This window comes from Lathyrus oleraceus, chromosome 6, assembly GCF_024323335.1.
Source record: "Lathyrus oleraceus cultivar Zhongwan6 chromosome 6, CAAS_Psat_ZW6_1.0, whole genome shotgun sequence".
In the NCBI taxonomy this organism is placed as follows: Eukaryota; Viridiplantae; Streptophyta; class Magnoliopsida; order Fabales; family Fabaceae; genus Lathyrus; species Lathyrus oleraceus.
The window spans coordinates 156,106,295-156,178,383 of record NC_066584.1 but is presented as its reverse complement, the minus strand read 5'-3'; the positions used below and the strand labels follow the sequence as shown (position 1 = coordinate 156,178,383).

Sequence of the window (72,089 nt, the reverse complement as noted above, 5' to 3'; positions counted from 1 at the left end):
TTCTGTCCTTTTTCATCTTAGGATATTCATTTTTGTAGTGGTCTTACTCCTTGCACTCAAAGCATATTACTTCTTTTCCAGAACCTTGCTTCTTTTGTCCAGACAAAAAATTAGAATGACCAACAATCCTTCTATCTCCTCTGAACTTCCCTTGCCTATTCTGCATGTGTTTCCAAAGTCTGTTGACCCTCTAAGAAATCAAAGACAACTCATCATCATCTTCTAAGTCTTCATCAGAAACATATGATTCTTCCTCAGCTTGATAAGCTCTTACCTTCTTAGGCTTGTACTTTAAAGCAACAAATTTACCTCGCTTTTGAGGTTCATCCTCCTCGTGTTCAATCTCGTGGCTTCTCAAAGAACTAACAAGTTATTTAAGACTAATACTGTTAAGATCCTTTTCCAACTTCAAAGCAGTTACCATAGGTCTCCATTTTTTAAAGAGACTTTTGATTATCTTCTTGACATGATCAAATATAGAGTATCATTTGTCCAGAACTTTCAATCCTGTAACAAGCACTGAAATCTTGAGAACATTGTCTCAACGGTTTCATCATCTTCCATTCTAAATGCTTCGTGCTTATGGATTAAGGCCAAAGCCTTTGTCTCCTTTACTTGAGCATTCCCTTCATGAGTCAACCTCAAAGAGTCAAATATGAATTTGGAAGAATCTATGTTTGTTATCTTCTCATACTCAGTATAAGAGATATCATTTAACAATATAGTTCCAGCCTTATGATGATTTTTGAAATCTTTCTTTTGTTGATCTGTCATAGCACTTCTTGCTATATTATTTCCTTCAACATTAACCAGGTGAACATAGCCATCGACTACAAGATCCCAGAGATCAACATCATATCCAAGAAAGAAAATTTTGATTTTATCTTTCTAGTAATCAAATTTCTCACCATTAAAGATTGGTGGTTTAACACTATAGTGATCTCGTTCATTATTGTTAACATTGTTAATGGCGTTAGTAGCGACCATTATTTCTCACACAAATTGGATCGATACTGAACACAGTGAAATGTTGATAAATCTTTTATCGCAATCAGAACCAGAGCTCTAATGCCAATTGAAGGTGTGAAAAACACAAGAAGGGGGGGGGGGTTGAATTGGGTTTTAAAAACAAAATCTTTTTACCAACTCAAGAACACCATGTAAATATTAATAACAAAGAGATAAAAACACAAGTATTTTTATCATGGTTCGCTTGAAACTCAAAGCTACTCCAGTCCACCCGCCAAAAAGATTTTTCCTTATACACAATGACTTAATCCACTATAATAAACTGATTACAATAATCACAAAGAATAACTTTCTTTTTAATCTCAAGGATATGACTATACCCTAGTCTCCTTAAGGAATCACAAAGAACAACTTTCTTTGTCTTCTCAAGGATCCGACTATATCACAGTCTCCTTAAGGAATCAAACAAACAGTTTGAATAATATTTTGTGTGTTACAAGTTGCTTCTATATAACCAGATTTTACACAAATGATAAACAAATACTTAAAGAAAAACTTTGTAGAAAAATGATAGTTTTTCACAAAGAAATAGACTTGTCAAATATTGCAGTGCTTCAGTATTCTTGTCTTTCTTCAAGTCTCCAAGTCCCACTTATATAGCATAAGAAGAAGATTGTTGGAGGGGAAAATGGGGAAACCAAATAGAGCGGTTGTTCATTGTTTGATGGTGAAAGGTGTGATACTATGTATTGTCCTTCACCTACAAATTCAGTGACAAGTGTGATGTATAGTACGTCATTTTCCCACGATATTAGGTAGTGGAAAGAATATTTGATTTGAATTATGTACTATTTGATCACATATCCATTTGATCTTATCTTCAAGTTCATTGACTTCTGATGAAAGTTGATGAAGCATGAAATGAATAAACATATTGCTGGATTCAGAAACTTCAAAATCCTCAGTCAGAACCTTGACAACATCAGTAGTATGGCTTGAGATCTTAAGTATATTTAGAATCTTCAGAATCCTCAGACTCTTCAGTCAAAACCTTGATAACCTCAACGTATGGCTTGAGATCTTCAGCTAAGTAACAAAACTTCAGAAGCTTGCCATTCATCAGAAGCTTAACGATCAAAGTCATGTCCATAAGCACAAACGGAGAGAATGTTGCAACAACAACATATCGTTTCCTAAAAATCTTCTTAGGAGTGAATCAACGCAGAAGCATAAAGATCGTTGCAGCAATAACTTGCACATCTTTCAGAACTTCTCATGATTAGCGCGGAAGCGGAATTTGGAATGCAATGTTCAGAAACTGATGTTTAGTGACAAATCGGCGTTTGGAGCTTTATTTATGTTGTCACGATCTAGGAATCCTATCGCCAGTCGATCCTTGCTTTGTAGTGTAATTGCAATTGTTATTTAGAAAAGGCACTACGATGGCATATCTACGTTGGATGTTGCTGCATTGTGGATCTCGTGGGTAGATGATAATTGAGGCAATACAAAATCATAATATTTGACGAACTTCTATGGCACGGTGAACGAACTTACTATGTCCATCTCAGAAACTTCTGGTAGAGATCTGACTATGGATCGAGGATGATCCACTAGTGGAATTTCACGGGAATTAGAAGTCAATTCCCACAGACTACGCTGCTGTAATGTTTTGTAACCATAATTGGTGTGTGTCGATGGTGAATGATCTTAAAGTTGTTGTCCTGACCTCCGATACAAAGACAAGGGGTAGACTTGCAAAGTTACCGCTCCAACGCCCAAATCAATTCAAGATTCAAGATGAGGGTAGTAAAAGTGGATATGAAAATAATGTACCTTAAATATCATGTGTGTCGCACCTTGAAAAATGAGAACATGACTTAAGCAGCGTGCAATCGCACGCTCGCATGATGGACTAAACATAGTCGCCATCGAACTTTATTTATTCCTAAAAAGGAAAGGAGAAATATTGATAAAACCCAAGAAATAACGATAATGATTATAGTCGTCGCAACCAAATCAGGGTTCGGGAGTCAATTACGCAATGGGAAGGTATTAGCACCACTCACGTCCGTTGTATTCAACGGGAACCATTAGGTTAATTGTGCATGTTAGTGTTAGCTGGGAATGTTAGGCTTCTTGAGTTATTAGGCGGGAAAAAGGAAAAGAAAAAGAGAAAATGTTTTTGGATTTTGAAACGAAGGGGACTAAACCTAAGTTTTTTATTAATGGGTCTGACAAGATTTACAAATCCTGCTCCTACGTATCTCAATAGAGAACTCAAGACTTACGTAGTTTGAGTAGAAAATGTTTGTTTGTTGGTCGATTTTAGCGAAAGCTATATTGTATTAATCGACGAAAAACATTGTTTTACCCAAAACAGATGAGGAACGGACGTATACATCGCGTCAAATGGATTTACAAATCAACATTCGGAAAAACGTCACTTATCTCAACTCAACAATTGTGGACGAAGCATTATTTTGCATCATCTAAAGATAAGATGTATTTCATTTATGAAAAGGCTTTTCTGATCAATCGCATGACGACGAAGAAAAGAGCTTGATTGGTTGGATGTATTTTTGGGCTTGAAATACGAGTATTTATGACTTTCAAGCTCTTACAACTTGGGTCTAATACTCGAGACTACGTCTGGATATTTCATCCATATAATCTTTTTCTTCCAACTTACTTATGAAAATGGTTTGAATATTTACAAGTGTTTTAGAGGGAAGACGAACACTTATGGCTTACAAGCTCTTACAACTTGGGCCTAACATTCTGGATTACGACTGGACCTTTCGTCCCGATAATCTTTTTCTTCCAATTTAGTTGAGAAAATTGTTTGAAATGTTTGAGGGTAATTGAAGAGAAGACGAATACATAGGGCTTACAAGCTCTTACAACTTGGGCCTAATATTCGGGATTATGACTGGATATTCCATCTAGGGTAATCTTTTTCTTCCAATTTAGTTGAGAAAATGATTTGAAATGTTTGAGGGTAATTGAAGAGAAGGCGAATACATAGGGCTTACAAGCTCTTACAACTTGGGCCTAATATTCGGTATTACGACTGAATATTCCATCCAAGGTAATCTTTTTCTTCAGATTCACTTATGAAAATGATTTGAATATCGGAGCGTTTTGAAGAGAAGACGAATACTTATGGCTTGCACGCTCTTACAACTTGGGCCTAATATTCGGGATTACGACTGGACATTTCATTCAGGTAATCTTTTTCTTCAGATTTTAATTATGAAAGTGTCTTAAATAATAAATTAAAATAATTAAAGTACAAAGGTTTGAAATTATTGAAAGTTAATTTGATGTTGCTTAAGAGCTCATTGTAAGAAGGCCCAAGAGTAAGCCACGAGACTGAAAACCAACCGAAATCGAAAGCCAACAAAATTTAGCACTAAGCTAGCTTAAAGTCAATTCATGTAGGAATAAACTCTATAAATGAATCTATGCATTCAAGCGGTTCTCGAAAGTTGAATTGAACTTTAACTCCGAAATCGCAATGCAATCGATTATACAAATAACCACACAAACCTTCTAGTAATTAGAGAAGCAAATGAATAAATAAGACTATAATCAAATAAAAAATATAATTAATTACTAATCAAGTTATAAAAAGAAAATAAAAATAAAACATTAATTACAAGTGGGTGCATACTAAAATGGGGTGTAAACAATGAAATAGAATTACATTCAATTGGGCCTAAAGCCCAAAATAAGCAAGACAAAAATAACAAAACAAGAACTCATTCTAAGATAATTTTCAATTAAGTTATACACAATTATATATATATATATATATATATATATATATATATATATATATATATATATATATATATATATATATATATATATATATAAAGAAAAAAAAGCAATGTACTGATGTATACAAAAGGGGTATCCACCATGCATTTGATCTGCTATAATAAATGAAACTCACCAACAGTATTGTAAGACCCCAATTTTGACCCTAAGATCCCTCATGCTATTCTCATCATATGCATTAGCATTGGGTTCACACCATGGCATCCTCCTTACCCCTCATTCTTTGGGTTTGCATTGTGTGAGATCATCAAGCACCATTTAATTGTATCATACTTCATTTTTATTTGTTTACTAACCAAAATACCAAAAATATATCATTGTATAGATCAACTGGTTTATAGGTAGTCTGCATGCTCACCTATGCTCTATCAAGCTCATATCTAGGGTTTAAGACCCTCAATACAAGGAGCTCAATCAAGAAATGGTTTACTATTGCTCTAAGTATAATATATGAATCCCCATGATCTTCATATGTTACTTTGATCAAGAAATCATCAAGAGTTTGGAGTTGGTTTGCCTTGGAAACCCTAATTCATCTAGGTATCTTATGTAACTTCTTCAACAAGTTTCTTCACCAACTGATCAAATATTTCAAGGGATACTTCACATTACATCATATTTTGCATATATGATCCTCCATGAGTCCCAAAAGTCAAGAGAATATCAAGATAGCAAGTTGGCTCATGGTGGTTGACCAGAGAAAGTCAACAGATCAAAACTGGGGTTCCTTAGACCCTATCTCCTACATTTTTTATCATATGAAAATGATTCTAAGATAAAATGTACTCTAAATGATATTACAAACAACTTTCATGTTGATGTCAAGAGATATTTTTGCTTGGAAATACATTTTTTATGGTGAAAGATTATAGGTCATTTTGTCCAAACCCTAATTTGAAGGTCAACTTCCCAAGACCATAACTTGATCAATTTTTATGATATGAAAGTCATTCAAGTTTCATAATCAAATACAAGATGTATACTTAAACTTTGATGTTTGTAGGAAGTGCAAATTCAACTTTTAAATGCATGTGATATGAGGAAACATTATAGGTCATTTTGGGCCAATACCATTGAACAAGTGATTTTCCTCAACTTCTAAAATGCATAACTACTCCATGATAAATCCAAATAAGGTAAAATTTATGACCAATTTTAAGGAATTTGAGAGAGCTACAACTTTCTTGAAGGAATCTTTCTCATTTGAATCCCATAGAAAAAGTTACTCAAGGTGGAAGAAGTGAACATATGGCTTGACACTTGGATTTTTTTTTATATGTTTGATTTTCCAAACTTCCACCTTAAAATTAATCATGATCCAAGCTTCAAATGAAAAAGCGTTCCACATGAAAGTTGTTCTTCTTGATCAAACCTTTCCAAAAAGTCCAAATTTATCTCATTTGGACAAATAATGAATAACTTGCGCATGGCTTAAAGTTGAAGGACCATATGGGAGATTTGAAGTTCCACTTTCCAAACACGAATGCATGGCCTTTCCACATGACTTCAACATTTCTTACACTCATTTTTGGACCTGAATGCATCATTACATGGGCCTATCACATGCCCATGCATCCATGCAAAGGTGATTTTCTATTTTTGAATTTTTGAAGAGGTGTGCAATTATCAATGACCTTGTCTATAATTAGAAGCCCTCTCACTCAAAATTGAGGACTCTGGCGCGCATGCTTTGAAACTACAACCCTAAAACTCCACATTCAAAGGATGAGCTTGGTGATTTTCATTGAAAATCGAGTTTGAAATCTCCCACTGTTTAGAGATTCAGACTCCAAGAGTCCTTCTTCTTCCTTGATCCATTTCCACTCCGTCAAGCTTCCAAAGCAAGGCCAAGCACAATTGACAGCAAGATGTCCATCTGAACCTGCAGTGAAGGTGAATTTCTGAATTTTTCATCTCTTCGATTCTCACTTAATTCTCCACTATTCTTGTTGATTTTTGGTTGTCTGAAGTCCTACCAATGTAGGCAACAAGATTGAGTTTCTTAGAGGTCAAATCGAAGCAACTCAGATCATGATCCTCAAAATTCAACCCCCTGCATCTTTCTATATACTTGGAGTTAGGTGAAATTAAGGCCAGATTCGAGCTCCTGAGCATGTTTACTTTAAATTCATGTCCTCCTTTGTTATTTTGGTGATGGTTAAAGGTGGACCAGTCTGGTGAGGTCCATCGGATAAGAAGACCGGAGCTCTGGCTCTGGCATATGTCGGCACGTCTCTAGACCGCATGATCCTTCTATTTTGTTTTAATCTTGAGCGTCCAAATTGATTACCAAGCGTGTGGAACATTGACTAAGGTTCACCATGGATAGCGTGCTCTGATCCACTTGATCTGCCACCTCAATTAATGAGGGAAATCAAGTGGTCCATGTTTTTTAGTATTTTCTAATTTTCATTTTAATTGACTTATTTTCATTAATTCATATTAATTTTAATATTGATCCAAAAAATATGGGACTTTCACAAAAAAAAATCAAATATTTTTCTCTTTCATTTTCTGAATTAAAATTATTTTTTGGATCAATATTAATATTTTTCATGATTTAATTGTTTTTGTGCATATTTTTAATTGTTTAAAAATACTTTTAAGTTTCCAAAAATAATGAAATTTTTTCTCCAAGGTCCTTTGACCTTGTTTGACCTATGATGAATCTATTGACCATTTATTTGGTGTTTTGAAGAGGTTTTAGGATTTTGACCAACCATAATTCAATTTAATGTATTTTTTAATTGATTTTTAATTGTGTAATTGTAAATAAATTGTGTTGAGCTATTTTGATTGACTTATTGAGTTTGACTTTTGTTGTTGGGTCTTGGTCAAGGTTGATTTGACTTTGTTGGATTAAAATCATTGGATTTAGGGGATTGATGAAATATGCATTTCATCTCCCAAAATGAATGAATGATTTTAATTTGATAAAAATCCTCCCATGACCAATTTGTGTTTGTTTCATTTTCCCTCCCTCTTCATCTTCAATCCCATTCAATCTCATCCATTTCATTGACATATGATATCTCTATATCCTAAGGCTAGTTGATTTAAAAATCAACATAAGCATGGATGAGATTAGATCCACCCTCTTGCCATTTTCTTTTAAGTGTGGTATGTTTTAGGAGTATGGTTCACAATACCATATCTCTAACATGCATTAACACTAAAATTTCTATTGTCCGATCTCAAATAGTTGTGACTTCTACATTAGTCCAATTACGATTGCTTAACATAACGCTAAATTTTGACCCAAAAGCATAACATTCTAGTAAGTGAGATTGTAAGTCTCCCCCCTTTCATGGTATTGTGTGGAAACTTGGCCTTTTTTTCTTCCTTTGGAAGATGTCTTGGTTCAAGGATCCATGCTTTCGAATAGAGGGTTGAGTGTTCTCCAAAGAATGACTTAAACAATTGAAAAGCAAAAGCAATACTAACTTCTAATCAACTAACATTTGACTAACTTTTAATTTCAAGTCATTTACTTTATGCACTTTAAAATCAAGTCTTTATCATTTGTCATTGTTCATACCATTTAACTTGTTTATTTTAATGTCATTTTTACTTTGCTCACTTGAGCCATATCTTGTGATTGTATATACTTGTTTGTGTATTTTGTTTGTGTTTGTGGTCTTTTGACCTTAATGTACATAATAACAACAAAAAACTCTCAAAAAGATTTGTGTGGACTGTTGGATTTGATCCGAGACATTGGACTTAGAATTAGGCAACATTCCCTATGCAAAAAGGACTTGGCCAATGCCAACTTTTCTGAAGCCAGTCATTGTGAATTAAACTTTCATCTGAAGCAAGTATTGAGATCCCTTTTAAGTTCATCTGCTACATGGTCTTGATGCAATTGTTACTTTGAATCTATGTCTAGTGCCTTATTCTGAGCCACTCAAGAAGTATGTCATATGATACATGTGATATTATGAAGAAGATCATGGAGTTTCTAAGCTTGGATATGGCTATATTTATTTGATGTCTTGCTCTTCATCTTGCTATTATGTGTATTTATATTGCTTGATTCTAAAGTCCAAGGGAAAATTGGATTTCTACATGACATTCTTTTCTATTGGATTGCATCCCATTGGTCAGATCTTTTCAACTCTTAACTTTTAATTTTTGCTTAGGATTAGTCTCTTAATCTCCTCCTACTTCTTACATTTCAAATCTCCCCCCTCCTTCAAAATCTTCTTTGCTTGTGATTTATAAACTATGACTTGGTTGCAAATTAGAAACTTTGGCCTTATGCCATTGCATTTTCAAACTCTTTTTCTTGATCAAACTTGTAAATGAACTTAACCATGCTTGACTTAAAATTTCAAAAGACAACAAGAACTAACACCCATTCAAACTTTCTTAGTCCTTCTGTGACTCTTTCAAACTTAAATTTTGTTAAAAAGCAACTCACTCACTTTGAAATTGTCACCACGAACTACGAGGTTTTGATCCCTCATTTTATGTTGGTACGTAGGCACAAGTCTGAAGGTCTTGTCAAACACAAAAATATAATTAATAAATTCTTTTCTCATCCTCACACTCTATTTATTGCAAACATCTTTTATACCCAAAACACATGTACATACAAAAAAGGGCTCCCTAGGAGTACTGATCCGAAAAATAGCAAGTGTACTATTTTCGCCGATGTATTAATAATAGGGAAGTTTCCCAAAGATCGATCTCGAGGATTGTGCAACAATATAAACGTAAATAGTCACTCAATTGAACAAAAGTTATAGTTATGGTTTTGAAGAATTCACTATAAGGAAAAATATAACAAATAAATATTTTCACAAGTTAATATGATATGTCAAGGTAGGTGTGAAAATATCTCCTGTAATGATCCCTTGAGTGTATATCTCCTTAATACTGAATACTATTTCAATTACTGGATCTTAAGATTATTTCTCCCTAAGTCCTCGGAGGGAAACCTTTAAAAATTCAATCTAACCTCTAAGTCCTTAGGTGATTATGATGAAACCAAGCATTTTAAATTAACAAGATTAATCCGGTAACCATAGGGTATCCCTAGTCCTAGGTAATCTCTACTACAGTTTCACTGTATGAAAACCTTAACCATTGCAGTCCTTCTAATCGTTAACCATACACCAGTCTTAATTTTTGCCAAAAAAGAAAGCATTACGCAAATCATACAGTGAAATTGAAATAAATTTAGATATATTAAGGGAAAACAAACATCGGAGTCATTACATGATCAATTCAGGGACACCCCCCTGGCATTGGGGGGTTTAGCCTATCATATTATTCAAATCAGATACAAAGTAAAATTGAGACATTACAAAAAGGTCGGAATTCCGTTGAACTTCAATCGCTTCCGCTCTTGAAGGATCCCCGTTCTTTGCTTCTTGTCCTCTCTTCAATCTTGATCGTTTCCAATTCTTTATCGTGTAAAAAATCCCTTTCTTCCAATTCAAATCCACTGCAAATAGTTCCTGATGACAAATTTCCTTGCGTAAAAGTCCAAAATGCCCTCCGGGATAAGTCGTGCCAAAAATAACAAAAAATTGGAAATTCAAGTGCCCAAGCTAACACTGGCCGTGTCAGGCAACACGCCTGGCCGTGTTGGCCTTTGGGCACAAATATGTTATGACACGCCCTTTTAGGGAGGCTGACACGGGCAGCCGTGTCAGCTCCCTGTTTTCCATTTCTCCACCTTCTCTCCTGACACGGCCCGTGTTCTCCAACACGGGTGACCGTGTCAGGGCTACTGTAGGTCCATTTTTCTTCTTTTGTAGGGGCTGGAATGCCTGTTTTGCCTGTCTGTCCCTCTGGTGCACTTGTTTATACCTGAAATCAAAAGAACTACCATAAAAGGCCATAAAATGGAGTATGATGATGCATATAATACATGCTTCATAAATAGAGACTACAATATCAAACATATAAATAACGCAACAAAACAACAAAACAAGTGACTAATGTGTTACCGATTTCTTACAAAGGTGCCGAATGAGTGTCAGAAAACAAGGAGAATTGGCGAATGATCACAACCCCAGACTTATCTCATTGCTTGTCCTCAAGTGATGCTCGAGACATCAGGACGGTTTCCCCCAAATGAATGAATCCACAATGCTACCGCAATCTTTCGCGTTCTCCTGTTCACTTTCAATCATAGTTTTACTCTTTCCCGATTTCCGACTTTAGCCACACTTTAACTTTGACACATCTTTTGGCCTGTATCTTTTCACACCCTCACCAAATCTCTCGAGGTCGAAGTGTTTACACTCAAGAAAACAGAGTATGCAAAGTCAGCTCTTAGGTTTGAAATACGGATATCTTCATAACAAGCAACACACAACACACACTATTTGAGGACTTTTTCGGTTGTAACGGGGCTAAGGTGTAAGGTGGGTAATAGAAACAACAAAAAGGAATACTAGGGGTTTAGGCTCAGATTTCATGTTGTTACCCTTGTGACGTTTGTTCTTTTTTCAAACTCGGGGTTATTTCTTCTAGACACCATTTTTTCTTTGTTGAGGTTCATTGGCGCATATATTTTCTTTTATTGCTCTCTTTATGCGAACTTTTTGCCAACCATAGACTTCCTAGATAAGTGCTTCAAGACTTCTCTTTTTTTTTTATTTCTTTCTCTTATTTTTCTCTGCATTTTTCTTCATCTTTTTGCACTTATCTAAGGTTTGTCGGTGTCCCTAAATTTTGATGAAACCCCAAACTTAAGCTTTTCGGTAGCTTCAGGGTAAACAACACTTGTCTAAGCATGATGTGTTAGTGTATGGGCTTATGGCTATATATAATGGTAAAAATAGAAATAAAAGTAAATATGGCTCAAAATTGGTGAACGACAGGTAATTATGACGGGTTGGCTTGAAAGGCTCAGGGTTAAAATACAAAAACAATGCCTCAGTGTGTATCGTATGCTATGTAATTTCAGTATCTCTAATGCAAACCCAGAGAGACAAAGACATACCTGAAAAACTCTCATGATGATAAGTGTTTGGCTTTTTGTAGTTCTCACCATGTTTTGTCTCGCTTTCGGGCTTCAAAGATGTTTCTCAGTGTGGTGTAGCTTCATCTTCTCTTCAGTTTCTCAGTGTGGTGTAGTTTCGTCTTCTCTTCAGGGTAAACAACACTTGTCTAAGCATGGTGTGTTAGTGTATGGGCTTATGGCTATATATAATGGTAAAAATAGAAACAAAAGGAAATATGGCTCAAAATTGGTGAACGACGGGTAATTATGACGGGTTGGCTTGAAAGGCTCAGGGTTAAAATACAAAAACAATGCCTCAGTGTGTATCGTGTGCTATGTAATTTCAGTATCTCTAATGCAAACCCAGAGAGACAAAGACATACCTGAACAACTCTCATGATGATAAGTGTTTGGCTTTTTGTAGTTCTCACCATGTTTTATCTCGCTTTCAGGCTCCAAAGGTGTTTCTCAGTATGGTGTAGCTTCGTCTTCTCTTCAGTTGCGGAGTATCACTACAAAATCCAGTGACAGAGAGTCGCGTCCAATTTTTCGAGTCGATAGCATCAACCTTCGGGGTTTTCCAGAAGAGCAAGTAGAGGGTTGTGTCTTCCATCCAATCATTCCAAGCTTCATCGTTCATCTAGCACGAATGTCCTTTATCTGTAACACATAGAGTACACACAACTTAATTCAAACAAAAATATTAAGAATCAAAATAAATAACAAACCAAACAAACAAAAACAACAATAAATAATAATAAAAAACCCCACACTTGAACTAAACATTGTCCGCAATGTTTGCATCCAAGATAGATGGGTGCTCAAACCGGCTCACTGTGGCGGCGGAAATTGCAACATCAGATGTTGCATCATCGCGTGCATATCATCCATCAGAGTCCCTTGATGGGCCTGCTCTACACCTTGGCGTGCTTGCTCCGCTCGGAGATCGCCAATTTCTGTTTGCATCCATGACCATTGGTCCGGCGTCATATATGACGAACCGGCACCGGGGTGCATGGATTCCTCTAGTGGGACAACAAATTGCTCCTGATCCTGCATCTTTTTCTGCACTTCTTCCTCCTGTGGGTTACCTGCAGCAAATGTATCAGCATTGTGCTCATCCATATCATCTTGGACGACACTTTCATAAATCCAATTGGCCTTGTTTGAGATGCTAATACGTGCCGGGTCAGGCAGAGCCATAATAAACTAACCCGAACTCATTAAGGCATAATAATCAAAAACTTGTGAAATCATACCTTGCTGGACCAAAGCGTTCATGTCCAATTTGCTCTTACCTGCTACCGGTGTCTCATTAAGTGCAGCTGAGTCATATCCAAAATATTGGGCAATTTGAGTTATGATGCCTCCTATGGAGATTCCTCCTTAGGCTGCTCTCCCCACACGACCCAAATAATCTGCAACAAATGCTGCAACACTCACAGCTACCCGGTTTTCCATGGCAAACAAAAAGAACAACTCTCTCTGGGTGGCTACACTTGTACTGTCACCCCTGCCAAATAGTGTGAAGGCTAGCACCTTCTAGGCATACCTGAAGTAGGGGTTTTGAATGCCTGATACCTTTTCTCCTTTAGCCTGGTAGTCAGAGTGTCCCGTAACGGCCAACCAGAGTGTTTTAGCATCGAAGCTGTCTGGTACGGATCCGGGGCCATAAAGGGGTAGGCAAAGAATTTTACCCAACTGCTCGACCGTCAACTCATGGTCGACATTGTACAACCTGAAAGACATAGTTCCTCCAAAGTACATAGTTGTACCTGTCCAACCCTTTTTGAGCTTGAACTCAATTGTGCTCGAAAATTCTAATGTGATGCGCTCAAAGGTTGACGCTTCATAATGGACAAACTCCAGCATTTTGATCGCTGTGATTCACAAGTGCACGAATAACGTTAAAGTAATATAAAAGAATATCGATCCCACAGAGACCAATCGTCAATCTATCGAATACTATCGTTACGGTGTTTATCTAAGGTGGTGTAAAAGAGATATTGGGTTTGCAAAATAACGGTAAATAATAAATGCAGGTAAAGACAGGTTGAATGTAATTCACGTCAGTTAAGTGATGTTTCGATTGTCTAAATAGAACTTACTTATGAGGCAATGTTTTCTACTCTTGAAAGAATCCATTTAACGGGAACTTTCGCTTTCGCGTATTGAGAACCGAGTTTACCCTTAAATTAAGGCCTTTTATTATCACATATAAAAGGTGCGCAGAACGTTAAAGTAGTAAGCCTATTTTTAAGAAATGAGACTCGTAAACTTAGTTGAAAAGTGATTTTGATTTGGAAAGTTTACCCAAGGAGTTTACTGATTTTAAACCTATCAACGCGTCTAAAAATAGTTTCAAAAATAGCTTTTCCTTAAAGTGATAAAGATTCCTAGTTACTACGCCAAGGTGCTTTCGCACTCCTCGAATAATTAAAACTAACCAAGTTTGTTTTAGAAAAATCAAGTTAAAAATCAAAATAGCCTTTAAAGTATTTCTACAGATTTCAATATGTGAAACATTACTTTAACCGCGATCCTTACATTCTAACCTTTAAAAGATTTAGCCAGACATGGTAACACAAACAAACATAACGGTGTTAATCATGATGAAAAGTTTGTTTTAGAATGTGAGGCGTAAAGAAAGTGCGTAAAGCAAATAAAGTAAAGCGAGTGCGAAAAGTAAATAGAGTAAAGCGGGTGCGGAAAATAAATAAAGTAAAAGCGATGTGGGAAATAAATAAAGTAAGAACGATGCGGAAAATAAATAAAATAAAAGCGATGCGGGAAATAAATAAAATAAAAGCGATGCGGGAAATAAATAAATAAAGCGATGCGGGAAATAAATAAATAAAGCGATAAATAAGAACCTGCTCCAAATGGAAGCTTCGATTCGGATACAAAAATAAACCTCTGACTCCTGAAGCTAAAGACGACAACAACTCGAAGTGACCCAACTCAATCTCACAATGGTGCGATAACCCCCCGATGTGACGAATTATCGCTATTACAAATGATAGCTATATGCTTAGTGTTGTAAAACTAAGTTGGATGCTAGAAAACGAAATGAAATAAGCTATTTATAGAGATTCTCAGCAGTTTGTAAAGACCATGGTGCCCTCCAAATTCTCCTTAGTGGGCTTTAGTGGGAACGTGATTTCCAAAGGTGGCGCCCGCCATCCCTTTATGGCACCCGCCATGTGTGTAAATGGGGTGAATCATGGGAACGTGGCGGTTACCTCCTGGTTTAGGGCTGGTGACTCATGGCTTCCCCTATAGCGGCCGCCATGTGCAACGCCATGTGTGTAATTTTGCTGAAAAACCCTAATTTTAGGTCTTTTTGCTTCGTTTCTTCCAAAAGAGTCCGAAAGTGCTAAATATATGAAAATAAGAGAAAAGAGAGCATAATACAAATAAAATGATGATAAAGTCCTAATAAACATGTGAAATCCGAGTCAAAAATACGGTGTAATTCGGTGCGATCAAACTCTCCCACACTTAAACCTTTGCTTGTCCTCAAGCAAAACTCTTTATATTCTATGCAAGAAAATCGATATCAACTAGAGTTAATTCGAGGAAAAAAGACTTATGAGTTCATTCAAGGAATGTATCGATAGGTACCAACGAATCGAACTAAGGGTATTGTAGTGACACTTCCCGCAATTGCGGTCGTAGGCTTCGTTCCTATACAAGTCAATCCACATCATCGCACCATACCTAAGCCTTCTTTTTGTTTTCCTAAAGTCCTTTTCATTCGAGTGCAATCACCTTAAGCCCGTTATCTATACATACTCATAGTAAAGTGACCGGTTAGTGATTATGATCTTAAACATGGGGCTCTGGTACATGAGTTGGTGTAGCCCTTTTATTTAACCCAATTTGCGATCGTGGGGGATTGGATTGTAATCCACCCTACCAAGTTCAGCACCAGATACCTCTGAACCAACCAGCAAATAGGCTTATTATTATTATTATTATTTTCTCCTGCATGTTCCGCATATGTTTTTATTTTTGCTGGGTTAAATGACCGTGTGAGAGTCACCTAGCCCGGATTTTCATGCGGTTTGGGAATAAAGCAGGGATTTTTGTGATCATTCACTTATTTTCATCGGTCCCCTACGTAGAGCATGCTTAAGCCGGAGCTGACTGCTAGGGTAAACTACTTAAGGACCTATTTGGAATAAAAACTGGGGCTACAACATATGGGGTATCGGGATCGACTCTTATAATCATGAAGCCTAAGGTGTTAAGACAATACCGATTTTTGAAAAAGTTTTCCTAAGTCTTTTACATCCTATTATAAACCTGTCTTGTAGCCTGAATGTTCAAGGTGTACTGGTTTCTTGGCTAAATTTTTTTTTTGGTAAGGTTAAAGAAATGGGAGAAATAAGGATACACTTACACAGATGACTCGTCAGGCACATGTTATTTTATTGAAAGGGAAAAACAAGCAACTAAAATAAACAAAACATACTAAAAGTAAAAGAAAGCGATAAAAAGAAATAAAAGTAAAGGAAAGCAATAAAAATAAAGGAAAGATGAAAAGCGATAAAATCTCCTCCCACACTTAAATCGAACATTGTCCTCAATGTTTCGATATGAGATAGGGTAGGAGTAACCTGGTAGAGAGAGAGAGAGAGAGAGAGATTTAGGGGTGAACACCGGTACCGTCACCTCCCTGGTCAGGATGCTTGGGTCGACGACGTCTGGATCGAGTACTAAGTCCTTCCTGCAGCTGCCGAGAGCGACCTAGGAAAGATCCTTGGTTGGCCTCAATGAGAGCGAAGTGACGCTCATTAGACTGTCGCATGCGTTGCTGCTCATTAGTGATCGCAAGCAAAGACTCAGTGACAGTCTGATGTGCTCGCTCACTACGCTGCTGGGAAGCTGCCATAAAACTCATATTGTTTGACAGTTGTTGGTTTATGGTGTTCAGGAGGGTGTCACGCTTTTCCTCACGAGCCATGTGCTCGCGCCACATCTCCTCGGTGACGTAGAAACCGGGAGTGGTACCTGCAAAAGGGTTAGAGGAAGAAGGTGCGGTGTGTGCAGGTGATGCAGCAGGAATATCATGAGCTGGCGACTGGTCGCGCCGGTCGTACTCATCATCGGTTCCTTGCCCTTCGTCCATAGGAACGTTAGGTGGCAAAGGACCGGTAAAGGGCGGAGCATCAAGGTCGTATGTCCAATTCCTCGCATGTCGCACATCCGTACGCTGAGAGCAAGGTAGGACAACGCTGGGTACAGCTGCACCATGTATCATAAGGTAGAAACCACCTTCTCGCCGCACCTTACATAATTTCATATCTTTCAAAAACTTCAAGTTAATGGTGCGGTGAGGGAGTGGTTCCAAGGTGACTAACTCAGCGTGTAGATTCAACGCTCTAGCGATGGAGGTAATTAAACCACCGAAATAGATGGTTCCTCCTTTCTTAAGGATGGCAGACATATGGGCCAACATGAAAGGAACATGATTGATCCTGCGATTAGTAAGGCACCCCTATAAAAATAGCAATTCTCGGGCATTTACTTTGTTAGAATTTTCCCGGCTAAATATAGTACATGCCAAAAGATATCTAAAAATACGTATGGTCGGGTTATGAATGTTAGAAGCCAAAATTCCCTCAAAGGAAGTGATATTCACATTAGACAATTGGTTCCAAAAAGTAAATGCCTCGATTGCCCATTCAGCATCTAAGGGCGTTTCACAAATAGCACCATCACCATAAGACATTCCGAGCAAACCCGCTAAAGCATCGGTAGTGTACTCGTATTCTACATTAAACATTCTAAAATAAACGGTACCTACCATGCTAGCAGTGTCGGGATGGGCAGTGTAAATCAGGGAACTTAAAATTCCCTAGTGAGCCTAACGTAGGTGGGCGCTTTGCTAGCAAAAATATCGTGTAATCCTAAATTGTCTAGCATGTGGAATACACTATGATATGTGCCTAGAGTGTACAAACAGTCTTCGTCGACATACCTGGTAGAGAGGATCTCCCGAGTTTGCAATCTTTGCAAAATCTTGTTTTGTCGCTCACCCGGCTTTCCTCCACGAAGAGTGATGTCGTTAAACTCCATTCCAACCATTAATGGAGGTTGTAGAGAAAAATGAGTAATTATAGAAAAGAAAGGAAAAAATGGAATTTAATGGATTTTTGGTGGAGAGTTGGAGAAGTGAAGATGGAGAATTGTTGGTTTGTAGTGAAAGTGAGAAGATTGGAAATTTTTATGAATTTAGTGGAGTTTGGAGAAGAAGAGAATAGATTTGGAAAGGTTGAAGAAGGTATAAATAGTGGAAAAGGTAAATCTGACCATTACGTCATGGCGCCCACCATTTCTTTGGAAATGGTTTGGGTCGGCTGTGTTGTTTGCTTCTTGGGCCTTAATCCTTCCCGTCTTCATTTTTGTAATGGGGGGTGTATATAGGTATCCACGAATGCTGTTTTTTTTTGTTTTTGATTTTAAGCTTGATAAAATAAAATGAAACGAAATAAAATAAAACAAAATAAAGTAAAACAAAATTAAATAAAACAAAACAAAATAAAACAAAATAAGATAGTAAGGTAAAACAAAATAAAACAAAATAAAATAATGGACATAAAAAACATAATAATTATAATAATGCATATATATATGTGTGAGAAGAGTCAATAATAATCCATGAGTCCAGAGATCTTAGGAAATAGAGCAAGCATAATGTCATAGGAAACAATAAAAATAGGCATGAATAATAAATACGGAAAAAATAGGGAAATTCAAACGGTATTTCTCGGTCCATGATGGTATCAACGCTCGGGATATAGTGGAGTTTCCTTGACCTCGTAGTATCGAAGCTCTGTGATATGGCGTCGGAGATTGGCGATCTCATCATGCATCATATCAGTCTCGCTGTCGTGTGAGGCAACTGCTACCTCGACCTGCAGGGCAACGTCAGCAAGCTCCTGGCGAAGCTCGGCTATCTCCATGCGAAGCTTAACCAATTCGGATTGCATGCTCAGAGTCTGGAGATTAGGATTTTTGTTACGGACTTTAATTCTGATCGGTGAAATCTTCGGCGCATCTACTGTCTCTCCTTGCCCTTCTATGGTGTAGACCCAGTTGGCCTGATCAATGACACAAGTCACCTGAGGGTCAGGTAAAGTGAAGTAGTGAATACTCTCACCCTCAATTAACAATCTGTATTGATCCGGATGGAAAGAGGATCTCCTCATCAGACCACGGTCCAGACAAAAATCAACATCCATCAAGGTGCAGCTGCAATAAGGTGTCAGGTGAGACAGTCTCCTATCGAGTCCCATGGCTGAGGCTATGTGAGTCACCGTGCTTCCGACATGAATGGGGCTCGCAGCAGAGCGAGCATTAAGGTGTAAGCACTCGATCAAGAAAGCTCCATAGTCTACCGGGCGTGACTGAGTAGTATAGTACATGAAGAAGATCTCTTCAGCACTCACATGCGCATTAGGGTCACTCTTCCCCAAGAAGGTGTGGGCAATGATCATCTGGAAGTATCGGAAAGTAGGGTTGTGAATTTTGTTGGAGATCTAGGTTGAAGGGTCAGGACCACCTCCACATGTGATATCGCTCCAAAACTTCTCGACGTCTCGGCTCAGAAAGTAGCTCATGGGGAGCTCGGACGAAGCATCATAGGCAGTCTGGAAACCAAGCAAGTCGCCGAAACGCTTGTGGTTGAAGGTATATTCTACCCCAAACAATCTGAAGTTAATGTATCCTCCATCGCTGTCGTGACCAACATAAGGCTCGTAGACAAGCGAGCTCAGGAACTCCAAAGTCAGGTTCCTGTAAGTCACGTGCATAGCATATGTATATTCATCCCACTGTAACTGATTACATAAGTGCCTGACACTAGGCTCAATGCCCAATGCCTCCATGCAGCTCGAGTCGGGATATCTAGTAGGCAGCATCAGGCGCTGTGAAAGAATGGTGTAACGCTGCTCTTGAACTGGGTCACGGAAGATTACTGGCATGGTGTGGATATTCTCCATTCCTGAAAAGTTAGATTAGAAACAGAGGACACCTGAAATCACAAATATTATAATTGTTAGTCTCCACATAGATATACATACATGTAAAACAAATAAATATAAACTAAAAAGAGTAAAAGTAAAGGAAAAGAAGTCATGGGTTGCCTCCCATGCAACGCTTATTTAACGTCGTTAGCTTGACGATTCGAACTTTATATGTTAGAGGTAGGAACTGGAGGGTCGGTTAGATTCTAGTCATGACATTTTGTGGGTATGTCACCTCCTTGGTATGGCTTCAATCTTTGTCCGTTTACCACGAATGGATTACACGAGTTGTTTCGGATTTCGACTGCTCCAGATTTCAGGATTTTGGACACCTTAAAGGGGCCTGTCCATCTCGAACACAGCTTACCTAGAAAAAGACGTAATCTCGAATTGAAGAGAAGAACATAGTCTCCTATATTAAATTCCTTTTTCACGATCCTCTTGTCGCGCCAAGCTTTGGTTCTCTCCTTGTATATAACTGCATTCTCGTAAGCGTTCTGGAGAAGTTCCTCCAATTTGTGAATATCAAGGATTCGCTTCTTGCCAGATGCTAGGTAATCCAAATTTAGGGTCTTGATGGCCCAATATGCCTTGTGCTTGAGTTCAAAAGGTAAGTGGCATGACTTCCCGTAGACAAACTGGTACGGTGTAGTTCCAATGGGGGTCTTATAAGCAGTTCTGTAAGCCCAAAGTGCTTCTGTTAGCTTTTCAGACCAATCTTTTCTAGATATTGATACAGTTTTCTCCAAGATCTGCTTAATCTCTCTGTTGGATACTTCCACTTGTCCATTAGTCTGGGGGTGATATGGTGTTGCTACTCTGTGTTTCACTCCATATTTCCTTAGGAGCTTGTTAAATATTCTGGATATAAAATGCGATCCACCATCGCTTATGACAAGTCGTGGAACTCCAAATTCGGGAAAGATATTGTTCTTGAACATCTTGATGACTACTCTTGTGTCGTTAGTGGGTGCGGCTATAGCTTCTATCCACTTGGACACATAGTCAACTGCTACCAAAATGTACTTGTTTCCCAATGAAGATGGAAAAGGTCCCATGAAATCTATACCCCAAATGTCAAATAGTTCTACTTCTTGAATGTTCTTCAAAGGCATTTCGTCACGTCTTGAGATGTTTCTAGCATGCTGGCACCGGTCACATCGGACAATATAAGCATGGACATCATGCCATAATGTCGGCTAATAAAGACCAGCTTGTAGGATCTTAGCGTATGTCTTGGATATGCTTGAATGTCCACCATAAGGTGAAGAATGACAATGTTGTATGATGTTTCTGACTTCTTCTTCCGGGACACAACGTCGAAATATGTTATCAGTTCCTCTTTTGAAAAGGAGTGGTTCGTCCCAATAGAAGTGCCTTATATCTTTAAAGAACTTCTTCTTCTTTTGATAGTTGAGGTCAGGTGGTATGATATCAGCGGCTAGATAGTTCACGAAATCAGCGTACCATGATACTTTGCTAATCTCTGAAATCGTCCCAAGGTTGTCTCTGTTAGGTTTAAGGGGAGTGGTATCTATCTTAGCTACTAGTCTTTCATAAGTGAAGTCATCATTTATGGGTAAATGATCTAGCTTTAAATGCTCTAATCTGGAAAGATGGTCAGCAACTACGTTTTCTGTTCCTTTTTTGTCTCTAATGTCTAAATCGAATTCTTGTAGCAAAAGGATCCACCTGAGTAATCTAGGTTTTACATCCTTTTTGCTCAGAAGGTAACGGATAGCTGCATGGTCTGTATAGACTATAATCTTAGATCCTACAAGATAAGACCTAAATTTATCTATTGCAAAAACTACAGCTAGGAGTTCCTTCTCTGTTGTTGTATAATTTAATTAAGCGGCGTCTAGGGTTCTACTAGCGTAAGATATTACGTGTAGTTTCTTATCTTTTCTTTGCCCTAAAACAGCTCCTATAGCAAAATCGCTAGCATCACACATTATTTCGAAAGGTTTAGTCCAATCTGGGGTTTATAGAATGGGTGCTGAGATTAACGCTTATTTTAACTAGTTAAAGGCTTTGATGCATTTCTCATCGAAAATAAATTCGACGTCTTTCATCAGAAGGTTGGTCAAGGGTTTCGTTATTTTAGAGAAGTCTTTTATAAAGCGTCGGTAGAAACCGGCGTGTCCAAGGAAACTACGGATTTCTCTAACTGTCTTAGGAGGGTTAAGGTTTTCTATAACTTCTATTTTTGCTTTATCGACCTCAATGCCTCTTTCAGATATTATGTGTCCTAACACTATGCCTTCTTTGACCATAAAGTGGCACTTCTCCCAGTTTAACACTAGGTTGACTTCTACGCATCTCTCTAGGATTTTCTCAAGGTTAATAAGGCAGTCTTCAAAGTCTAATCCACACACTGAGAAGTTGTCCATAAATACTTCCATGATTCCGTTGAGATAATCTGCAAAGATTGACATCATACAACGTTGGAAAGTAGTTGGCGCATTACAAGTCCAAACTGCATTCGTCTATAAGCAAACGTTCTGTAGGGACAGGTAAAGGTTGTTTTCTCTTGATCCTCGGGGTGTATGGGTATTTGGAAAAATCCAGAATATCCATCAAGATAACAAAACTAAGAGTGTCTGGCAAGACGCTCCAGCATTTTATCTATGAATGGAAGGGGGAAATGGTCTTTCCTAGTTGCCTTATTGAGATTCCTATAATCTATGCACCTACGCCATCCGCCTTCTATGCGTTTAGCGACATGCTCTCCTTTTTCGTTCTGCACAACTGTGATGCCTCCCTTCTTGGGTACCACATGTACAAGACTTACCCACTTACTATCAGAGATCTGATAGATTATACCAGCTTCCAGTAGTTTAAGGACTTCCTTCTTCACCACCTCGCTCATCATAGGGTTGATCCTTCTCTGATGTTCTCTGGAAGGTTTTGAATCCTCCTCTAGTGAGATCCAGTGCATACACATGGATGGGCTAATACCTTTTAAATCAGAGATGTTATACCCTAAGGCAGAGGGGTATTTTCTTAAAACGTTCAAGAGTCGATTCGTCTCGTCTTGGTTTAAGGTGGCACTAACTATTACTAGGCGGTTCATTTCTTCATCCAGGAACTCATATCTTAGGTTCTTGGGTAGTTCCTTAAGTTCTTGGCTGATTTTTGAGAATTAGGTGAAGGGTATGGAGTAAGATCCAGACATTCGTTAGTGAGAGGTTTCGTTTCCTCTAACTCGTCATCCTTTTCATTCGGATTTGAAAATGGTTCCATCTTAGGTTCTGCCTAATCAAATTCTCTTATGCACTCATCTATGATATCGATCACATAACACGCGTCTCCTAGAATTGGTGCCATCAGGAATTTCGAAAGAATATCTTCGTCTTCTTTGATATCCATGACAACAAAGTCTGTTGGGATATAAAGTTTATCGATCCTAACTGGGATGTCTTCTAAAATGCCTACAGGATGCTTAACAGATCTATCGGCTAATTGAAGGGACATCTTGGTTGGTTGCAATTCTCCTAGGTTTAATCTCTTACATACAACTAAGGGCATTAAACTTACACTAGCGCCTAAGTCTAGGAAAGCTTTGTCGATCACATGATTTCCTAAAATGCAAGGTATAGAAAAACTACCAGGGTCTTTCTCCTTCTTAGCAAGTTTATCCTCGAAAATAAAGTTGCATTCCAAGGGTTTTGGATCGTCGAGCCTACGCTTGTTGGTTAAGATGTCTTTGAGAAATTTGGCGTAAGACGGAATTTGGGTGATAGCTTCTATGAAAGGGATCTCTACATGAAGCTTTTCTATCACTTTTATAAATTTTTGATATTGGTTATTGACTTTGGTTTGTTTAAGTCTTTGCGGATATGGGATTGGTGGTTTGTACGGGGGCGGTGGTTTGTAAGTTTTATCCTTGGCTCCACCTTCTTGGTTGGTTTGTTTCTCGGATTCCTCCGGTTCCTCTTCTTGGTTGGTAGGCACATTCTCTTTAGAAGATTTGGACTCGCTCATTGCTGGGTTCTGAGGCCCTTCGTAAGCGGTCCCACTTCGTAACGAGATAGCGTTAGCTTGCCCTCGAGGGTTTGGTTGAGGTTGTCTAGGAAATTGGCCTCCAGGTGTAGTTTGTGGGGCTTGGTTTTGTGCTACCTGTGAGATCTGGGTTTCAAGCATCTTGTTGTGAGTGATTATCTGATCAACCTTGGTTCCTAATTGTGTTATAAGTTCGTTTACGTGAATGTTTTGGTTTAGGAATTCTTTATTTTGCTGAGTCTGGCCCGATATAAAGCTTCCCATGATCTTCTCAAGGTTAGACTTATGGGGCACAACTTGCATAGGTTGGTTTGGTTTTTGGGCTTGATAACCTTACGGTCTCCGAGGTGCATTATTTTGGATAGGGTTCTGGTTTCTATAAGAGAAATTTGGATGATTCTTCCATCTAGGGTTGTAAGTGTTTGAAAACGTGTTACCTTGGGTGTAATTCACTTGGTCGGTATTTAGTCCGTTTAAAAGGTTACACTCCGCCAATTCGTGTCCTTTAGATCCATAGAGTTTTCACTTTGTGTGGACTACTGCTACAATGTTAGTGTTCGTAGACATATGTTCGATCCTAAGGGCTAAAGCATCCATTTTCGCCTGCATCATGTCTAGAGAGTTAACCTCGTGTATTCCACCTTGGGTCTCCTTTTTCTCTATTGATGCTCGTTCGGTTCCCCATTGATAATGGTTTTGGGCCATATCCTCAATTAGGTCACAAACTTATGGATAAGGTTTGTTCATCAGCGCGCCACCTGCGGCGGCGTCGATGCTCATCTTGGTATTATAATGGAGTCCATTGTAGAAGGTATGAACGATCAACCATTGTTCTAGGCCATGGTGTGGCCAGACTCTTAATAGCTCTTTATATCTCTCCCAAGCTTCGAAAAGTGATTCTCCTTGGTTTTGAGTAAATCTAGTTATTTGGTTTCGAAGAACAACAGTCTTGCTAGGGGGGAAATATCTAGCAAGGAATACTCTCCTAAGGTCTTCCCAGGTAGTTATTGAATTGGCTGGAAGTGAATCTAGCCATGAACGTGCTCTATCCCTGAGGGAGAAAGGGAATAATCTTAAACGGATCGCATCGGGTGAAGCGCCGTTAGATTTAATGGTGTCGGCTAGTTGGATAAAAGCTTTTAAATGTTGATTCGGGTTCTCAGTAGCGAGACCCGCGTATTGGTTTTGCTGTACTAATTGCAACAAACACGGTTTTAGTTCGAAATTGTTAGCAGGTATAAGGGGGTTTACTGTACTCGAACTAGGCTCCTCATCAGAGGGTTGGGCAAATTCCTTAAGAGGTCGCTTATCGCGATTCTCGGCCATAACTTTCTTAATTCGGATGAGTAAGAGGCGTGTACGAGTATAACGTTCGGGTTCTGCTAAAGGATCTACCAAATTTCCGGTACTACGGGTTCTTCGCATTTATCGGCTAATAATGCCTTAGTCTATATGGTGTAACAACAGGGTACGAAATTTGACAAAGTTGGTCCCCGGCAACGGCGCCAAAAACTTGATCGCTGTGATTCGCAAGTGCACGAATAACGTTAAAGTAATATAAAAGAATATCGATCCCACATAGACCAATCGTCAATCTATCGAATACTATCGTTACGGTGTTTATCTAAGGCGGTGTAAAAGAGATATTGGGTTTGCAAAATAACGGTAAATAATAAATGCAGGTACAGACAGGTTGAATGTAATTCACGTCAGTTAAGTGATGTTTCGTTTGTCTAAATAGAACTTACTTATGAGGCAATGTTTTCTACTCTTGAAAAGAATCCATTTAACGGGAACTGTCACTTTCGCGTATTGAGAACCGAGTTTACCCTTAAATTAAGGCCTTTTATTGTCACATAAAAAGGTGCGCAGAACGCTAAAGTAGTAAACCTATTTTTAAGAAATGAGACTCGTAAACTTAGTTGAAAAGTGATTTTGATTTGGAAAGTTTACCCAAGGAGTTTACTGATTTTAAACCTATCAAAGCGTCCGAAAACAGTTTCAAAAATAGATTTTCCTTAAAGTGATAAATATTCCTAGTTACTACGCCAGGGTGCTTTCGCACTCCTCGAATAATTAAAACTAACCAAGTTTGTTTTAGAAAACTCAAGTTAAAAATCAAAACAACCTGTAAAGTATTTCTACAGATTTCAATATGTGAAACATTACTTTAACCGCAATCCTTACATTCTAACCTTTAAAAGATTTAGCCAGACATGGTAACGCAAACAAACATAACGGTGTTAATCATGATGAAAAGTTTGTTTTAGAATGTGAGGCGTAAAGAAAATGCGTAAAGTAAATAAAGTAAAGCGAGTGCGGAAAGTAAATAAAGTAAAACGAGTGCGGAAAATAAATAAAGTAAAAGCGATGCGGGAAATAAATAAAGTAAAAGCGATGCGGAAAATAAATTAAATTAAAGCGATGCGGGAAATAAATAAAATAAAAGCGATGCGGGAAATAAATAAATAAAACGATGCGGGAAATAAATAAATAAATAAAGCGATGCGGGAAATAAATAAATAAAGCGATAAATATGAAGCTGCTCCAAATGGAAGCTTCGATTCTGATACAAAAATAAACCTCTGACTCCTGAAGCTAAAGATGATAGCAACTCGAAGTGACCTAACTCAATCTCACAATGGTGCGATAACCCCCCGATGTGACGGATTATCGCTATTACAAATGATATCTATATGCTTAGTGTTGTAAAACTAAGTTGGATGCTAGAAAATGAAATGAAATGAGCTATTTATAGAGATTCTCAACAGTTTGTAAATACCATGGTGCCCTCCAACTTCTCCTTAGTGGGCTTTAGTGGGAATGTGATTTTCAAAGGTGGCGCCCGCCATCCCTTCATGGCGCCCGCCATGTGTGTAAATGGGGTGAATCATGGGAACGTGGCGGTTACCTCCTAGTTGAGGGATGGTGACTCATGGCTTCCCCTATAGCGGCCACCATGTGCAACGCCATGTGTGTAATTTCGCTGAAAACCCCTAATTTTAGGTCTTTTTGCTTCGTTTCTTCCAAAAGAGCCCGAAAGTGCTAAATATATGAAAACAAGAGAAAAGGGAGCATAATACAAATAAAATGATGATAAAGTCCTAATAAACATGTGAAATCCAAGTCAAAAATACGGTGTAATTCGGTGCGATCACATTCCAAGCACATGAAACATCCTATCCAGTTCTTCAGAGAAACCTAATTGAAAAAGAGTGTCGGAGCAAAGGTACCTGGTCGGAGTGATTTTCCGTTTGACATGCGATGCGTACCTTCGTTCATGCTCCGGGTTATCAAAAATTATGTCATGTGAATTGGGATGACGAATTGTCCGTTTCCTTGGACGGGATGATTCCGCGTCCGCTTGCTTCCCTTTGGAGACTCTTTTTGGCGACATTCTTGCTTCCTGAAATATAAATTATCACCCAATTTTTTTTTAAGGAAAATGGAAAAAGATTACCCTAGCGCTGTAGAGGATGGCGAGTAGAATAACTTTTGTGAAGGATGCCGACACTTTGGGTAGGAAATGGCGGTAAAGTTTGGAGCTTTTTGTGAGTTAGGTTATGGAGGAATGTGGAGAAAGTGTGAGGAAGGAGAAAGATAATGAAGTAATGAAGAAAGGTGATGAAGAAAAATCAGAACTTATTAGTGGATAGTGGGTAAAAAGTGTTTAATTGGTGAAAAGTTCGGTTGGGGCCCATAAAACACAAAAATCAAAAATTTGAAAAATATGGTTGTTGGGCCTGACACGGGCCGTGTCAGGGCACTGGAATTTGAGGCTTAGTTCAATAGGGCTGACACGGGCGGCCATGTCAGCTTATTGTAAATATGGGTTTTGCTTCCTTTCCTGACACGGGCGCCCGTGTCAGGGCCCTGTTTTTCCAAAATTTTCCGACTTTTTCACTATTTTTCGATTTTAACCCTGTTCTTCTGGTGTCCGACAATCTTAATCAACCCTTCTCTTCTGAACTGCGCGATGTAATTGTGAACCTACGAGTGAACCTATAAACACACCAAACATGAAAATAGTTAGATAAAAACCGCGTGGGTTTCCTCCCACAAAGCGCTGCGTGTAACGTCGCATGGCTCGACGGTCGTCACCCTCATCCTTGGAGACGAACATTCTCTATCAGACCACTTTCCTGTCCCTGATAGTAGTGCTTTAACCGTTGTCTATTTACTTTGAAAGTGTCCACATTATTTGGATTTTTCAGTTCGATTGCTCCATGGGGAAACACTTTATGCACAAAAAACGGGCCAAACCACCTAGATTTCAATTTTCCTGGAAAAAGCTTTAATCTGGAGTTGAACAAGAGCACTAATTGTCCCTCGATGAACTATTTTCTCTGCAGCTTCTGATCGTTCCATTTCTTTGTCCGTTCTTTGTACATCTTAGCGTTTTCATACGCTTCATTATGAAATTCCTCTAACTCATGGAGCTGAAGGATGCGGGACTCGCCTGCTTTGGCCAGGTCATAGTTCAAGAATTTGGATGCCCAAAATGCTTTGTGTTCCAACTCTAATGGCAAGTGATAAGCTTTACCATAAACCAACTGATACGGGGACATCCCTATGGGTGTTTTAAAGGCTGTTTTGTATGCCCATAGTGCATCTTCTAACTTTAGTGCCCAATCCTTCCTAGATGCGCACATAGTCTTTTCCAATATTTGCTTAATTTTCCTGTTGGATACTTCGACCTGGCTACTCGTTTGAGGGTGATACGGAGTGACGATATTGTGTTTAACATTATACTTCTTCAGCAGGTTTTCCATCAATTTGTTCAAAAAATGGGTACCCTCGTCACTGATAAGTGCTCTTGGCACTCCAAATCTCGAAAAGATATTGTTTTTCAAAAATGTCACCACCACTTTAGCATCATTGAAAGGTAATGCCACAACTTCTACCCACTTGGATGCATAGTCAACTGCTACCAAGATATAATTTTTTCCACAGGATGGCGGGAATGACCCCATAAAGTCTATTCCCCAGACATCACACAATTCAACCTCCAACATAACATTTTGTGGCATTTGATTTCTCTTTGAGATATTCCCTGTTCTTTGACACCTGACGCATCCTTTGACAATGTCCTAGGCATCTTTGAATAGAGTAGGCCAATATAGACCTGATTGAAGAACTTTGGCTGCTGTTCAGTCTCCACTGAAATATCCTCCGTATTCCGAATCATGACAAGCTCTAAGAACATCCCTTTGCTCCTCTTCTGGGACACATCTTCTGATCAGCCCATCCGCTCCCCTTTTGTAAAGGAACGGGTCATCCCACAAGTAGAACCTGCAATCATGAACAAACTTTTTCTTCTTGTTAGAATCAAAATCGTTGGGGATTACACCCCCACCAAATAATTCGCGTAGTCCGTGAACCACGGGACACCGATAATAACAAGTATGTGTTCATCAGCGAACTCATCCTTTATCGGTCTCTTTTCTTCTGTTTCTTCAATAGGTGGCATGCGAGATAAATGATCTGCCACTGTGTTTTCACACCCTCTTTTGTCTCGGATCTTAATATCAGATTCTTGTAGCAGTAAGATCCACCTGAGGAGTCTCGGCTTAGAGTCTTGCTTGGCAAACAGATATTTCAAAGTGGCATAATCCGTATACACTATAACCTTTGATCCCAACAGATACTGCCTGAACTTATCAAACGCGTAAACCACGGCTAATAACTCTTTTTCCGTGATTGCGTAGTTCATCTGTGCTGGGTTCAACACATGGCTCGCATAGTAGATGACATGTAACAACTTCTCTCTGGTCTATCCTAAAACTGCCCCTATAGTAATATCACTAGCATCACACATGATTTCGAATGGTAGAGACCAATCGGGGGCAATAACAATGGGTGCAGAAATCAACTTGCTTTTCAATGTCTCAAATTCCATGGTGCATTCTTTGTCGAACAGAAACGCCTTATCTTTAACCAACAGAGTGGTTAGTGGTTTAGCAATTTTTGAGAAATCTCTTATAAATCTACGGTAAAAACTTGCGTGTCCTAAGAAACTCCTGATGCCTTTCTCATTCACCAGGGGTGGGAGTTTAGAGATCACTTCCACTTTCGCTTAGTCCACTTCAATTCCTTTATATGAAATTTTATGTCCCAAAACTATCCCCTCGCGAACCATGAAATGACATTTCTCCCAGTTCAGAATTAGATTGGTTTTCTGGAACCTGTCTAACACAAGAGAGAGATTAGTCAAACAGTTATCAAATGAGGATCTAAACATCGAGAAGTGATCCATGAAGACTTCCATATGATTTTCGAGCATGTCCACAAAAATGGACATCATGCATCGTTGAAAGGTGGCCGGGGCATTACACAATCCGAATGACATTCTTCGGTAAGCAAAAACACCATACGGTCATGCATCGTCTTCTGGTGCTACAACAATCTGATTATACCCAGAGTATCCATCTAGAAAACAGTAGTAGTCATGCCCGGCCAATCTCTCTAACATCTGGTCAATAAATGGCAAAGGGAAATGGTCTTTCCTCGTTGTTGTGTTCAATCTTCTATAGTCAATGCATACGTGTCACCCGGTTATTGTCCGTGTGGGAATTAGCTCATTTTTTTCATTCTTTATCACGGTTGTGCCCTTTTTTTTGGGACAACATGCACTGGGCTCACCCACTGACTATCCGAAATGGGATATATAAGACTTGCATCCAACAACTTAACTACCTTTTTTTGAACCACTTCCTTCATTGTCGGGTTGAGTCTCCTCTGCGGTTGGACTACTGGCTTGTGGTTGTCTTCCATTAATATTTTATGCATGCAAACAGTAGGGCTAATACTCTTTAAATATTCAATTTTCCATCCAATAACATTTTTGTACTTTTTCAAGACTTGGATGAGCTTTTCTTCTTGGATGTCCTGAAGGCTCGAGTTTATGATAGCAGGACATTTCCCTTCAGGTTCGAGAAAGACATATTTGAGGTTGTCAGGAAGTTGTTTCAACTCTGTTTCCTTCTTAAGTTCTTCATTCTCCTCACTAGATGGAGGTAGGCGTAAATCTTCCCACCGGCGTGGTCTAGATCCTTTCCACGAGGTTTGTGTGTCCAACAAGGCAAGCACTTTAGAGTCTTTGTTATATACCTCTTTATCCGACTCGAAAATGGACAAACTCAACACTCTCTCCAAAGGTGATTGGGGTGTAGGCAGAAGGTTATCAAATGTCGTCACTTGATCCAGAACCTCTATAGTGTGACTTGTACAAATATCATCCTTGTAACTCATGGTGTTTCGAACATCGATTTTTAATTCTTCATCATAAACTTTTAGTGTCATTGTTCCTTCTTCTATGTTTATTAAGCACCAACCCGTCTCTAGAAAGGGTCTCCCCATAATGAGAGGGATCTCTTTGTAACAACCTGATTTTAGTAATTAATTCTTATATTATTATTATTATATTTTATTTTATTTATTGGAGTGTTAATTAATTAATTGGTTGTTAGGTGGTATAATAATTGATTATATTAATTAATTTGGTGTGTTAATTAATTATTTAGTTGATACGAGATATAATTGAATAATTGAATTAATTAACTTGGTAGGTATACTGTGTTAGTTTAATTTAATTGAACTAATTAGAGATATTTTAATATTAGGTCTTATTGGTGTAACACCCCAAAATTTGCCCTCCTTATTCACGCATTCATTTTTAGGTCATTTAACATTAGATACATTGCATTTCATCTGCAGCAACCTCCAGGCAACTCTGAAAGGTTCATTCTGACTCACGCACTTTCAGCTCAAGCAAACCCTAACATTGGTTTGCAAATCCAGCCGTGCCATTTGATTTCAACCGATCTCTCCAATCAGGTTTGCCCTATATCCATCATCTTTATGCCTTTAATTTGAATGCTCTAAATGTATGAGGTATTATGGGTGAATTTGATACCCTTTTGATGCATGTGTTTGACAAGAGGTTTAGGCCTCCTACCCTTGGTTGCTTTTTGTGAGCTTTTTGTGAATTTTAATGGCATGATTCATGTGGTTACATTTTGATTTGGGGGCAACTCTTGGTTACCCTATTTTGTTTCTCTAACCTGTTTGTTGAGTTTTGTTTTGTGAGGGCTCATATGACTCTTGCAGAGATGGTTTGCCTGGTGTTCCACTTTATTTGTGGGATACCGCCTGGAGGTTTCATTCCGATTACCTGTACTGACTCACTTTCTTTGATGGTGTTAGCTTGGGAGGATCTCAGGATTTCCTTGTTCCTTTAATTACTGTTACCTCGGATCTTCATCCGTGTGGTACTTTTACATTTTTCCCGCATTTTATTGCTTTCCTAGCTGGAAGACCTCGATAGGAGGCAATGTTTTGTGTGTTTACTTTATGCAGGTTCCTTCGTCTAGGATTTCCTTTTTGCATGATCATCCCTAACCCTACCCACTCATTGATTTTTCTTCTCCTAAGAACACGTTTACTCCTTCTACTACAGGCGAGTAAGTCTCCAAAGGTCGAGCATCCGGTAGATTGCGTAGTAACGTCGTTCGTCCAAAACCCAATCCATAACCCTGTAGTTAGCCGAACTACGGCTTACTCTGATTCTTATTCCAAATGAGATACGTAGGCATAAGACGCGATGTCTTACCGAGCACACTTCCCTTTAACCCCTAGGTAGCCGAGCTACGAAGACTCTGATTCTCATATTCAGATGAGATACGTATGCAGTGGATGCGACATCCGTGCGAGTCATTTTCTTTTGACCCCCTTTTTTTAGTAAATAACACATTAGATAAACCCACACCCTTTAGACAAGAACTACAAAAGTGGATCCCGTAGAGTACTACGGATGCGTAGGGGTGCTAATACCTTCCCTTCGTATAATCGACTCCCGAACCCAAGATTTGGTTGCGAGACCCTGTCTTGTCCTTTCCTTTTTCCAGGTTTACTTCGAGCGTTTCCTTTCCCTTCTTTGGGATAAATAACGCACGGTGGCGACTCTCATGTCTTTCTTCGCCGGTTGTTTTTTTTCCGCATTCCATTTTTCAGGTTGCGACAACTGGCGACTCTACTGGGGAAACGATTTCCCTAAGTGAGTCCCTCCTAGCTTTTGTAGGTTGTTTGTTTATTGGGTGTTTATTCTTTTGTACAGTTATTTATCTTTCCGTATTTACCTGCTTTATTGCATTGTATACATATGTCTGCCCTATCTGCTGGTTCTGTTTGTGAGATGAGTTCTATACCTGGACTCGAGTGCAATTAAGAAAGGAGAATGACATAGTCTTGTTGACTTGTGTGGAGTTATTCCTTAGCAAGTTGACTTGCAAGCCCATTCACTTGGTGGAGGTCATGTTGAGATCAATAATGTCACACAAGTAAGTTGTGGTTAGACATTACTTTTTCCAATATAGACCTTAGGAGCCAAGGACCTTAGTTTACCAAACCCATCTTGGCCTATTTGTAGGATGTAGTGCGAAAGTCGTTCAAGTGTAAGATTTGATACGATTGTTACGCGATACTACACTCATAAGAGTCTCTCTTGAGAATATTTTTGGAATACGAGTAGTCGTTCCTCCGATAATATCTGAAAGATGGGATTATGACTATGGGAACCTTTTGTAGAACATGTTTGGCAGGTTTAAACCTTAGTACACTCCCTTTGGGTGTTTCTTAACCTAAACTCCATGCTCGTGACTTGCAACAAACCCTTGATTCATGGTTGATCTGTTCAGGTATCCTTAATATCAATGAAACTTGGGTGTTGATAAGGTGTAAACCATAATCCACCAAAAATGGATGGTTGATATTAAGGATAACATGATCCATCCCATGACCTTTGTTTGGTGTGCTTTGCTTGATCCTCTTAATTTCTCTCCAGGCAGTGCAACCTGACAGATGTTCAAGCGGATCCAACAATTCTGATTGACATGCCATTGCATTGCATAACATCATTTGCATATTTGCATCCAACATCTCATGCTTATTCATTTGCAGGGTATTCCCTTTTTAAGGGGGGGCCTTAAAATCGAATAAGCAGTGCATCGCATACCATACATACTAACCCTTGTTTGTTTTGCAGGTGTCACCGCTGTGTCTAATGTTTGTTCCCTGTATCGGGAAGTTATTGGTCCCAAGCGAGTTCACAGGTACCCGACAAAGGAAAACCGTCCACGACTAGCAATGGACCAGATACAGAAAGAACTGGCTGATATGCGTGAAAGGATGGATCAGTTCATGACATTGATGACTGGTATGGCAGAAGGCCAGGCGAAGCTGAAGGAATTGGTTGAGCAACCGAGGCCCGATCTAGAGGTGGAAATACCAAGTGCTGAGGGGAACCCTGGTAACCCTGGGAACGCTGATAACCTTGTGAGCACTGGAAACGCGGGTAACACAAATGTTGATGGAAACCCGGGTAATGTTGGCAACACGGGGAATGTTGGGAATGGTATTGGCGGAAGGTACAATGTGAATCAAGGGATTCGGATTAACGGGCGCCCCGTTACTGAAGATTGTCAGTATGATCAATTTTCTTTGCACGACGAGGCCCTCGAGACCACTCGCCGTATGGATGAGCTTGCTGAGAAGCTCAAATCTTTGGAGTCTCAAAATTCCTTAGGTTTTGATGTCACCAATCTTGGTCTGGTTCAGGGAGTAAGGATCCCTCACAAGTTCAAACCCCCTACTTTTGAGAAATACAACGGGGCTTCTTGTCCACGCACTCATCTCCAATCTTATTTGGGAAGGTTGGGAGCTCACACGGAAGATGAAAAGTTGTGGATGTACTATTTTGAAGACAGTTTAACTGGTGTTTCTCGTGAATGGTATTCTCATTTGTCTCGCACTACCATCAAGAGTTGGAAAGACTTGGCAGAGGCTTTTATCAAGCAATATCAATACAACTTGAACATGGCTCCAAATCGGACCTTGCTGCAAGGAATGTCTCAGACTGCCAAGGAAACCTTTAGAGAATATGCTCAGCGTTGGAGACAGATTGCTGCATCCGTCCAACCCCCTATGTCTGAAAGGGAGATGGCGGACATGTTCATGAACACTCTTCAAGGCAATTATATCGAGAGATTGGCTGCTTGCCCGTCAATCAGCTTTGCAGAGATAGTGATTGTTGGAGAAAGGATCGAGAGTCTGTTGAAGATGGGCCGAATTCAAGACAACAGTGCTTCCAACTCATCAGTTCCCAAGAAACCGTTTGCTGGTAACGGTCAGCGAAGAAGAGAAGGTGAGACAAGCGTTGTGTATGCCGGCAGAGGCATGGGCAGAGGACGCCCTAATTATTATCAAGATCAAGTGGCCACAGTCACTATTCCAACACCTGTTCCTCAACCGCAACCCAGGTACAACAATCAACAACAAGGAGGTAATCCGGGTCAGCAAAGACACTATCAACAACGTTCAAGGCAGGCGGACCGGGTCATTGAGCCAATCCCAATGCCTTATTCTGTATTACTTCCCAAGCTGATTGACATGAATCTGGTTACGTTGAGAACTCTGGCCCCACCGGTCGATCCCAACAATCTGCCTAGAGGTTATGATGTCAACGCCAGATGTGCTTTTCACTCCAACGCACCTGGCCATACTACAGATAATTGCAAGGCTCTCCAACTAAAGGTACAAGATTTGAGAGATGCCCAGGCCATCAATTTTTCTCCGGTGCCTAATGTTATGCAAAACCTGATGCCAGCTCACGGCGGGCAGAGGATTAATGCTGTTGATAGTGGGGAATCTTTGAATTTGGTTTCTGATGTGACTAAAGTGAAGACTTCGCTATCGGTGGTCAAAGACCGACTCTTGAAAGGACGGATTTCCCGGGCTGTGGGGAAGAGTACAGAAATTGTCAAGACGCCGAGAAAGGATGTGATAGTTTGAGAAGGGGTATTCAGCAACTGATAGATGAAGGTTGTCTTCAGTTCGATCAGACTCGTCCAGTGAAGAATGATGTGTCGACAGTAACGTTTTATTTCACTCCTGAAGAAATATATGTTCCCGAGAGACCCGCTCCGACAACAATATATTTCCCAGAAAGTCCAGCACCAATTTACTCTGACAACCCTCAACCGACTTTGATTGGTCCAGTCACCATCACGGTACCAGGACCTGTTCCATATGAGAAAGACAGTGCTATCCTGTGGCACTATGGGGCTGATATCTACTGCAAGGGGCAGAAAGTTAACGAAGAAGACATTGACATTGGTAGCTCCGCTGTAGACAATGTTGGAGAAATTGGTGGCTTCACTCGCAGTGGACGCCTATTTGCACCATCAACATTGCGTACGAATGCTGAAGCTGAGGCAGCTGCCAAGGCTAAAGGAAAACAGGTATCCACCGAAGAGGTTACTACTGAGGAAGCTCCTCCTAAGACTGCATTCGAGAAGGAAGTGGATGAGTTTATGAGGATTATCAAGAAAAGTGACTACAAGGTAGTCAACCAGCTAAATCAGACACCCTTAAAGATCTCCGTTCTCTCACTATTGATGTGCTCTGAGGCACACAGAGCAGCCTTGTTGAAAGTACTGAATATGGCTTATGTTCCCCCAGAGATAATTGTTGACCAGCTGGAGTCGGTAGTTTCGAATGTACACACTAGCCATGCGCTAGGTTTCACCGACTATGACCTAACATCTGAGGGCAGGAATCACAACAAAGCCTTGCATATCACAATGGAATGCAAAGGGACGGTGCTTTCCCATGTTTTGGTTGATACAGGCTCTTCTCTGAATGTTCTTCCAAAGAAAGCCTTGATGAAGTTGGATTGCGATGACGCCACCCTGAGGCCGAGTAATTTAGTTGTGAGGGCTTTTGATGGCTCTAAGCGAGCTGTTTGTGGTGAAGTTGAGTTTCCAGTTAAGATTGGACCGCAGGTATTCAAGAGTACCTTTTATGTGATGGATATCCAGCCTGCCTATAGCTGTCTGCTAGGTCAACCCTGGATTCATGCTGCCGGTGCTGTTACTTATACTCTCCACCAGAAGCTCAAATATGGACTAGAAGGTCAGATCGTCACCGTCTGCGGTGAAGAGGATATTTTTGTTAGCCACCTATCTACATTTAAGTATGTGGAGATGGATGGCGAGATGCATGAGATGCTGTGTCAGGGCTTCGAAGCCATAAACATCAGTGAGGTCATGCCCGAAGCTGTCTTTTCACCTGAGTCTGAGAAGGTCGGGACTTCTATCTCTTCATACAAGCAAGTTGTTGAAGTGGTTAAGGCTGGTAATGCCCAAGGCTGGGGCAAATTTGTGGAGCCAATCATAAAAGAAGACAAGTTTGGATTGGGGTATACCCCGGGGTCTCAGAAGAATGAAGCCGGTACTTTCTCCAGCGGGGGTTTGGTTTCTCTCCACACTGTCAATGCTGCAGATGAAGACAAGGCTGACAGCGACTGTGACTTAGATAGCTGGATTCGCCCGTGTGTCCCAGGAGAAAAGCTCGACAATTGGTCGTCTGAAAAGTCGTCCGGTTTACTCTACTGAAGGAGTAATTTTTATTGTTTTCCTTTTATCACATGCATAATAAAGTCTTACACTTTGACCAAGGTGTAATGACTCATCTGTAGGGCCATCCATTTAGTTACATTTCGCAATTATTTTCATCATCAATAAAGGACAGCTTTTGCAAACAATTTTGTGTTCTCTTTCTTTCAATTATTTTTACTTTTACAAAAACGGCAATGTTTCTTTTCCATGTTTCTTTTTCGTTTTTCTTTCCAAAAAACACCTCGTAAAACTGATCACCTGGATCTCACTGCTAACGACACTGCTATGGCCAAGTATGACTTCGACAATCCTATCTATCAAGCCGAAGAAGGGGTTGAGGAAGATTGTGAATTTCCTGAGGAGTTAGCCAGGTTGTTGAAATAGGAGGAGCGAGCTATCATACCTTATCAGGAGGTGGTTGGTACCGAAGACGACAAGAAAGAGATCAAGATCGGGGCCAGTCTACAGGCCGAGAGGAAAAGACCGTTGATCATGTACTTGACTGTGTTAGAAAGGTCAATGGGTTGTGTGCTCGGTCAGCATGACGAGTCAGGTTGAAAAGAGCATGCAATATACTACCTTAGAAAAAAGTTTACTGACTGTGAACAAAGATACTCACTGCTCGAGAAAACTTGCCGCGCTTTGGCATGGGCTGCTCGCCGACTAAGACAGTATATGTTGACTCACATGACTCTATTGATATCAAAGATGGATCAAGTCAAGTATATTTTTGAAAAGCCAGCAGGGTTGTTAGGTGGAAAATGATGCTGACAGAGTATGACATCCAATACACTTCACAAAAAGCCATCAAAGGAAGTGTCTTGTCAGACTATCTTGCCGCGCATCCGATTGATGATTACCAACCTATGAGGTTCGACTTTCCTGATGAGGACATCATGTTTCTCAAATCGAAAGATTGTGAGGAACCACTCCCGGAGGAGGGGCCTGACCCTGAATCCAAATGGATTATGATGTTTGATGGGGCGGTCAACGTCAATGGTCGCGGAGTTGATCACACCGGAGGGGGTCCATATGCCATTTTGTGCCAGAATAACTTTTCCCTGCACCAACAATGAAGCCGGACAAAGCAGAATGGGTCCGTTCTCGATACAATCAGCTGAGCCTAGTTGAGGAAAAGAGACTAGCAGCTATATTCCATGGCCAACTATATCGGAGACGGATGAAGAGAGCATTTGATCAGAAAGTGCGCCCTCGGGAGTATCAAGTCGGTGAATTGGTACTCAAAAGAATTCTTCCTCCCAACACAGATCACAGGGGCAAATGGACACCGAACTATGAGGGTCCATACATGGTTAAAAGGGTTTCTTTGGCAGAGCTCTGATGCTAACAACCATGGATGGCTAAGACTTCCCATCCCCTGTCAACTCAGACGCAGCTAAAAAATACTTCGCATAAAATAGACCTGCTGGACATTAAAAAGAAGAGTCCAGGCAAAAAAGGGCATCCCGACGAACCAAAAAAAAAGAACAAAGAGGTTTGGGCAAAAATTAGGGATATAAAAAATAAAAAAAATGTACACCCGGTGAGTCGAAAACCCGAAAGGGCGGCTCAGGCAAAAAAGGGTATCCCGGTGGATTGAAAACCCAAAAGGGCGGTCCACGCAAAAGTTAGGGAATAAGCGAATGACTGCGATCTGAGTTCATCCGTGTTACATCACCGTTTCATTCAATCCGGCAATCTTCGAAGGTAAAAGATCGACTAATCATCCACTTCAGAAAGCAAGATGAGCAGAGCATCTTGAGGACATACGAGCCATAGCAGAGTCGAAACTCGGTGGGACCCCGTTTCCACATTGCCATTAGGATAGTTTCTCTTGTTCAATTTATAGCGATCGCCTCTTTCCAGGGATCAGCTTCCTGGTGTACTCGCCTATTCCTGGCACAAATTTTTCAACCAACAAAAGTCGAATAATTCAGTTAAAAAGCCTCTTTACTTTTCATTTATCAGTTTGTTTGCAAAAGATGTCTGAATTCTTGAGGAAACATATTGCATCCAAATATAATGGTGGCTTTTGTAGATGACTTGCGCAGGAAAACAGTCAAAATTGCTTTGAATGTGCTTAATCCCGGACGGTGAATTCAAACCGAGTAATTCCCCGGGGCATACGTGTATTTTTTGGTTACAGGTCACAGGAACTGGATGCCAAGTCATGAATCCTCACCCCTAAGCGGTTGACAAAGCCTCTCCTCTGCAGAGCAGGTTCCCCAGTAGAGTTGACAGTATCCAAACTATATATCCCCAGTAGAGTTGGCAGTATCCAGACTGTATATCCCCAGCGGAGTCGATAGTGCCAGACTGTATCTTCCCAGCAACAGCGGAGTAGTCGCATACCCAACAGACAAGAGGGTGGTGTTCCCAGTGTTCATCTCGTCCCCATCAGATTATCTTTTTTAACATATTTGTTTTAATCCCCAGCCTAAGGACGATTAGAAAGTTCATATCCCCAGCAAAGGTCGATTCCTACGACATTTCCCCAGGAAGTGCTTTCCTCACAGACTCTCCTCGTAGAGCCTCGCCAAGCAAAGTTTCCATAGTTGATACTTCCCCAGCAAGGTCAACTTTTCAAAAAAGACCAATTTATTTTCGGTGGCTCCCCGGTCCCGGCAGACGGATCGTTCCCCACAGAGCATTCAATGATTGATACAGCGATCCGCTCCCTGCCAGAGTTGCTTCCCCAAGCAGATTTCTTTTTTTCTTTTGCACCATGCATAACATTTGCATTTGCATGCATATCAAACATAAACATAAGCTGATAAACAGGTTCTTCAAAGCAGACTGAAAAATTACTTTACAACCAAAGTCATGAGATTCGGCTAGAGGATCAAGTGCGTGTGTGACCCAGCATGAGGGTTATTTCGAAGATTCAGCCTGAGAATCGTTTTCCAGAGATCCAGCCTGAGGGTCATTTACAAGATTCAGCCAGAGAGTCGACTACGAGCGTTATTTCCCCAGCAAGCCAGCTGGTGGAATAGATTGACAGCTCAACAGAAAATCAACCTACAAGAGGATCCAGCCCGCGGATCGCATTTAAAAAACAAAGTCTAATCGAAGAGTTGTTATAACATGTTCTAGCCTGAAGAATATGTACGAAGCCCCAAAGTGGGATATTCTCGAAGCTGCATATCTAACATGAAGACTGTAGATTTCGAAAGAGGGTCAACCAGCGCATGCCCTAGATGCGAGATCCTGATGATGGGAATTTAGCCAGAAGATCGAAGTCAGGTCTAACCCGAAGACCGGAAATAGATTCAGCCAGAGAATCGAAACAATTCAGATCTAGCCGGAAGATCGAAGTAGATTCAACCAGAGAATCAAAGAAAATAGATTCAGCCAGAGAATCGAAACAAAGGAGATCTAGCCAGAAGATCGAAGAAGATCTAGCCAGAAGATCGAAGAAGATCTAGCCAGAAGATTGAAACCGTATCCAGCCCGAGGATCAAAATTAACATCCAACCAGAGGACTAAATTGAGTATAGATTCAGCCAGAGGATCGAAACTCCAGATTAAGTCAGAAGACTGATTCAGATTCAGCCAGAGGATCGGAAGAGAAATAAACAGCGCGGTGTATTACAACATTTTTGTGGTGTTCTCGGAGCGCAAATTTTTGGTCTGTCTTTGGTATTCAATCACAACTCACCCTGTTTGTCTGATAAGTTGTTCGCTTTCATCCTGCTCGGGTTAGCTGATGACTGAATAGGGGCAGCTGTAACACCCCAAAATTTGCCCTTCTTATTCACGCATTCATTTTTAGGTCATTTAACATTAGATACATTGCATTTCATCATTATCAATCAGAATTAGATACATTGCATTTCATCATGTCAATCGGGATTAGCTCCAAGAAGCTTGAACATCATCCAGGACACTTTGTGGTTTCTATTTAGATGATCAGTCAACACAAGGGAATGGCTTGAGATACTTCCAACATGTTCAAATGGGGTCTATTCGTCAGTCAAAATGTTAATCTTGAAGGAGCAAAAGTTTGTTCATGAACTATCATGCTCGCTAGGCGAAGCCCACGCGTTTCGAAAAAAAAAGAAAAAAAAAGGAAAAAAAATAATTAAAAAAAAATAATTAATTAAATAAATAAATAAATAAATAAATAAAATATAATAGAAAAATCTTGGACTTGGACCTCTCTCATTTGAGCCCACAAAGCCATGAAAATCAGGTTATAAAAGAGGGAGAACAGACAGAAAAAGGAAGAGAAGCAAAAACAATATGAGGTTTCCTTGGGACAAAACCTGAAGAGAAACCTAGACAGAGAGAGTGATAATTAATCTGCAGCAACCTCCAGGCAACTCTGAAAGGTTCATTCTGACTCACGCACTTTCAGCTCAAGCAAACCCTAACATTGGTTTGCAAATCCAGCCGTACCATTTGATTTCAACCGATCTCTCCAATCAGGTTTGCCCTATATCCATTATCTTTATGCCTTTAATTTGAATGCTCTAAATGTATGAGGTATTATGGGTGAATTTGATACCCTTTTGATGCATGTGTTTGACAAGAGGTTTAGGCCTCCTACCCTTGGTTGCTTTTTGTGAGCTTTTTGTGAATTTTAATGGCATGATTCATGTGGTTACATTTTGATATGGGGGCAACTCTTGGTTACCCTATTTTGTTTCTCTAACCTGTTTGTTGAGTTTTGTTTTGTGAGGGCTCATATGACTCTTGCAGAGATGGTTTTCCTGGTGTTCCACTTTATTTGTGGGATACCGCCTGGAGGTTTCATTCCGATTACCTGTACTGACTCACTTTCTTTGATGGTGTTAGCTTGGGAGGATCTCAGGGTTTCCTTGTTCCGTAAATTACTGTTACCTCGGATCTTCATCCGTGTGGTACTTTTACATTTTTCCCGCATTTTACTCCTTTCTTAGCTGGAAGACCTCGATAGGAGGCAATGTTTTGTGTGTTTACTTTATGCAGGTTCCTTCGTCTAGGATTTCCTTTTTGCATGAGCATCCCTAACCCTACCCACTCATTGATTTTTCTTCTCCTAAGAACACGTTTACTCCTTCTACTACAGGCGAGTAAGTCTCCAAAGGTCGAGCATCTGGTAGGTTGCGTAGTAACGTTGTTCGTCCAAAACCCAATCCATAACCCTGTAGTTAGCCGAACTACGGCTTGCTCTGATTCTCATTCCAGATGAGATACGTAGGCATAAGACGCAATGTCTTACCGAGCACACTTCCCTTTAACCCCTAGGTAGCCGAGCTACAAAGACTCTGATTCTCATATTCAGATGAGATACGTATACAGTGGATGCGACATCCGTGCGAGTCATTTTATTTTGACCCCCTTTTTTTAGTAAATAACACATTAGATAAACCCACACCCTTTAAACAAGAACTACAAAAGTGGATCCCGTAGAGTACTACAGATGCGTAGGGGTGCTAATACCTTCCGTTCGCATAATCGACTCCCGAACCCAAGATTTGGTTGCGAGACCCTGTCTTGTCCTTTCATTTTTCCAGGTTTACTTCGAGCGTTTCCTTTCCCTCCTTTGGGATAAATAACGCACGGTGGCGACTCTCCTGTCTTTCTTCGCCGGTTGTTTTTTTCCGCATTCCATTTTTCAGGTTGCGAAATTGGGCCTATTAATTAAATTAGAGGTATCATTCTTTAAGCCCAAGTATACTACTAGAATATAAAAGGTAGGAGAGTGAGAAGTAGGATTAATTTAATCATTGACGGCAACAAAGAAAGAAAAGAGGAAAAATAAGGAGAAGAGGGGAAGAATAAGAGAGAAGCTAGGGTTTCCAGAAAATTTAAGAGGTAAGGGGGGAATCCTTATTATTATGGGTTAGTATGATTGGGTCAATGGATAGAAATATGTTTAGGTTGAAATCCCTAAATTTCATGGTTTTTGGAATTGTTAGGTTTTGATGAGTATTTTGATTTGTGGTGATTTAATTGTGTTAAAACTGTAAATTAACTTTATATACTTAGAGTATTGTATGAGTTATAATTTTCTGAACGTTTGGCTTTTTACAGAATCGAAATCGGAGGTCCGAAAGTCCTCAAACGATGAAAAACGCAGAAAATTCTGCATTCTGTTTTTGTGGTAACCGGTTACCCACCGAGCGTTAACCGGTTACTTGCTAAAAATCTGCTCAGAAATTGGATTCTGTTTTGTGTTAACCGATTAACCAAAAGCGTTAACCAGTTAACACTGTTGAAAATTGCCAGGAAATTACATTATATTTTGTGTTAATCGGTTACCCTCCGAGCGTTAACCGGTTACTTGCTGTGAAAAATGAAAAATTGAGATTTTCAAAGTTGTATTCATTTGAAATGAAATCTAAGTGTACGTATTTGATAATTAGCCTATATTTATGAATGATATATTGTTATGAATATGTATATGTACCATTGGTGGATAATTCATAGAGTTGAATTATGGTGATATGTGGAATGTTAAGATGGTAGAGATGATCTTAAATGCATATGTATTGGTATTTGTACATTCATTCATGGCATGGTCGGCTTCATAGTGGAAGCGGTGAAACTGTGGGTTCACATGGTATTAGACGTTGATCATTGAAAGGAAATAGGTGTAGCAGACGTTGATCCTTAATTGGAAATAGGCGTAGTGGCTTTGATCTTGTCCGGATCGGAAGCGTGGCTTGGATTCTAGATATTGAATCGGAAAGCGGTGAAACATGCATAGAGTCACATGTCTTGCATTGAGTCACATTAGAGTTATGTGATAATTGAATATGTGCATTGATGTGATTGTGAGGTGTGTATGAGATATGGTAATTGAATTTGGTGACGTTGGGTACATAACTTGACAAATTATGTGATTATGTGATATTGTAGTTATGTGTATAATTGAAAATATAGTATGGGATCTTAATATTATACTCCTTGAGTTTTGATGGATGTTGAAACATGTGAAATAAATGTTAGTTAATATTATTGACATGGTTATACAAGGTGTGATGAATTCCGTTAATTGTTGATTTAATCATTGTGCCTTATTATACTTCTTCATAATGATTTGAATTCTCACCCTTTCTATTTGAATGTTGCCTTTACACGGGCATCGTGCAGATACTCAGGAGTAGTATCGCTGAAGTAAATGGAAGGTAGCTCATTCGAGATTTAGCCGGAGAGCTTCCGTATTCTAGTTTGGAGACTAGGTAGTGAGTCAATGCTCTGGTCATGTAACACGGGGTAGATTAGTAGTATCGAACTCATATCTTATTTGGATACATATTATATTATTACTTGTGAACATGTTTGATTGCAATTGCTGTTTGAGATGCCATAGTGCCAAATATTCTGGATATGGTTTTAGTTTATCTTGAAGAGATTATTGAGAGATGATCATGGTATGGGACATGAATCATTTTATGAAATACATGAGTATTCATTATTTTCCGCTGCGAACGCATATTCGTGAATATTCATGAGAACTGAAATGTGTTATTTTAAATGACCAGGTGTATTGTATATTGATGATGAATGATGTTGGTTTTTGAAAGCTTCTAGTTTTTTGAAAACATCGATGTGACGCCCTTTTGTTTATATGCGTGCTTATTTACTCTGATTATATGTTAAGTATTTTGGGGAAGAAAAAGGGGTGTTACACTCTTCATCTTCCGGCATTTCGAGAATTACAAAATCCACCGGAAAAACAAACTTAACAATTTTTACCAGAATGTCTTCAACTATGCCATACGGTTTCTTGACTGAATGATCGGCAAATTGGAGTGTCATTCTGGTATCTTGCACAACCCCTATACCCATCTTTTTGTAGATAGATAATGGCATGAGACTCACACTAGCTCCGAGATCAATCAGAGCTTTGTTGAATGACCTATGTCCAATAGTGCATGGGATAGTGACAACTCCACGATCCTTCTTTTTTATAGGAATCTTCATACCCTGCAAAATAACACTACAATTTTCAGTGAGGATAATTGGGTTATTGTCGGCGGTATGCCTCTTAGAAATGATATCCTTCATGAACTTAGCATATGTAGGCATTTGTTCAAGTGCCTCCAACAACGGAATATTAATCTCCAGCTTCTTGAACAACTCTAAGAACTTTTCAAAAAAAATCTCATGTTGCCCTTTTTTCTTGTTCCGAGTGGGGAAAGGGAGTTTAACAACCGGTTTAGGCTCAATGCATGTTTCTTTCACCACTGGTTTCAGTGCTGCTACTTCTTCTCTAATCACTTCATTTTCTTTGATCTCAAGGTCCACTTTGATCAATTAGGCATCATTTGGATTTTTTATGAAGAAGTTATGGGCACTTTAAGTTGGACTTTTTTGCCTTTTAATGCATTTGGCCCAAAATGACCTATAATGTCTTGCATTATCACATGTATTTCCTTTGATATTTTGAAATTTTGTTCAACATAACATTTGAAGCAGACATCTTAAGATTTCCAATGCATTTGATCCCACCTCAAAATCATGAAAAATGAATGCGTTATGTCCTTGGGAAGTTGACCCAAAATTAGGGTTTCAGTCAAAATGACCTTTAATGTCTTGGAATGGATGATGACCTTCCAAGCTTCAAATCAATTTTTGATGAACATGAAAGTTGTTCATATAGTCCTTAATAACAGTTTTGCTTTTGGGATCATCTCCATTTGACCAACACATAAAAAGTTAGGTCTCAGTGCATTTCAAAATAGTCAGATGAATTGACTGATCAACTTCTCAAGTCCACAACTCATATCTTGATGAATTGGTGATTGAGGACACTCAAATAAGTTCAAATATGCATGAAATGATGAATTAAAGAACTTCCCTTGATTGAATTTGACCATGGGCCGAGGTTGCTTCAAGAACAAGGCATTGTGGTGCACAGATGAATTAGGGTTTCCTTGGGGCACAAACCTCAAACCCTTTGACTTGCTTTGATCAAAATGATGAATTGAGATGCTAGGGAAGCATATTTGATGGATGAGACCTTTGGGAACCATCACCATGCTTGCTTTCATCTCCTCTTGGCCTTATCATTGCACAAAAGATCTCCTAGAAGCTTTGGACCTTGTGATTTCTCAAGCTACAAACAAAAGATGTTAGTGAAATATTTTTGTGCTTTTAGTTAGTAAACAAAATAAGAAAAGCAACGATATACAATTCAAGTGTGCTTGGTGATCTCAAACCACTCACAAGAGGTCTTACCCAAAGGCAAAGGGAACCAAGATGCTAAAGATCCTTGAGGCAATGCAAATGCAATGTTATGATGTCATGAGGGATTTTAGGGACAAAATTGGGGTCTTACAGATACCCTTATTTAAGGTCATTCTAGCCGGAGAAGTGAAGGTTAAAATCTTCGTCTCGACGGGGTAGAATGGGCTTAAATAATAACAAAGAGACGAATTTTGGTCCCTAAGAGACCTCATGATGCAGATGTATGCATGCAAATGGTAAAACTCTGTGGGGATAGGCGTCCACAAAAGAAAAAGAAATCCGGAGAAACTGAAAATCCAAAGGAGTAATACACTCACTATGGAGACAAAGACTCTGGGGGGAGTAAAGGGAAAGAATGCGTGAGCAGGTCACGACTTGAGACTTGCTGAGAGACACGGAGAGAATCCATGAAATAAATCAATGGAAGGACTCAAGCTGACTCGAAAATGCATGTATTGGGGAATATGCCAATACATCCAAAAAAAAATATCTGCGACGGATACTTCGGATAAAAAAACCAGACTCAGGTGGGGATGTCCACTAAGGACTCAGCTGAGGAAAATCCCAACAGAAATCTCCTGGGGAAGCAACGGGATGAGGTATTACTGGTTACTGGGTAATAAGCTCAAAGAGACGTGTGATCTGAACACCGGTATAAGGGTGAGAGAACAACATGCCCCGGAAGAATGAATATCTAAGACCGGTATAAGGGTGAGAGATACCAATCAACCAAACCATCTGAGGAAGGCCTAAAAGGTATATTTCAACTCAGGAAAATCTGACTCCACATGGGACAAAAAGTCATAATAGGGAGCAGAAGGAAGGAGCACCAGGGATGCTGGTTACTGGGCATATAATAGGTGACCAACCAAAGCGTGAATTGGGGAATGTTCCCAAAACACTCATCATCCAAAAGAGGGAAAAAAGCAAACTCGATTATGGGATGGACATTCGATTCCAAAACAGGGATACGAATCTTACTCAACTGGGGAAGAATAAAAGGCTTCGACCAAATAGTGCATGAGATATATTATCTATTACCGTCAGAACGTAGATAATATACTCGCATGGAAGATTATCCACAATCGGTTACTAGGTTAATAAAGGATAAATCGACCGAGAGAGAAATGCATCGGGATACCGAAACTAGGTATATAATGATGACCATTCAAGGGGAGCAACCAACATTACCGACAACCGGTATGAAAGATGACTTGTTGGGGATAAACTGCCTAATCAGAGCAATTATCCAGAAAGAATGGAATATCATCACCAAATATTGGATAATGATAACCGTCAAGGAGGGGATTACATCTACCGGATACTGGGTAGAAAACCACGGAAGAGTAACCGTCATCGATTAGGATGAACAAAAAGGTTAACTTTGCAAAGGGGAGAAAATAGGGTTTACAACTACCGGTATAAGGGTAGAAAACCACAGACTCCGCCGAGGATAAGATGAATAATTATCGATTACTGAGCAATTATTCATTTATACCACGGGGAAACACAGGAAACAGTCACAAGAAGGCCAATTTAGGATCAAACCAAAGAGGCAAACTGAATCAAGACTCGTCCTAGTGAGGATATAACTCAATAGGGGAACCCATCCCAATATATGTGTTGGGAGGATGCAAAAACAACCATCGTCCACGAGGATATAACTCAGTGGGGAATGCGGGAGGAAAGATAAATACTTTCTGCTTAATGGGCTGACTCTATATTGAGGGATCAGACGCCGACATCTGCTTTGGGAATGTACTACCAACTAGCAGAGAATAACAAACAAAGATATATGGCAAAGAATGCAATATGAATATCCGAATGTTTGAAAATTATATGCACACATGCGTGGTTTATGTATGATGAATACTGACAAACAGATATTTCTAACACAAACATCTTCAAAGAAATAAGCACACAAACATCCGGTACTACATCTCAAGAGAGAAAGCCAGATTCCACGGAGAGTATCCAATGTGATGAGGGCAAGAGAAACCAAGAAGCAACAAAATCTCTGCAGGGGATGAAACGTCAATCATTCCAGCTGGGGACAAGAGTTTATTGCACAAATAAAATCTGTTGCATAAGCAACTCCACTGGGGAATCTATCCAAGGGATAAAGAGATTCTGGGGATCAACCACCAAGTACCGTACCTACCAAGGAGATCACATCTGCTGAGGAGGAAAGGTTGCTACTCCGCTGAAGGGGAGAGTGGTGAATATCTCAACAAGCATTCCACTCAGTAAGATAAACCACAAAAGGCTCCGGAGGAAGAAGATACAGTCATGCCAGGAATATGAACAAATGTCTTACCCTGTTGGAGATCATACCATCTTTGGGAGAGCACTGAGGATCTTCTAAGTATCTTTCCGTCGTTGTGAATGTTCACTTTGTTTAAAAAACCAGTTATGAAAATTTTGTTTCTTCAAAACAATGATATTTTCTCAATTAAAACATGTAAAACATTTGTCGAATAGAAACAAATAAGAGTGCAAATAATTGGATAAAAGGCTCAAATTTATTTGATGGAATGGTAGTCTGCAAATGGCAAGACTCCGTAGATCTTTACAAATTTGAAATTGGTGATATATATTGGAAAAGGGCTACATTGAACATAATGACCATTTCTCCACCAATTCTGAATTCGATGTATTTGAAGCTTCGGTTGATGACGAATGGGCGAGAATCTCTGACGGATGATACTTGTAGAACAAAGTCTTGTCAGGATGCAGTTACTTGCCAAATCCCTAATTTTTGCCTAGATTTCCCCAGGATGAGGTACTCAATCTAGCGGGATACCTATATTCATTTTTCATGTCTCTAACTTTTGCCTGGACCACCCTTTCGGGTTTTCAATCCACCGAGACGCTCATTTTTGCCTAAGCCGCCCTTTCGGGTTTTCAACTTAGCGAGCTATTCTGTTTTTATTCCTAGGCGAAGTATTTCTTGACTGCATCTGAATTCACAGGACGAGTGAAATCCTCCCCGTCCATAGTTGTAAGTATCAAAGCACCACCTGAAAAGGCTCTCTTAACAACATATGGACCTTCATAGTTTGGAGTCCACTTGCCCCTGGAATCGGGCGCGAAAGACAAGACTTTCTTGAGCACAAGGTCACCTTCTCGGAACACACGAGGCTTGACCTTCTTATCAAAGTCTTTCTTCATCCTTTGCTGATATAACTGACCATGGCACATGGCAGTCAATCTCTTCTCTTCTATCAAGTTCAATTGGTCATAACGACTCTGAACCCATTTAGCATCAGTCAACTTGGCTTCCATCAAGACTCTCATTGATGGGATCTCCACCTCTACTGAGAGTACGGCCTCCATGCCATAAACAAGAGAGAAAGGGGTTTCCCCTGTTGAAGTGCGGATAGATGTACGATATCAATGCAAAGCAAATGACAGCATCTCGTGCCAATCCTTGTACGTGACAACCATCTTTTGGATAATCTTCTTGATATTCTTATTAGCAGCTTCAACAACCCCATTCATCTTGGGTCTGTAAGGAGAAGAATTATGATGCGCGATCTTGAACTCACTACACAGCTCTTTCATCATTTTGTTGTTCAAGTTAGATCCTATCAGTAATGATCTTATCTGGCACACCATAACGGCATATGAGTTGATTCTTGACAAACTTCACGACCACCTGCCTGGTCACATTTGCATACGATGCCGCTTCAACCCACTTGGTGAAGTAATCAATTGCTACGAGAATAAATCTATGTTCGTTGGACGCTTTTGGCTCTATCATGCCAATCATGTCAATTCCCCACATGGAGAAAGGCCATGGTGATGAGATCACATTCAAAAGTGTCGGGGGAATATGAATCTTGTCCGCATAAATCTGACACTTATGGCATTTCTTCACATATTTGCAGCAGTCTGACTCCATTGTCAGCCAATAGTAGCCTGCTCTCAACATCTTTCTAGCCATGGCATGTCCATTGGAATGAGTACCAAATGAACCCTCGTGGACCTTAGTCATCAACAGGTCTGCTTCGTGTCTATCCACGCATCTGAGCAGAACCATGTCAAAATTTCTCTTATAAAGCACATCACCATTGAGGTAGAAACTCCCTGATAATCTCCTCAGAATCTTCATATCTTTTACGGATGCTCTAGGCGGGTAAGACTGGTTCTGAAGGAAGCACTTGATGTCATAATACCATGGCTTATCATCTTTTACCTCTTCTACTGCGAATACATGAGTTGGTCTGTCCAAGCGCATCACAATGATATTGGGGACTTCATTCCAAAGTTTAACCACAATCATCGAAGCAAGTGTAGCAAGAGCGTCTGCCATCCGATTCTCATCTCGAGGAATATGATGGAAGTCAACCTCAGTAAAGAACGTTGAAATCCTCCTCGCATAATCCCTATATGGAATGAGACCAGGCTGATTCGTTTCCCATTCACCCTTAATCTGATTAACAACGAGGGCCGAATCACCATAAACATCAAGATGCTTGAGACTTAGATCAATGCATTCCTCCAATCCCATAATACAAGCTTCATACTCAGCCATATTATTCGTGCATTTGAAAGTTAGCCTTGCTTTAAAAGGAATATGTGTGCCCTGAGGAGTAATAATCACTGCCCCAATACCATTTCCATACTGATTTACAGCGCCATCAAATACCATACTCCATTTGGAACCAGGCTCTGGCCCTTCATCGAGTGTAGGCTCATCACAATCTTTCATTTTCAAATACATAATCTCCTCATCTGGGAAGTCATACTGAACTGATTGATAATCATCAATTGGTTGATGTGCTAAATGATCAGCCAAGATACTACCCTTGATAGCCTTCTGAGCTCGATACTCAATATCATACTCAGATAACAACATCTGCCACCGGGCGATCCTCCCTGTTAAAGCAGGCTTCTCGAAGATGTACTTGATTGGATCCATTCTGGATATCAACCAAGTCGTATGATTTATCATATACTGGCGTAAGCGCTTAGCAGCCCAAGCCAAAGCACATCATGTCTTCTCAAGCATTGAGTATCGAGACTCACAATCGGTGAACTTCTTGCTCAAGTAGTAAATAGCATATTCTTTCTTCCCTGATTCGTCTTGCTGACCAAGGACACAACCCATTAAGTCCTCCAGAACAGTTAGATACATAATCAAAGGTCTTCCTTCCACGGGCGGAGACAGGATCGGAGGTTCAGACAAATACTCTTTAATACTGTCGAAAGCTTTCTGGCAATCCTTGGTCCAATCATGGGACTGATCTTTCCGGAGGAGCTTGAATATCGGCGCACATGTGGCAGTCATGTGGGATATGAATCTGGAAATATAATTCAAGCGGCCAAGAAAACCTCGGACTTCCTTCTCAGTTTTGGGCGTAGGCATCTCTTGTATTGCTTTGACCTTTGCAAGATCAACCTCAATACCTCTTTCACTGACAATAAAGCCCAATAACTTGCCAGAACGGACTCCAAATGTACACTTGTTGGGATTTAGACGAAGCTTATACTTCCTCAAACGCTGAAAAAGCTTTAACAAGTGCTCTACATGTTCAACTTTTGTTCTTGACTTGGCGATCATATCATCAACATATTCCTCGACCTCCTTATGCATCATATCGTGAAACAAGGTGGTCATAGCTCGTTGATACGTGGCTCCGGCGTTCTTCAAACCGAAGGGCATCACTCGATAATAGAATGTTCCCTAAGGTGTGATGAATGTTGTCTTCTCCATATCCTCGGGTGCCATCTTGATCTGATTATATCCGAAAAATCCATCCATAAATGAGAAGACATTGAATTTAGCTGTATTGTCAACCAACATATCAATATGTGGTAGAGGAAAATCATCTTTTGGACTAGCTTTATTCAAGTCTCTATAGTCCACACACATATGGACTTTTCCGTCTTTCTTAGGCATGGGCACAATATTGGCCACCCATTGAGGATACGTAGAAGTCACCAGAAACCCTGCATCAATTTGCTTCTGAACTTCCTCTTTAATCTTCACTGCCATATCAGGATGAGTTATTCTGAGCTTCTGCTTCACAGGCACGCACTCAGGCTTCAAGGGTCAGAAATGTTGCATAATATCAGTATCTAGACCAGGCATGTCTTCATATGACCAGGCGAAGACATCAACATATTCTCGTAGCAGATCAATCAACCCTTTCTTAACAGATTCTTCAAGGAGTGCCCCAATCTTCACTTCTCGCACACAATCTTCAGACCCCAAGTTGACTGTTTCCAAATTCTCAAGATGCGGCTGAATGATTTTCTCTTCATGCTCAAGTAGACGGGTAATCTCGTCAGGAATCTCTCCAATATCATCTTCTTCCGCCTCAAATACAGGGAATTCAAAATTGGGAGATGGTATTGGGTCATTATGTTCAATGGGTCTAGAAATCAACCTGCATAATGATTTTGGATATGAAAAGCTTTAGAATTCAAACAAGGCAAATCATTATGCAAATGAAAGATTGACTTTATTTTATTTTTAGGTTTTATGTGATCACCAATTTCATGCAAAAAGTGAAAAGGGAAAATTATTGGAAAAACAAACATTTAGCATGAATTTATTGAATGAAAATATCATTGTATTTATGCGCCAACAATGTCATCACTCCTCCTTTTGGCATGGGAGGAGGGTTTTCTAAACACAATGAACATTACTTCGACTTATGGATAACTGTTGGAATATCCACAACGACCCAATTATTGCAGATTCCCCCAGGGATGACGAAGTTGCCAGAATCCTCTGCATCCTCTTCCAAAATGGCAACAGCCTCCTCATCTTGACTGGTGTGGATGAAACCTCCACTCTTGAACAGCCCTTGCGTGTTGAAAACCCCAGACGAATAACTTATGCCAGCCCGAGACCTGTTATCTTCTAGCTCAATCATTTTTCCTAAACCAGCGGTTGCACCACACTCAATGGCCAACTTTGCATCTTTATAGGAAACAAATGAAGGAGTTCTCTTCTCAATAGGCTCAGCAATAGATAAAGCTTGGAAAGGAGTTCCAACTTCATCCTCAGCATCTATGTATGAGAAGGAAGACAAATGGCTAACCAGAAGAGCCTTTTCTCCCCCTACCACCACCAGTTTCTTATTCTTCACAAATTTCAGTTTCTGGTGTAGGATGGATGTCACGGCGCCCGCCTCGTGAATCCATGGTCTGCCTAAGAGACAGTTATACGATGGGTGAATGTCCATAACCTGGAAGGTAATTTGGAAATCACTTGGTCTGATTTTGACTGGGAGATCAACTTCCCCAATCACATTTTTGTGAGACCCATCGAAAGCCTTCACAACTACTCCACTCTGCCTCATGGGAGGCCCTTGATATGACAGTTTTGAGAGAGTGGATTTTGGCAATACATTCAGCGATGACCCAGTGACCACCAGCACATTGGACATGACGTCGTCTTTGCAACCAATAGATATATGTAATGCCAAGTTGTGGTCTCTTCCCTCCTCGGGGAGATCAGAGTCACAGAAACTCAAGTTGTTACAAGCAGTAATGTTTGCAACAATGCTATCGAATTGTTCTATCGTGACATCATGATCTACATATGCCACATCCAAAACCTTTTGCAGAGCCTCTCGATGCGGTTCTGAATTCAAAATCAATGATAACACCGATATTTTGGATGGCGTTTATAGAAGCTAGTCTACAACATTGTACTCGCTTCTCTTGATGAGCTTCAGCATCTCATCGCAATCTTCTTTCACATTGCCGCTTGGGCCAACAGAAGCAGAAGTTCCCAATGTAGAGGAGGGCTTAACAACAAGTGCTGGATTCGGAGTGCTCACAGCATTCCCAATCGGGCGTTCAACAGAATCAACATTAGCTTGGGGCTTTGAGGGTGCTGAAAATACACGACCACTGCGGGTCAAACCACTAACATCCGCAATGTTTACAACAGAGGAAGATGGCAAGGACACTTATTTCCCATTTTCTACTGCGACAACTTTGTAGCGATAGGGGACCGCCTTTTCAGAAGAGTATGGTATTGGTCCGGCTAGCTTGATGGTTAATGTAGGAGAAACCTTCTTCTTGCTACCATCATACTTTATGATAACAGGTTCGGGGATCCGGAATACTGGTGAAATTACGTTGACCTCGTCAGCATCTTCGTCAACATTTCTGTTTTGAAGGATCTCAATAACTCCTTCATCCAGCATTTCCTGAACATCTTTGCGCACCCGGCGACAACCTCTTTGATTGACAGAACAAACTCGGCATCTATCATGGTCATGCTCATAATGACTATAATCACACAGCAAACGATGCATCTCGACCAGCAATTGTCGAATATGACTGACATATTTGACTTTGTACTTGCCAGGGCAGCCCTGGACCATGTTGACGGATTTCCCATGCTCGGGCAATGGGTTCTTCTTCACATTAGGACCTACGTCCTCGAAACACAAAATGCCACACCTCACAAGGTCTTGAACCTTGGTCTTCAAATGGTAACAATTCTCCACGTCGTGGCCGGGAGCACCAGAATGGTAAACACAGTGTAATTCAGGCTTATACCACCACTGGGGGTTAGCAGGTATAGACGGTGGGTCTCTCGGAGTAATCAACTTCCTCTCTATCAAAGAGGGATATAATTCTGCATATGTCATTGGAATAGGATCGAAGGTGACCCTTTTCTTCTCGTTACTCGTGCTGGTTTGATTACTGTTTCGAGGCTGGTAGGCCTGCTGCTGCGGACGGTGCTGTTGTTGTTGATATTGCGGATGTGGTTGCTGATTGTTGTGATGTTGCTGGTACTGGTTGATTGTCCCTGAAAACTGGTGCTATATGAGCCACCTGGTGCTGGTTACCGGCGGGACGCACGGTCTTCCTCCTCACAGAAGGTCTTCTTGGTTTCTCATGGGAGGTCACAGCATGTGCCTCTCCATCTTTCTCCTTTGCAAACGCCCCATAACGTTTGGCAGAAGAGCCTTCTTCTCTGGTCAGACGTCCTTCTCTAACCCCTTCTTCTAGACGCATCCCCATATTCACCATCTCGGTGAAGTCAGAAGGAGCGCAAGCAATCATCCGCTCATAATAAAAAGAACTTAAGGTCTTCAAAAAGATCTTAGTCATCTCTTTATCTTCTAGCGGAGGCACGATCTGTGCTGCTAACTCTCGCCACCTTTGGGCGTACTCTTTGAACGTTTCCTTGTCCTTCTGGGACATGGCTCTCAATTGACCCCTATCGGGATCCATATCCACATTGTACTTGTACTGCTTGACGAAGGCCTCGCCAAGATCGTTGAAGGACCGGATGTTCGCACTGTCTAAACCCATGTACCAATGCAGAGCGGCACCGGACAGACTGTCTTGAAAGTAGTGGATGAGCAATTGGTCGTTGTCGGTCTGAGTCGACATCTTCCTGGCATACATGACCAGGTGGTTGAGAGGGCAGGTATTTCCCTTGTATTTTTCGAAGTCAGGGACCTTGAATTTCACATGGATCTTTACATTAGGAACCAAGTAGAGTTCGGCAGCAGACTTGCCGAAAAGATCCTTTCCTCTGAGAGTTTTCAATTCCTTGCGAAGCTCGAGAAATTGATCGTTCATAGCGTCCATCTTCTCATAGACATCTGGGCCCTCAGATGGCTCAGAATGATAGATGGTGTCGTCTACCCTGGGCATAGTATGCACGACCGGAGGAGGGACAGCAAGGACCGGGCTAGATGCCGGCATAGAAGCAAAGGTGGGAGCAGGACCCTCGGGCATGAAACTGGGAGGCATCCCCCACGGGAATCTGGCTTGCACGGACGCTGGAGCAAAGTGTGCACTGGCTGCAGGCACAGTCGAGGATACAATCTCAGAGATGACTGTCCTCTGGAGAGGAGTTGAAGGTGTCGGAGAAGACTGGCTCTGAGCATCCATGAATGATTCCATCAAGGCACTTAATCTGGCCACTTCCTCTTTCAGCTCGCGGTTCTCTTGTTCTAGATGATCCATCAGTCTTGAAATGTTGGCTCTGGTGTAGTACCGGTGAGTCAGCTTGTCTTCAAAATAAATGAAGAACACAGAGTTAGACCACTGGACAAGAAGCCGGGAACAAAACCTGCTTATGCATATGATGCATGCAATGCTCGTGCATATGATTCTTTCTTTTATTTTCAAAGGAACTTTAGGGTTCTATTTGCAAATTTTTGGAAATATTAAACATTTATCACATATGAAAATATCTCATTAAAATAATATCGGGGAATAGAAGTACAACATTGTCAATCATATACAAGAGAAAAGGAAAATAGTCATCCTATGGATCCCTAGAAATAATCATCTAAAGCTCTGGACACAGGAAGATATGATGCACGAAGCCTCTTCACCTCCCTTTCGAAGGCTGCCTCCGTATCTGCTTTCTCCTTGGCGAGTCGGTCGTACTTCCTCTTCCAAAACTTGGAAGACTGAGGAAGTAGAGAAGTCAATGCATCATCAGGATCATCAATAACCTGATGTTCGAGGAACTCTATCAAAGCATCCTTCTCCTTGATCTGCTGAAGCAACTCCTCCCTTTCACGGATCCAAGCGCGTGATCGGTCTTCGTCTCTCAACTCATCTACTCCTTGGTTAGGGAGGGTTGAAGGTCCAGCCATAACCAAATGTGTAGGTCTTGGATACTCGTAAGGCATGAGATACTCAGACGCTCTCTTCCTAACTCAAGCAGTGTACGACTCCATAGCAACACAAGTCTTAGGACCCAACTCCTTCCTTCCTTTCCTATGAATCTTGCGCCAAGCGCAGACCATTCTGCCCTTCAAGCCTTGGGGATCTTTACCCTCCTAAAAGAACACACCCTCTAACAAAATATTATTGGGTTTATCCTTTAGGGGGAACCCAAGCTGACGACGTGCCAAAACAGGGTTGTAGTTAATCCCACCACATGTACCAAGAAGAGGTATATTGGAGAATTCACCACAAGAGTCGATAATCTGTACACCATCATATACACGGTTATACCAAGAGATATCATCATTAGTGAGAGACATAAGTCTCGTGGACCACCGTAGACATCCTTTGTTCTCCTTGAAAGCGACCGTTTGCGGTAAGTGAGAAATAAACCACTTATACAACAGAGGCAAACAACACACAATGGCACCACCACCCTTTGCATTCCTCATATGCAAAGAGAAATAGGTATCACCCAACAGAGTCGGAACGGGATTAAGAGTAGAGAAGATCCTAATAGCATTCACATCCACAAACTTGTCGATGTTGGGGAACAATACCAATCCATAAATGAGAAGTACAAATACGGCCTCAAAGGCATCCTCACTCATGGCCTTCCCATACATAGTAGCTTGAGCGATGAGGAACTCAGAAGGGAGACCTTGAATTCCACCTTTGGTAGTCATATGAGCACCAACCAGAGATTCATCTATGTGCAACATGTCTGCTATCTCTTGAGAAGTAGGAATACTCTCTAAGCTACTGAACGGCAATTGGTCTAGAATAGGTATACCCACAAGGTAGGCATACTCCTCAAGTGTAGGCAAAAGCTGGAAATCCGGAAACGTGAAACAACGGTACACAGGGTCATAAAACTGCACCAATACACTCATCAATCCTTCGCCCACCTGAGTAGTCAGAAGAGGAAGAAGCTTCCCAAAACGAGCCTTGAAACCCAAAGGATCTAATACATAGGATGTCAGATTCCTTAACTCTTTCAAATCTGGTTGTCTGAAACTGTACTTCTTTGTATTCCTTCTTTGTCTTTCCATGTCTGAAATTTTGCAAATAACCCCCTTAAGTTCCTTGAAAAAATTCTTTATTATTGATGATATGGGTGCAAATGGGTGCATGAATGCATAAATGCAACAATCACACTCAAGGATCAAGCAAAGCACACCAAACAAAGGTCATGGGATGGATCATATCATCCTTAATATCAATCATCCATTTTGGTGGATTATGGTTTATACCTTATCAACACCCAAGTTCCATTGATATTAAGGATACATGAACGGATCGACCATGAATCAAGGGTTTGTTGCGAGTCACGAGCATGGGGTCTCGGTTAAGAACCACCCAAAGGGAGTGTACTAGGGTTTAAACCTGCCAAACATGTTCTACAAGAGGTTCCCACAGTCATCATCCCATCTTTCGGATATTATCGGAGAAACGACTACTCGTATTCCAAAAAATATTCTCAAGAGAGACTCTTATGAGTGTAATATCGCGTAACAATTATATCAAATCTTACATTTGAACGACTTTCACACTACATCCTAAGAATAGGCCAAGATGGGCTTGGTAAACTTAGGTCCTTGGCTTCTAAGGTCTATATTGGAAAGAGTAATGTCTAACCACAACTTATTTGTGTGACATTATTTATCCCAACATGACCTCCACCAAGTGAATGGACTTGCAAGTCAACTTGCTAAGGAATAAATCCACACAAGTCAACGAGACTACGCGATTCTCATATCCTAAGTGCACTCGAGTCCGGGTATAGAACTCATCTCACAAAGATCACCAAGCATACAAGGAATTAATATCAAGCAAATCAATCATTACATACAATACAGTAATCCCAAATTGCAAAAAAATATGTCACAAAACAATACAATACAACAAATATGAAAAGTAGGCAAAACCCATTAGGCAAATGTTCCCCAGCAGAGTCGCCACTTTTCTGTAGCGGGGTATTCGTTACCATTAGAGATATTGACTAAATCCAAGGTAAACCATACAAGTCGAGTCGCCACCGCACTTCTATTTATCCAAAGGAATGGTTAGAAAGCGAACAAAAACCTAAAAGTTTTAACAAAAACTAGTAAAAGAGAAACAGAGATCCGGGTAAGGGGGTTGGTTATGTAACGGGAAGGTGTTAGGCACCCAAAACATCCTAGGTACTCCTAGGGAGCCCTTTTCATACTTGTTGTAAGGTTGTTGTTTTGTGAAAGTTTATTTGTGCAAACATGATTGAAGAGTTGAGAAGAGAATATACAAGTTATTTACATTTTGTGTTTGGATGGATAAACCCATTGCCTACGTACCATCTTAAAAAAGATTAGGATCAAAACCTCGCAGTTCGGGGTAAAAATCTCAAAAATGAGTTGGTGAATTGATTGGTCCAAAAGCCTTAAGGTCTTTTGTTATCCAAGGGAGAAAACTCAACCAAACCACAAATCCACCATGTGAGGATAGCTTCAACATGCTAGTGAGGGGTTAACCCTATAATAAACATGGAAGACTCATCATCCATCACTAAGGATATAGGTGAGTATGACATCTACCACAAGGATAACTCAAACCTAATAGCTAAAGGTTATGAAGAATTTGATTAAGGAAGTGGCCATTGGAACCACAAAAAGACATTTTAATGGGTTATATTTACCAATTAGAAATATATACAAAAATGGTCAAAGTTGACTTAAAGATTCAATTCAAAATAAGTGTTATGAAAAGAAGGTTTGAAAATCAAAAGCATAAGGCTTAGGTTTCTAATGTTTGAAAACAATGGTTGAATGTTTGCACAAAAAGTTTTGGCTTGGGTTAGAGTGGAGAGAAGAAGAAGAAGGGCTAAAGTCCTAAGTAAAGCAAAAAGATGGGGGATGAAGAATCAAAACCACAATGGAGTTCCTCTCTTGAGATCATAATGATGATCCAAGTAGCTCCCATCCTTTGGAATAAGCAATCACACAAAGCATAAGCAATCATCAAACAAGCCTCTTAAGAGATCCTCAATGTATCTTGTATCTTTCACTTTGGATGAACACGGCAATGGTTTCTCCAATTTGAGCTCTCATAGAATTCCCTAGCACAAAAGCACACACATCAAAAGTTCCATGAAGTAAATCAAGAATGGACAAGAGTGAGTTTAGAGATTTGGTCCTTCTAATCCAACTTCATCATTAAGGTCCATTTACTCCAATTTTTGCATAGGGAAAGTCCTAGAATCTAAGTCTATTTCTCCATTATTTGCATACGGTATGTCCTAGAATCTAAGTCCACTTCTTTGCATTTGGTTCTCAACAATCAAAACAAAACACAAGCATAAAAAATATATACACAATTATGTGCTCAAGTGAGCAAAAGGCAAATGGCATTAACATAAACATGTGCTCAAGTGAGCAAAGAGAAAAGCAAATGGATAATATGTGTAAGAATAGTAAATTGCATAAAAGTAAAGAGCAAAAGGTAAATGTTAATTGTTAATGGTTAGTGTTAGTAGTTAGTGTGCCATAAGGCAAATTTAGCGATATGTTAAGCAATCGTAATTGGACTTATGTAGAAGTCACAACTATCTGAGGCCGGTCAATAATAATGTAGGCAACAACACAAGTTAGAAGTCTTGATTAGTGAACCAAGTTCCAACAATTTGCCATGCCAAAAAGAAAAAGAGAAATGATCTTGTATTGGTTTAAGCCTTTTGCATGATTTAGGAAACAACCTATCCTTAATGCAAAGCCATTCACTTGATCAATTGATCAAGATGAATTAGATTTGAATCAAAGAAGATTAAATCTCCCTAATCAATACTAACTTATCAACCTTCAACTCATTGATCAAAAAGAAAGAAGAAGAAGAAGGAAGAAGGAGATGAAGAATGGATACGGAAATGGAAAGATCAAAATGCATAAGATGAAATAAGATGTACCAATCCATATGTATTGACTAAATGACATTGAAAGTCAAAGTCAAACAATCAGAAATCAGAAGTGAGATGAAGATTGGAGATCAAACAAAAAGCAAAATATTTTTGGCATTTTCAATATTAAAATATACTTGAATTAAAAATAAAAGAAAGGTCAAATTTCAAAATTACTTCAAATCAACCTTGAAAGGTCCAAGTGATTTATCCTAAGTTCAACAAGGTCAAAAAAAGTTTGACAAAAAATTTCAGCATTTTTAAAAGTCAGAAACTATTTTTAATCAATTAAAAATGAATAAAAATAACCTAATTGAACTAAAATCTCAAATAAATCTCAAATCAATTAAAAAATTGATGAGAATATTTTTCATAGGTCCATCATCATTCAAATAGGTTAGGAAAATATTTTTGTATTTTTTGAATATCAAAAACTATTTAAAATGAATTAAAAATAACCAGAAAAGAGAAAATTCATAAAAAATATCAAATGACAAAATAAAAAATATTAAAAAACAGAAATAGAAACTAGAATTTATTTGGAGAAGAATGCAATTGGTCCCATATTTTTTGGATTAAAAATGAGAGAGATATGAATTTTTGAAATAAAAGGGAATTAAAGAAAATAAAATCAGAAATTAAAAAAAGTGGAAAATCAGGAAGCGTTGGATCACGTTCATTAATTGACGTGGCCGATCTGATGGTCCTGAAGCGCGTGCTCATGGTGAGTCTAGGTCAATGCAACCACACGCTGATTAAACAAAAGTCATAACATCTAAAGGTTGGGATTGAATCTGGAAATGAGATCCAACGGTCCAGATTCAAACTGGCAATGGGCGGCCACCAGAGCCACCTTCTTCTCCGGTGAGCTTCCAAATTCCGGCCAGATTTGCAGGTTTTCAAACCTTCACCATTTTGCACGATCCTTATACCAAAATGAAGTTGGGGTGATGTACATCATCCCTGTAACCTTGAATCACACTCAAGATTCCTATAAGTTAAGAAATCTGATGTGGAACATTCAGGTATGAAAAATGCAGATCAAAGAAAAACAAAATTGAAGCTACCACTAGCTTGCCTCTCAAGTGAGGACTTCAGAAAACACTTTGGCCAGGCAAATGGATCAATATATGATGAGTTTTGAAGAGAATACCAGTTGAAGAGTACACTTGAATTCTGGAGATTTAAGCTTGATCCTTTGCTTTCTTTGCCAAAATAGAAGATCAATGAGCTGAATGATGAAGGTTTAGAAGCTTTAGATCCAAGGATTCAACCAGATGTAGTTGAATTTTGGATCTGAAAAATTTGAAAGAAAGTGAGATAGCTTCTTTGGTAATGGTTATGGATTCAGTTGTGCAGCATCTTAGGCGCCATTAGGTTGAGAATTGAATGAAGAGGAGCATGTATTTATAACTGAGCTTGAAGCAATGCAAGGCAATACTCGTGTGCATGAGAATTGGGTCCTCCATGCATGGGCCTGTGCAGGCGCATGTGAGGCCCAAAAGCTGATGCAAATGAATGCTGAACACAAACCAAGTTGAATTGGACGTGTAATTTGAATGGCATTTGCTTGTGTATCAAGATTTCATGTGAATTCCATATTTGGACCTAAATGTTCCCTTCTTCGAAAGTCTCATTTAGAAAATCCAAACATAGGCATGTGAGTAATGGTTGGAAAGGTTTTGATGTAAGGAAAAATTGTTATGTTGGGAAAAAATCCATTTGAAGTGTAGAAATTGGTGAAATTTGAGTTTAAAGTGTAATGTGCAAAACATGTCAAGGCAAGGTTTCCAAATTTGGCCAATGTTCAAGCCCTTCTATTTTGATGATGCAAGCCTCAAATTAAAAACCCTTCAACATAAACATTTTAGATATTCTCAAGACAATCAAAATGGACTTACATTTTTCATCATTTGGATTTTTTATGAAGAAGTTATGGGCACTTGAAGTTGGACATTTTTGCCTTTTAATGCATTTGGCCCAAAATGACCTATAATGTCTTGCATTATCACATGTATTTCCTTTGAGATTTTGAAATTTTGTTCAACATGACATTTGAATTAGACATCTTAAGCTTTCCAATTAATTTGATTCCACCTCAAAATCATAAAAAATGAATGAGTTGTGTCCTTGGGAAGTTGACCCAAAATTAGGGTTTCAGTCAAAATGACCTATAATGTCTTGGAATGGATGATGACCTTCCAAGCTTCAAATAAATTTTTGATGAACATGAAAGTTGTTCATATAGTCCTTAAGAACATTTTTTATTTTGGGATCATCTCCATTTGACCAACACATAAAACGTTAGGTCTCAGTGCATTTCAAAATAGTCAGATGAATTGACTGATCAACTTCTCAAGTCCACAACTCATATCTTGATGAATTGGTGATTGAGGACACTCAAATAAGTTCAAATATGATTGAAATGATGAATTAAAGAACTTACCTTGATTTAATTTGACCATGGGCTGAGGTTGCTTCAAAAACAAGGCATTGTGGTGCACATATGAATTAGGGTTTCCTTGGGGCACAAACCTCAAACCCTTTGACTTGCTTTGATCAAAATGATGAATTTAGATGCTAGGGAAGCATATTTGATGGATGAGACCTTTGGGAACCATCACCATGCTTGCTTTCATCTCCTTTTGGCCTTATCATTGCACAAAAGATCTCCTAGAAGCTTTGGACCTTGTGATTGCTCAAGCTACAAACAAAAGATGTTAGTGACATATTTTTGTGCTTTTAGTTAGTAAACAAAATAAGAAAAGCAACGATATACAATTCAAGTATGCTTGGTGATCTCAAACCACTCACAAGAGGTCCTACCCAAAGGCAAAGGGAACCAAGATGCTAAAGATCCTTGAGGCAATGCAAATGCAATGTTATGATGTCATGAGGGATCTTAGGGACAAAATTGGGGTCTTACACTATGCGAATTGAAGATCGAGAAGTGAAGAAGCTTCGTGGTAAGGAGATTTCTTTGGTGAAAGTGATATGGTGCGGAGCCGCCAATGGCAATATCACTTGGGAACTCGAGGATAAGATGAAGGAATCGTATCCGGAGTTGTTCGTTTGAGGTATTTTCGAGGTCGAAAATCTTTTAAGTGGGGGAGAGTTGTAACAACCCGATTTTAGTATTTAATTCTTATATTATTATTATTATATTTTATTTTATTTATTGGAGTGTTAATTATTTAATTGGTTGTTAGGTGGTATAATAATTGATTATATTAATTAATTTGGTGTGTTAATTAATTATTTAGTTGATACGAGATATAATTGAATAATTGAATTAATTAACTTGGTAGGTATATTGTGTTAGTTTAATTTAATTGAACTAATTAGAGATATTTTAATATTAGGTCTTATTGGGCCTATGAATTAAATTAGAGAGATTATTCTTTAAGCCCAAGTATAATACTAGAATATAAAAGGTAGGAGAGTGAAAAGTAGGATTAATTTAATCATTGACGGCAACAGAGAAAGAAAAGAGGAAAAATAAGGAGAAGAGGGGAAGAACAAGAGAGAAGCTAGGGTTTCCAGAAAATTGAAGAGGTAAGGGTGGAATCCTTATTATTATGGGTTAGTTTGATTGGGTCAATGGGTAGAAATATGTTTAGGTTGAAATCCCTAAATTTCATGGTTTTTGGAATTGTTAGGTTTTGATGAGTATTTTGATTTGTGGTGATTTAATTGTGTTAAAACTGTAAATTAACTTTATATACTTAGAGTATTGTATGAGTTATAATTTTCTGAACATTTGGCTTTTTACGGAATCGAGATCGGAGGTTCGAAAGTCCTCCAACGATGAAAAACGCAGAAAATTCTGCATTCTGTTTTTGTGGTAACCGATTACCCACCGAGCGTTAACCGGTTACTTGCTAAAAATATGCTCAGAAATTGGGTTCTATTTTGCGTTAACCGATTAACTAAAAGCGTTAACCGGTTAACACTGTTGAAAATCTGCCAAGAAGTGCATTCTGTTTCGCGTTAACCGGTTACTCTTCGAGCGTTAACCGGTTACTTGCTGTGAAAAATGAAAAATTGAGATTTTCAAAGTTGTATTCATTTGAAATGAAATCTAAGTGTACGTATTTGATAATTAGCCTATATTTGTGAATGATATATTGTTATGAATGTGTATATGTACCATTGGTGGATAATTCATAGAGTTGAATTATGGTGATATGTGGAATGTTAAGATGGTAGAGATGATCTTAATTGCATATGTATTGGTATTTGTACATTCATTCATGGCATGGTCGGCTTCATAGTGGAAGCGGTGAAACTGTGGGTTCACATGGTATTAGGCGTTGATCCTTGAATGGAAATAGGCGTATCAGACATTGATCCTTAATTGGAAATAGGCGTAGTGGCTTTGATCTTGTCCGGATCGGAAGCGTGGCTTGGATTCTAGATATTAAATCGGAAAGCGGTGAAACATTGGGTTCACATTGAGGTACCACATGCATAGAGTCACATGTCTTGCATTGAGTCACATTAGAGTTATGTGATAATTGAATGTGTGCATTGATGTGATTGTGAGGTGTGTATGAGATATGGTAATTGAATTTGGTGACGTTGGGTACATAACTTGACAAATTATGTGATTATGTGATAATTGTAGTTATGTGTATAATTGAAAATATAGTATGGGATCTTAATATTATACTCCTTGAGTTTTGATGGATGTTGAAACATGTGAAATAAATGTTAGTTAATATTATTGACATGGTTATACAAGGTGTGATGAATTCCGTTAATTGTTGATTTAATCATTGTGCCTTATTATACTTCTTCATAATGATTTGAATTCTCACCCTTTCTGTTTGAATGTTGCCTTTACATGGGCATCGTGCAAATACTCAGGAGTAGTATCGCTGAAGTAAGTGGAAGGCAGCTCATTCGAGATTTAGCCGGAGAGCTTCCGTATTCTAGTTTGGAGACTAGGTAGTGAGTCAATGCTCTGGTCATGTAACACGGGGTAGATTATTAGTATTGAATTCATATCTTATTTGGATACGTATTATGTTATTACTTGTGAACATGTTTGATTGCAATTGTTGTTTGAGATGCCATAGTGCCAAATATTCTGGATATGGTTTTAGTTTATCTTGAAGAGATTATTTAGAGATGATCATGGTATGGGACATGAATAATTTTATGAAATACATGAGTATTCATTATTTTCCGCTGCGAACGCATATTCGTGAATATTCATGAGAACTGAAATGTGTTATTTTAAATGACCAGGTGTATTGTATATTGATGATGAATGATGTTGGTTTTTGAAAGCTTCTAGTTTTTTGAAAACGTCGATGTGACGCCCTTTTGTTTATATGCGTGCTTATTTACTCTGATTATATGTTAAGTATTTTGGGATAGAAAAAGGAGTGTTACACTCTTCATCTTCCGGCATTTCGAGAATTACAAAATCCACCGGAAAAACAAACTTATCAATTTTTACCAGAATGTCTTCAACTATGCCATACGGTTTCTTGACTGAATGATCGGCAAATTGGAGTGTCATTCTGGTATCTTACACAACCCCTATACCCATCTTTTTGTAGATAGATAATGGCATGAGACTCACACTAGCTCCGAGATCAATCAGAGCTTTGTTGAATGACCTATCTCCAATAGTGCATGGGATAGTGATAACTCCGTGATCCTTCTTTTTGATAGGAATCTTCATACCCTGCAAAATAACACTACAATTTTCAGTGAGGATAATTGGGTTACTGTCGGCGGTATGCCTCTTAGAAATGATATCCTTCATGAACTTAGCATATGTAGGCATTTGTTCAATTGCCTCCAACAACGAAATATTAATCTCCAGCTTCTTGAACAACTCTAAGAACTTTTCAAAAAAATTCTCAGGTTGCCCTTTTTTCTTGTTCCGAGTGGGGAAAGGGAGTTTAACAACCGGTTTAGGCTCAACGCATGTTTCTTTCACCACTGGTTTCGGTGCTGCTACTTCTTCTCTAACCACTTCATTTTGTTTGATCTCAAGGTCCACTTTGATCAATTGGTCTCTCTCTTCATCAACTTCCTCAACAACTTCCTCAGATTTACCCCTTCGAGTTGTCACATCACTCACATTATTATGCTCTCTAGGATTTGTCACGGTTGCACTAGGTAGAGCACCTTGTGCTTGAGAACTTGAAGTTAGTTGTTTAGAGATTTTCCCCATTTGAACTTCAAGATACTTTATAGATGTCGTGGTAATTTTGTTATTGTTTCGGGTTTCTTCTTGAAATTGGACATTGTGGGCAGCCATTCTCTCAATAGCAATTTCCCAATCAGCTTTCTTAGGGGCTTGTTGTTGCTGTTGTTGTTGATACTGAGTTTGGTATTGACCATGTTGAGGTGCGGTTCCTTTTTCATCTTTCCATGAGAAATTGGGATGATTTTTCCATCCCGGGTTGTATGTGTTGGAGTAAGGATTATTTTGCTTCAAGAATTTGATTTCTTCCACCTGTTAAGGAGTCGCAAAACAATAACACGTTTGGTGAGGACCACTGCAAATCTCACAGCATACAGCAGGGACCGGTTGGATCTGTGCTACCGTGTGTGTGTGCCTATATTCATTGCCTTCAGTTTCTTATCAACTTCAGCAACTATAGTGTCTTCAATACGGATTTTATTAGTTTCCAGCTTTTAATCTATCACCCCTTCTAGTTTGCTTTGACACCTATCATACAACTCCATGTGCTCATTAGAAGCAATAACTTCAATGATCTTCTTGATACCGGTGGCTGTTGAAAAATTTGTGGAACCACCTGCTGCGGTATCAATTAGCTGTTTGTTCTTTATTTTTAGACCATTCACAAACATTTGTATTTGTTCAGTAGCATCCATATTATGAGTTGGGCAGGCTACCATGACTCTCTTGAATCTCTTATAGGCATCTCCCAAAGTTTCCCCATCCTTCTGCTTAAATTCAGAATTTCATACCTCTTCCGCAGAAATATTTACGTTGGAAAATACTCATTCAGGAATGCCTTTTCCATTTCTTCCCAAGTTGTGATGCTCCCGGAAGGTAAAGAATAAAACCATTCTTCAGCTTCTTCCGCTAAGGTAAACAGGAACATTCTCAACTTCTTGGCTTCTTTAGTGTGACCATCAATTTTTAGAGTGTTGCTCATGGTTAGAAACCTCTGCAAATGCTTGTTGGCATCTTCATTCACTTTTCCAGTAAAATGCTTCCTTTCAAGCTGATTAATGGTACTCGGGTGCAGCTGGAAATTAGCCACATTCACTGGTTGGTTTACAATAGTTAATCTGTCAGTTTGAGCATTAGCCCCTCCGTAGTCTCCCAACAGTCTTTTGGCTGGCGGTGGAACATCAGCCATAGTTTCGATCTCTCTATCGAAACCTGAGTCTGAGCTTGAATGGATGGGAAGTTGTTCTTCGTATGATTCTAATCTGGCTAATCGAGCTTGTCGGAGTCTTTCCCTCAAGGTTCTCTCGATTTCTGCGGGTCAAAAGGAAAATCAGTTGAGGCCTTACCTCGCATACAAATATCAGACACAGATTAGTTGATATAATCGAAATAAAATATTCAAAATACGGTAAATAAATTTTAGTTGCAGAGCAACAAAATTTCGATTGAGATAATTTTAAAGTTATATTTGGCAATCCCCGGCAACGGTGCCAAAAACTTGATCGGAAAAATAGCAAGTGTACTATTTTCGCCGACGTGGTAATAATAGGGAAGTTTCCCAAAGATCGATCTAGAGGATTACACAGTAATATAAACGTAAATAGTCACTCAATTGAACAAAAGTTATAGTTATGGTTTTGAAGAATTCACTGTAAGGAAAAATATAACAAATAAATATTTTCACAAGTTAATATGATATGCCAATGTAGGTGTGTAAATATCTCCTGTAATGACTTTAAGACCCCAATTTTGTCCCTAAGATCCCTCATGGCATCATATCATTGCATTGCATTAGCCTCAAGGATCTTTAAGCATCTTGGCTTCTTTACCTTTGGGTGGGAAATCTCCTGTGAGTGGTTTGAGATCACCAGGCATGCTTGCATTGTATATCATTGTTGTTCTTGTTTTAATCACTAACCAAAAGCACCAAAAATATGTCATCTAACCTTTGTTTTGCAGTTTAAGCAATCATCAGGTCAAGCAATTCAGGAACATCCTTTGGGCAAGAGATGATGGTATTTTCTTGAGATAAGGATCACATGATATCATCTTGAGCTTATATGAGCTAGGTTTCATTTTGAAGTAAATTCCCCAAGTGGTGGAGGCTCAAGTTCATCAAAGCATGTCAAAGTCATATGAGGACCAAATAATCAATTGTGCAGTCAACTGAGGGCTTTGAGGTGGGGGAGAAGCATTTGAGATCTGAAAAATTCACATTCCCTCCAAAAATTCTCTCTCTTCGAAATCAAAAATTCTTCATACAAACCTTGATTTTCTTTGCACATTCAGGATCCTGGGAGAATTCTAAGCAAGATCCAACCACTGGTTTGAAGAATTGAGCAAGAATTCGAGCTACACAAGTGCAAACTCATGGCTATGGTTTTCTGAAATTGAGCTAGATTCAAGCTGTTTCCATTGTTGATTCTTATTCTAAGCTTCAAAGCAAGTATAGAGGAGAAGATCTGGAGAGTTTGGAGGCTTGAAGATACGAATTCAGTAACTACCATCTCAAGTAAGTTGAAATTCGACCATCTCCTTTCTCCAATTTCTTGCCATGAACGTATAGATCTTGCATTGCTGAGCACACTGATATGTTTACTTTTGAATATGGTTGAGAAATGAACATGCTATGTGGAATTAAAGTTTTGATATTCAAAATGTTTTCGCTCGATCCTTAAAACCTAGCATGATTCGGGCTAAATGAACATGATATTTGGATTCCTTGATGAAAGGTCTTTCTATTGGTGTATCGTTTGCTCAAATCTGGAAAAAAAATTATGATGCTCCGCCGGAGACGGCCGGAGAAGACGGTTGCTCCGCCGTCTGCAATTCTTAGGATTTTTGGTCCAGGTGTCTTCCATGTGTACGCATGCTTGGCTGTTTGATTGGTCCTAATGCGTTTGACCTGCTTGCGTGCCCTTGACCTTGCTGAGTGTGTATGCCACATCGTTTAATGAAACGATGTGTTTCATTCCAGCGCTTTTGGATCCTTGCTTGCGTGAGTTCGATCCTGGCGTGTGCATTTTCTGAATTTAATTGTTGAATTCTCATTTGACTGTGGATGCGTGTGTTCGATCCTGGCGTATGCATGTTTCTGATTTTATTTTGAACATTCTTTTTTCCTTCAGCGCGCGTGTTCGATCCTATGGTTGTGTACATGCTGATTTTATTCAAATTTTGTTTTCCCTCCATTATTTCATGTGTATTTCATTTTATTTCTCCAACTTCAAAAAATCATAAAAAATAGCAAAATGCTTCAAATTGATCCTAATTTTTTTTCACATTCTTGTTTTGATCTCTAGTTTTTTATAGCATTTATTTCTTGATTTGTTTGTTGCTGGATTTTTAATTGTGATTTTGTGATTGAACCTTGTGCCAAATTGATATGCTTCATTCAATGCTTTGTGAAATGCTCATCTTTAGTCCAATTGATCTGAAATTTTGCATGCTTAATTCTCACATGTGATATGATTTTTGAGCTTTGGTTTGGAATTTTTATCATATGCTATCACTGTTTTGGACACATGAAGATATGTTGTGACAATTTGTGTCACATTTTTGGTATTCAATTTGTGCATTTTTGTTTACCTATCATTTGAGCTGTTATGGATTTGATTTTTTTGCATGATGATTGTTCATAACATGAGTAGCTTGCATAAAAAATCTCAAGGTCATTGGATACTTTTCTGTTTTGATTTGGATTTTCTAATTTGGATGTCCAACTTTGTGCACATTGTTTGCCTTTGCATGACATGAATTGTTTGAAGCATTTGCCTTGTGAATTAATCTTGGTCCTTTTGAGGACATTTTCTTAATTGTTTGAATGTGCATTATGCAAAAGATTGACTTCTGTTATGATCATTTGGTTTGGTTTTGGACTTAGTCTTTGTACTAGTGTTTTGTACATAAACTAATTGTGCTTTGTGTTTCAGGTTTGGACATTTAGCATTGATGATTGGTTTGGTCTCGCTTTGTGAGATACAAATGATTTGAATTCTAACTCTTGCTATTTTGTAGGATTCTAAGTGATAGGCTTGAGCTCATTGCTTCATTTGATTGCTTGACCATAGCTCATTGAATTGTGTATCAGTTGGACTGTTTGTCTGTTTGTTTTCTGATTGAGATATTAACTGTTTAGATTTTGTACAGGTACATTAGTTGCTTGCTTTTAGCTCTTGATTGAGCTTTGGACTGTGGTTGATACACCATTGAGGTAGTTTAGCCTTCTTACTCCATGTAGTCTGGAAGTCCTGTCACCTTTTTGGCAGGCATTTGGCTGAAGTCCTCCTTAAGAGGCTCTGATTGTGTTTGTTTATATTTGTGCCAAAGACCTCTAAATGAGGCATGTTACTTGATAAGTCCTCCTAAGTGAAGAGGCAATTGACAGATAAAAGGGATTAGCAATCAATCCCCTATTATTCAGTGAGTCTTTCATTATGCTCGCACTACGTGCTGATGCTTTTGAATAAACACCCAAGATCTTGTTTAGAGTCTGTCAAGTGGAATAGGATCCCACATTCTGGATCCCCACGCTTTCTTTGTCATAAGCTCACCCAAGCCAGGGTTAAGAGCATGAGGTCTCATCCTCATTTCCATTTTCATCAGCTTCACCCTAACTCTCAATGTTAGTGGTTAAGAGCTACAAACCACCTTTGTACAGTTTGGCTTGTTTGTCGAGGTTGATATGACCCCTCTTGACTAAAGCCCACACTTGGTTTGAAGCCTCTTGTTTGTATATAGTGTGTGATGATTGCATTGTTTGCTTTTGCATGTTTGCTTTTTGACATTTGTTTGCTATGCTTGGAGTCGGATCTAAGTCCATATATTGGCATTCTGTTTCCTTTGTGTTGTTTTTGGAGTCGGATCTAAGTCCATATATTGG

The 72,089-nt window shown here is 39.5% G+C and overlaps 1 protein-coding gene and 1 non-coding gene across 2 annotated transcripts; one reads left to right on the top strand and one right to left on the bottom strand.

Moving 5' to 3' along the window:
* Window positions 1-24,649: 24,649 nt before the first annotated feature.
* LOC127099156 (small nucleolar RNA R71) lies at window positions 24,650-24,756 on the top strand. Its single transcript, XR_007793698.1, has one exon. It is a non-coding gene; the product is annotated as a small nucleolar RNA R71 (small nucleolar RNA).
* Window positions 24,757-29,921: 5,165 nt separating this feature from the next.
* Window positions 29,922-66,571, bottom strand: LOC127094518 (uncharacterized). The gene is made up of 4 exons (XM_051033343.1): window positions 66,442-66,571; window positions 45,044-45,505; window positions 30,511-31,199; window positions 29,922-29,999 (listed from the first exon to the last, which is right to left on the bottom strand). Exons 1-4 carry the CDS (start codon window positions 66,569-66,571, stop codon window positions 29,922-29,924), a joined length of 1,359 nt encoding a protein of 452 aa, XP_050889300.1.
* Window positions 66,572-72,089: the final 5,518 nt, after the last annotated feature.

Coding starts and splice junctions, on each gene's coding strand:
- LOC127094518 (XM_051033343.1), bottom strand. CDS start 66,571: ATGACACTCCAATTTGCCGATCATTCAGTCAAGAAACCGTATGGCATA. Junction 45,506..66,441: donor AATGCCGGAAGATGAAGAGT/GTAACACTCCTT, acceptor AATTGATCAAAG/TGGACCTTGAGATCAAAGAA. Junction 31,200..45,043: donor ATCTATCTACAAAAAGATGG/GTATAGGGGTTG, acceptor TACTAAAATCAG/GTTGTTACAAAGAGATCCCT.